The sequence below is a fragment of the Lactuca saligna genome, chromosome 7 (genome assembly GCF_052625555.1).
Source record: "Lactuca saligna cultivar CGN05327 chromosome 7, ASM5262555v1, whole genome shotgun sequence".
NCBI classification, from domain to species: Eukaryota; Viridiplantae; Streptophyta; class Magnoliopsida; order Asterales; family Asteraceae; genus Lactuca; species Lactuca saligna.
The window spans coordinates 60,715,809-60,787,897 of record NC_136423.1 but is presented as its reverse complement, the minus strand read 5'-3'; the positions used below and the strand labels follow the sequence as shown (position 1 = coordinate 60,787,897).

The 72,089-nt window shown below is 35.8% G+C and overlaps 1 long non-coding RNA gene across 2 annotated transcripts; it reads left to right on the top strand.

Annotated features, from left to right (window-relative positions):
* Positions 1–17,167: 17,167 nt before the first annotated feature.
* On the top strand, positions 17,168–34,911 carry LOC145005459 (uncharacterized). Of its 2 annotated transcripts, none has more exons than XR_013662571.1 (3): positions 17,168–19,923; positions 20,009–20,145; positions 34,782–34,911. It is a non-coding gene; the product is annotated as an uncharacterized LOC145005459 (long non-coding RNA). The 2 variants fall into 2 exon arrangements; XR_013662572.1 differs by lacking the exon at positions 34,782–34,911 and adding an exon at positions 22,091–22,295.
* Positions 34,912–72,089: the final 37,178 nt, after the last annotated feature.

Here is a 72,089-nt window from a genome sequence, read left to right as displayed (position 1 = left end):
GTGGAATAGATCATCAATCCGAGGGGGGGGGGGGGAAAGGTATCAGTTCTTGATACTGAGCTTGTTTAACTCCTGATAATCGATGCACATTCTGAAAGATCCGTCCTTCTTCTTGACAAACTAGACCGGAGCTCCCCAGGGTGAGAAGCTTGGCCTTATAAACCCTTTGTTGAGGAGTTCGCTTAGTTGGCTCAATAACTCCTGCATTTCCGCAGGGGCTAACCTATATGGTGATTTGTCAATTGATGTGGCTCCAAGTTTCAGGTCAATTCAAAATTCGATCTGTCTCTCTGAAGGTATCCCCGGGAGATCTTCTAGGAATTCATATAGAAAGCCATGCACATCCGGAATACCGTTAATGTTCTTTTCCCCTTTCTGTTTGTCCACCACGTGGGCTAGCAAGGCATGATTTTTCTTGTGCAGACACTTTTGTGCCTTAATGCACGAGATAAGATGAAGATTTACACCAGGTTTATCGTCGTAAATGATTAGATTTTTGTTGGTGGGTAAGTGAAGGTGACCGGCCTTCTCTTGGCACATAATATCAACATGGTGGAGGCTTAACCAATCCATGCCGATGATCACATCAAAACTCCTAATATTTACCGGCATCAGGTTTATTTGAAAAGAGTGGTTGTGCAGTGTTAGTGTGCACCCTATGTAAATGTCTTTGGTTGTGTTAGTCTGCCCATTAGCCATCTCCACCGTGAAGGCTTCGTTTAGCTTGTAGGGTTGTTGATTTAGTAGATGTTTGAATTTATGACTCATAAAACACCGCTCAGCCCTACTATCGAATAACCAACGTGCGTAAGTGTTGTTGAGGGGAAATGTACAAGTTACTACCGCTAGGTCTTACACTGCCTCCCATTTTCGCATGGTTAGTACTATGTCTGATCCACCCGTACCCTAATTGTTGGCTTTAGGGCAGTTTCGCTTGAAGTGACCAGCCTCTCCGCATCCGTAACACGTGCGACCTGAAATATCGGGCAGTGTGCCCTTTTCTATTGTAGTTTGTGCATTGAAATTCCTTGCAGTCCCCAACATGATGGAAACTACACTTGTCACATTTCGGATGGGAACCTACGTACCCTAATGAACTGGTACCATTTGTTATTTCTTATAAGATCCTGAAGACTGTCCCCCTTTCCTTTTATTTCCTGAATTCTTCTTGTTCCGTCCTTCCTTCTTGGCCTCTATCTCAGTAGTCTTGGTGCCTTTCTTGTTTCCATGATCATACAACTTTTGAGCTAGATGTTTTGCACTATCAAAAGTTTCAGGGTTTGTTGCAATCATGTTTCCCTGAATTGGAGGAGTTAACCCCCAATTGAAACGTTATATTTTCTTTCCCTTCGAGGTTATCATCCCAGGGCATAGAAGTGCCAACTCGCTGAACCTAGCGATATAAGCCTCAATATCTGAGTTTTTCACCGTAAGATTCCATAATTCTTGTTCCAGCTTCTGTAATTCCTCACAGGGACAATATTCAACCAAAAACATCTCCTTGAGTTCCTCCTACGACATGAAATTTGCAACTGGAAGTGTTTAGGCCTCAACATGGCCATTCCACCATGACAGTGCTCGATCGATAAACGTACATTCTGCAAACTTCACTTTACTCTCTTCGGGAAATTCACATATTTCGAAGACTGACTCGATCTTCTTGATCCAACACTTCAACGTTATCACCCCACCGGTTCAGTTGAATGTTCAAGGTTTTGCATTATATAAATATTTATAAGTGCATGCTTTCGTGGTTCCTTGATTCATTCCATGGTTGAAGCTTCCTGTTCCATGTCGATTTCTGTCTCCATTGTTTCTATTGTGTATGTGAGCCACTGCTGCAGTGACTGCAGCTAATATTGTTACCTAGAATGCAGCAGAGTTTACCTCTGGTGGAGGCGGTGTTGGTGGCTGTGTGTTGTTGTTTTTGCACATATACCTTCGAGGCATCTGCTGTCATGGAGTAGAAGGATGATGAGTATATGATCGTTTTTGGTTCTGAATTACTTTACTATCTAGCGGTTGCGGTGGTTCGGTTGTGCTTATAAGTGAAATCATATAATATCCAGAAATAATGAAAATAAAACTCATAGAAGATAACAACATCACAAATAAAACACACACATGTTTCATTACTGATAAAGGTTTGGTACAAGTTATGTGAACATTTTGGCCTTTATAAGATCTTCAGTACATCGAATAATAGTCAAACAGCATAACAACCCCCTTGAGTAGTATAATCACTTAATTGAGGGGTTAACCCTACATACATAAAACAAAAAGGAAAAGAGATAACATCAAGAGCATGATAATAATAACTAGTAGTGTAGTGACACTCATACACCGAAATGACGCACAAGGAGTTCGGCCATTTCACTCATCTCACGAGTGATCTCAGCTTCCTTTTGTTCTGCTCGAACAACCCTAGCTTCGGCTGCAAAGAGTTGTTGCTTAAGAGTTTCTACCTCTTCCTCTAAGGAGCGTAATTGGTTAGTGGAATCTTCCTGTGCTATGTGCTGATCCGTTGTTGCTTCTCAAGGTTGGGGTTCGTTCGGGATTTCTCCAATGCCTTCATCCTCATTTGACTCCTTATCAAAATTTCCACCCTCATAGTCAATTTCTAGATATTCTTCGGGTCCTACTTCTGGGTTTCCCCCTTGAACCTCTTCTGGTCCTTCATCAATCCATCTGTTGGCCATAAAGGCCTGGTAGTAGAGGCCTCTGTGCTGAAACTCGGCCATGGTGCCTACACAAGAATGGAGGTATGAGAAGAGTGTAGAAGGTGTATGTGCGATGGTTATATAATATCCTAAAATACTCCTATAGTATTGTATTTGTTTTTGTTGGGTTAATCAAAACTTTTGGATGCAAGGTTGGAAAGTTTTAGATTCTTTGCCCACCACAATCACTCCTAAACACATTTTGGTCGTATTTTGAATAAATATAGTTTATCAGGCTATATTTATCCCTAATATGATTATATAACTACCTGGCATTAACCGCGACATTTAATTCCTCTAAAGACTTTTATAGTTTCTTATCTTGACAATACTATAATATGCACACATAGGTATGTATTTTATTTTTGTTCAGAGTGTTTTTGTCCCAATGTATTTATAATTGCATATCTTGTATGATTAGATATGCTAATTCACTATAAACATTGCTCTGATACCAATCTGTCACACCCCCGAACCAGAACAGCGGAAACGTCCAAGGGAGAATGACTTCATATTGTAAAATCATAACATAGGTATAAAAATGAAACATAGACAATCATCATCGCCATACATAAAATATCACAACATACATGGTTTGTATCATTGTATCCATTCATAAATTACATCCCAAAAATTAACAAGAGTATGGTGAAAACGAAGTACAACAAATTCCCAAAAGTCCAAAGCTGCTAACCTGCTTAATGAGTTCCTAAAAATACAAATTATTTTGGAAAGCGTCAACATATAAAATATTGGTGAGTTCATAAGCATGTTTATTTGAAAACTTTACGTTTGTTTAAAAACTCCAGAAAATCCAGTATTTTCTGAAAAAATAGTTTGTGAGTTTTGTTTCAAATCTTGTATTATAGCATGTGTACCCTTGTTTTATCTTGTTTGAAAAATGTATAGAGAGTGATTCCCAAAAAATCCTACATTTTATGTGTCGTGAGAAATTGTGGTCTTAAATCCTATATTTTATGTGTCGTGAGAAATGTATAGAGAGAGATTCCCAACACAATGTTTATACTTTGCAAAACTGAGTGATATTTATATTCAACGTAAAACTTATAATAGTTTTGTTATTCTCTATGTGAATCGTTATAACCATACTAACATGACAAAGTGCTCGTCTTGACGTTCTTCAGGCGTTGGTTTCTGAGAAGACATTTGTCACCCTAGACTGGCCTGTCTAGCTGTAGCAAGCAGCTCATGTGTGGGGTGTCAACCCTGTATAGATCTATACACAAATTCTCGTTCTCTCTCCAGGAGACACAAAGCTTACGGTGTACACTAAGGTAGATACAGTGAAGGTGCGTCTCACAAGAGCCTTAACGAAATTTCTACGCGAATAGTGTTTCATTATTTTAGCGTTAAAATAATGTTACGAGTGTATATTTTTTACTATAGCTCATAAATAGTAAAAATGTAATCATTATTATCAAGAGTGTCAGAATAGTTCATTGCTTCATCGTTGTTATCAAAATAGCCGATTTTTAATGACTTGTTCACGAGAGGCCCAATTTACATAAAATTGACACTAAGACCCAATTAACATAGAAGGTGTCATATAAGGTCCAATTACGATAGAAGGGCCATACAAGGCTAATTTTGACTTAAGTATTCAAGAGTGACCCATATTTGTTTATTTGTTCACTTTTGGCCCACTTTAATTAAAAATGACACTTTAGGCCCAATAAAATCGTGAGTGACATTAAAACCCTATTTTTTTTTATCAAAAATGACACTTTAGGCCCAATAATACAGTGAATGTCATTAGAAGCCCATTTTTATGAAAAATGACACTTTTGGCCCATAAATACCATGAATGTCAAATAAAAGCCCATTTTTATCAAAAATGACATTTTTGGCCCAATAATGCCGAGAATATCAATAAACGCCCATTTTTATGAAATTTGACACTTTTGGCCAATAAATAATGCGAAAGTCAAATAAAACCCAATTTTTATCAAAAATGAAATTTTTGGCCCAATAATACCGAGAATGTCAATAAAAGCCCATTTTTATGAAAAATGACAATTTGGCCCATAAATACTGAGAATCTCAAATAAAACCCACTTTTATGAAAAATGTCAAATATGGCCCCTTTTTATGATTTCTTTAGTTTTATTGTGAATATTCAAGCTTACTTAGTATCTTTAGCCAAACATAAGAAAATACATAATGTAAGTTATTCCAACAACTTCAAGGTTTGGGTAGATCTCAAAATTTTGTAGCTTCTAGCATAATATCACAACATAATAACACATATACCATACCAAACATTCACATACAAGCATACATACCAAGATTTGACACAAAAATAGCTTGTATTCTCCCCCAAAAGATAGTAAATAATGAAAAAAAGGGTTATGAAGCTCACCTTAGGAACTTTTTCAGTTTGAGGAAGGAAATAGAGTGAGTTTTCGGCCTTAGCTTAGCTTCCGTGAAGAGATTTGTGGTGTTTTGGTGTTCTAGGATCATAAACACGAAGATAGAGTGGTTTTGAGGAAAGATCTCTAGCATAAGATTGAACAAAAACAACTTGAGTGTGAAGTAATTTACCTAGTTATGATCATTGTTTAAGAACTCTTAAAAGCACACATAAAAACTCACAATTTTTAGGAGGAAAGAGTGAGAGGATTTTAAGAGAGTTGAGGAAGAATGATAAATGTGATTGAAATTTGAAATTAACATGGTGGTGGGGAGGATGGCTTCGGCCGATCTTAAGAGGAGAGGGAAAGAGATTAAGGAGGTATTCATATGGTGGTTATTGTTTGTTGCATAGATACATGTTGTACATTTTGCATGCTTGTATGCAAGTTACTGGTGAGGTGTCACAAGCATAATTCCTCATTTTATTTATTTATTTATTTTAAATGAATCAGATCGGGCCTTATGAAGAGGGAAAAAGAAATAGTTTTGGGCTTGAAGACACCGAGAACATCCAAGGACCAATGTTGTTTTTAGTTTGCACGTGCTTTTGGCTTCGGGCCCAAAATGATTTCGGCCCAATAATGGGTCCAAAAGAAATAAATTTGGCCAAATAAAAGCTCCAATAGTGGTTTGCTACCAATAGGTTTCTAAGAAAATGTTAATGGCCCAATAAGGCCCACTAAGTGTCTTATGGCCCACATCAGGGTTGAATAATAAATTTCGGCCCAATTAGGGCCTAAATATGGGTTATGGGCCCAAAAGAACCAAGTTAAGAGGTTATTGGCCCATTAGGGCCATATAAGAGAGTTTTGAGTTAAAGCCCAAAGTTGAATGCACATAACTTATTTGATTAGATTTTTGTGCTTATATGGGAAGGTTTCCACTTGAAACAAAATTTTGGATGCATAAATTCGTATCGTATTGAAAGTAACTTATACTACACATAGTGTTACATAGTTACATAAAGAATTCTAGTTGTATATGGATAGGAATTTCTAGCCCTAATATGCTAATTGTGATAGTGTATGAGTTGGTTGTGCATTGATAATGCATAAATGCATTAGTAACTTGGTGTTATAAAATGTATTGTTTTTCATGATTTGATGAGTAAATAGTACAAGCATATGAGTCAAATTTTATCTGTTCCTTTTGCCCTAAGGGGGAAATGCGATATCTTGGGCGCCTCGATGATTTGGTGTTGAATTATGTTTCGGGCCATGCCAGGACTGAATTGATGTGTTCGATTAAGTTCTTTGTTATTACAAATCAAAAATTAGGAAACCAACTGTTTGACAATGAGAATGATTTTGTTCCATGCCATTTGTTCACATGATATCTTGCAAAATGGAGGATTATATGATCTCTTACCTTAGGACACGCAACTGACTATGTCAGAGTTGAATAAAAAGCTATGAGAGCTACAATTGCTTATCGGTTTTTGAAGTCGTACTTGAAATTGTAGTTATTAGACTTATCCAAGTGGGTGACTATTGGATTAGGTTTCTTAGCCCATAAATATAATTGGCATGTACTTGAATTGATAATGGCATGCTCCTTTCGGGTTGCATTCACACGTGCAACTAGATAGGATAATTAATTGAGGAAGAGGAATAATTTATTAATCGATTACTAAATTTGAATAAATGATTTATTAATATGTTATGGAAATAATTTATTAATTAGTAATCATGTTATTAATTAATATTTAATCAGAAAATAATTTGAATTTAGTTTTAGGATTAAAGGAATTTATTAAAAGTGTAGGGACTAAAATTGCAATTATTCAAAAATTGAGCATAAGGGTCCAGAAACTTCCTAAGGGAAGGGTGGATGGGTTTTTGATGGTATATGAAAGATTATTCTAAAGTTTCTAGAATGTCTTATCATATATGGATAATCAAAAAAGATGGATAATTACCATATTTGAAATTAGGGTTATCAATAGCATCCTTGGCGCATTATAAATAGAAGCTTAGAGGCTTTGGATTTCAGCCACTCTTTGGAAGAAGAAATAGCCGAAAACTTGATCTCCTCCTCTCTCATATCATTATCTTGCATTGTGTGTGTGTGGGCCATTAGAGGTGTTACACTTATGAAACTAAGTTCTCAAGCTTCAAGATCTACAAGGAAATCATTGTTATTACAATATAACAATCACGTTATGTAATCTAACTCTAGTCTTATATCAATTTCGAAAATAATAGGCATTTCCTAGGGTTTCTCCTTTTGTGTTCAAGTTTGGATGTTCAATTAGAGAAAACCTAGATTCAAAGCATTAGGGTTGCATGCACACATAGGAATTGTTGTTTTGCTTAAAACCCATCACTTAAGGCATTAAGCGGTTGAGATTTTGTGTATTAAGCACTTAGTAGACATGCAAAGTGAAAACGTTCGAAACTTTATGACTCTTGATGGTATTTTAGCTTTGGATCTGAAAGTTGGACGTGATATCTTAATGCATTAAGCTCTTGTTGAGGATTTGGGAAGCTTGACCGTATGCCCTGCATAACCTGGAGTATGCACTGTGTGCATGGTCAACCACCCCGACTACGGTCAAAGAATGAGTACGCCCCGCGAATGAAGCCTGAGTTGACTCGGTCGAGTTAACTCGACTGTGTTGACTCGATTGACTTGTTGATTTTGACGAGTTTTGACCAAAGGTATTTTAGGAAACCATTATTAATTTAGAATGGAAATGTCTTCAAATTTAGGATTTGGGTTGAGTAGGTATTTGGGAGCAGAGTATTGATCAACTATTCGTCAGATTGTGAGGCGAAGTTTCCTCACTGTACTTAAGGGTCGAAGGCACCAAGGCCGACCCATTGAATTGATATCCTAGTTATTGTATGTTGTTATTGTTGGATTAGTGTCTAAGCCCGTAACTATAGTTGGTAAGTACTTGACCCGGTTGTGCATGCTCCTTTTGGGTTGCCTTCACCGAAGTAACATGACAGGATGATTTATTAAGAAAGAGGTTTTTATGATTTATTAATATTTTATATGAATAATATATTAATGGAAAAATAATATAATTAAATTAATATTAGACACTAATTAATTAAGAAATTAATTATATGGCTAAAAGACATTAATTTAATATATCAGGCACTTAAACTGACAAATGTGTGATAGTTGAGTATTGAGCTGAGGAGCCTCTTGGACTAGGCATGGATGAAATTAGGATGTGTCCATCCCTAATTTCGACCATAAGGCCCTATTCCAGAAGCTTCCTTGGATATCTTAAGGCCTAAGATGTACATTAGGATTTTTAACTGAAACCCTAACATCTCAAGTATAAATAGGACCCCTAGACTATAGTAATCAGCTACCCTAACCCTAAGAGTGATAGACTCGATTTCCAGAAGCCTCCAACCTCTCTCCAAAATCATCCTTTTGCTATTGGTGTTTGTAATCCATTAGAGGAATGACACTTGTGACTCTAAACTTCAAAGACAATGAGATTTAATCAAGCAACAAGAGGTAATCATCTAGATATGGTTTGTTTCTCATAATTTCGAATTATTCTCATTAGATCTAGGGTTAGAAAGTCTTAGATGGATGCATGGGCAATTAGAGAAACCTAGATCCAAGCATTAGGGTTTGCATTAGCATTAGGGTTTCTATTTTATTGATGCCTTGTTTATTCATTCAAGCTTTAAAATCGATTTTCGTGCTAACTATTTGATGAAATCGACGAGTTCCAATGTGGACTCGATGAGTTTAGCTGTCAGACAGAAAGATTTTTGGAATTTCTTGCTATTTTACTTAAGGATACATACCTAAATCATTTTAGTTTAATAAAATCTGAATTTTATTACCTTTTTGTCAATATCCTTAACAAAACAAAAGATAATTACCAATTATTTGAATAATAAGTTCCTTATTTATTAATATTTGATTATTTGAATTTATTTTGGTGAATTATCTTGTAAATAATCCTCATTAGGTCAAATTTAGATAATCATTAAATTAATTGTTTAATTTAAAATTATTTGCTATTTGATCCTTTATGTTTTGAAAAGTTCAAAACTTGTCCTCAAGTTTTGAAACTTAAATTATGATTAAAACTTAATTTAAACTATTTAAATTTCAAAGAATTTTACAAGTTTAAAATTCAACCTTATACTTTATAATATTATAAGATTAATATATATATATATATATATATATATATATATATATATATATATATATATATATGTGTGTGTGTGTGTGTGTGTGTGTGCGTGTTTATGTATGTATGTATGTATGTATGTATGTATGTATGTATAACTTAAAATGCTAGTCTTACCGTTAGTAGGCCTCATTCACGAAGTCGATCTATAAGGGGGTATAAGGTTATGTCCTATAAAATGGTCGTTTAATGGTTGTCAACTCTCACCCACCGCTTCCTTGATTAGTGGAGGGTCGTTAGCCGAACGGGTAGGATAGGGCAAGACTTTCTAATTAATAAGTATGATGAATTATTAAAGTAACTAAATGTTTTTTTATAAAATTCCCAATCTTAGTTACTTTAGGCGAAAGTGAATTGATGCAATTCCATGAAATTACACTTTGTACCCTTGCTAAGACGTTCGTGGAGCGTGTGTGGTTAACCGGCACACTAATTGGGTTCTAAGAAAAGGTGGAAAAGGGTGACTCATTGTTTGTCATAGTTCGATGGAGCGTGTCTGGTTAACCGGGACATCGAATTGGTGAATGTAACAATGAGGGCACCATGTAGATTTCCATGGTTATTCACACTCGCTTTCTGATCCTCGGCATCCCAGTTACAAACTTGAGGGGCATATCGAGATTTAAACAAGCCATTGAAAAGTTCAATGAATCTCAATAAGATCTAGTAGTTTTCAATATATTTAAAACTTAATCCTCTTTTCGTTTTTCATGGTGGAGAATTAGTGAATCGTCATTGACTTACCTTCAAATTATTTACTTTTTAGATTACGGCATCCCACTTCGAGTATGTAAATAATGTTGTTGGATCCTAGCCCTAATTTCTCATTTGGGTGTTTAATTAGGGATTCTTTTCTAATCAAACTTTGTTCTTTTCCTTTTCAGATGTTAAACATGAACAACAACAACGCTTCTGGATCGAGTTCCTCCGGCTCATTCTCACTCATGAGCTTGTGTAGGAGAATGATATTTGACAGAAACAATTTCAATGATTGGATTCGTAACATAAGAATGGTCGCCCGTTACAAGCACAAAAAGTATGTCCTTGATAAGGAGCTGAAGGAGATCGACATGACCACTGCCACTCCCAAAGAGATTACTGCCTTTGAGGCCAACGAGCACGATGCCACGAAAGTCCATTGCATCATGCTAGTGATAATGACTTCCGAACTCCAAAAGTCCTATGAGGACATGTATCCCTATGAGATGTATCAAGACTTGCTGGACTGGTACCACCAAAGTGCGAGGTAAGAAAGGTATGAGATCATCACTTCGTTGATCACTACCCGAATGGGTAATGGATAGTCCCTTATCGCCCATCTGCAAAAGATGTAGAGATATGTTGATCGCCTTCTAAAGTTTAATGTTAACTTTAATGAAGAGTTGGCGATTGACATCATCCTCCACTCCTTGCCACCCTGTTACAACCAATTCTGCACAACCTACCACATGTATAACGAAGAGGTCACTTTGAGAAAGCTTCAAGGCTTGCTAAGGACTGTTCAGAGCAATCTAAAAGATAAGTGTGTTGCATCAACTCCCACTCCGACTGCTGCCCCTATTTTGCCAATTGGGCAAGGGAAGGGTAAAAAGAGGAAGGCTCCCTCAAAGAGCCACCACAAGGGAAAGTCTCAAGATGGTACCTCTTCTAGTGGAACCAAAGTTGGTTCTGCTAAACCCAACTCAAATCCTAAGGAAGTAGAGTGCCACTATAACCACAAGATAGGGCATTGGAAGAAAAGCTGCCCATAATATCTGCAAGCAATAAGGAAGCCATGACAGGCCCAAAATCTGCAAAGTGGAAAGAGGCGATGGATAGTGAGATTCAATCCATGTATGACAACCAAGTTTGGAATTTGGTTAACCATGTGCCCATACGTAATATGGTCGGGTGCAAGTGGATCTTCAAGAAGAAGACCGACATGGATGGGAATGCACACACATATAAAGTGCGGTTGGTCGCGAAGGGGTTCACTCAAACTCCCGGAGTTGACTATGAAGAAACGTTCCCACCGGTTGCCAAGATAAAGTCTATTAGGGAGATGCTGGCCATTGTTGGATTTCATGACTATGAAATATGGCAGATGGATGTCAAAACCGCTTTCCTTAATAGGAAGTTGGCTGAGGATGTTTACGTGGCTCAGCCAAATGGTTTTGTCAATGCGAAACATCCCAATAGAGTGTACAAGCTTGAGAAGTCTATTTATGGACTTAAGCAAGCATCTTGCAGATGGAATCTTTGTTTCGATGAGAAAAATATACAGTTTCATTTTCTACAAAGCGAGGATGAATCATGTGTATATGTCCAAGCCAGTGGGAGTATAGTTAGCTTCCTCGTATTGTATGTCGATGACATACTACTCATAGGAAACGACATCTCGACACTGCAGGAGGTTAAGTCCTGGCTCGGGAAGTGCTTCGATATGAAGGAACTCAGAGAGGCTTCCTATATTTAGGAGTAAGGATAGTGAAACACAGAAGTAAGAAACTAATAGGACTTAGTCAGAATACTTACATGGAAAAGGTATTAAAATGTTTAGTATGGAGAATTCAAAGAAGGGGGAGTTACCGATCCAAAGTAATGCCAACTTGAGTAAGACTCAAGGTCCTAGTACCGAAGTCGAAATAACAGATATGAGTTGAGTACCTTACGCTTCCGCAGTTGGCTCGATCATGTATGCTATGACTTGTACTCGCTCTGATGTGGCCTTCGCTTTGAGCATGGTCAGCAAATATCAAGGGAACCCTGGCAAAGCACATTGGACTGTAGTTAAGAACATTCTTCAGTACCTTTAGAGGACCAAGGAAAGTTTTCTAGTCCTAGATGGGAGTCATGACTTAAAGGTGTGAGGGTACAGTGACACCAATTTTCAGACCGATAGGGATAACTACCGTTCGCAGTTGGGTTGGGTCTTTACCCTTAATGGAGGAGTAGTGACCTGGAAAAGTTCCAAGAAAAGCTGATTCAACGTGAGAATCAGAGTACATTTCAGCGACTAAAGTCTCAAAGAAGGCAATATGGTTGAAGAACTTCATTGGGGACCTTGGTGTTGTGCCAGCCATAAAGGAGCCCATGGAATTTTTTTGTGATAATGAAGGAGTGGTTGCCTTGACCAAGGAATCGAGGGATCATAGAAGATCTCGACATATCGACAGAAAATATCAATTTATTCGACATCGGGTGGAAGAAGGACTCCTCGTAGTAAAGAGGGTATCATCAAAGGATAACCCAACAAATTCGCTTACGAAGGTAATGTTTAGGGTTAAGCACTAGGAACACGCTAGGAGCATCGGGCTGAAGGACAATATTAATTTGGATTAGATAGTTTAGAAACGTGTGATAGATAAATTGTAATTAATATTTGATGATTAAATAAAAGAGTATTATTTATTAGTAATGTTACTGTCTTATGTTAATTGTTTACCTATTGTTTCACTTTGCATGTTTTGACTTCCTGAATACTAAGATTATTCGAACCGTCCATAGTCGTTCATATGTTGAAGTTGGTATGAATGAAGATTGCCATGATTTGGTGTGTAGATTGTCTAAAATGTATTAGACATAGCAAAAGTTTTCTACAACGTTCATGAGTGCTTATGAGTTGGATTTAAGCATTGGAATAAACACACGCTTGTTGGAATCACTTTATGGAATTTATCTTGAGTGATCGCAAGACGATAATATCATATGGTCTTAAAACCTAGATATATGGTTTATTGTTTGCTAATTAGTTGTGCATTGATAATGTGTAAACGCATTAGTAACTGGATATTATAAAACGCATTGTTGTGTATGATTTGATTAGTGGATGGTAAATGCATATAAGTCGAAGTTTATATGTTCCTTTTATCCTGAGAGGGTAAAAGTGATATTAGGGCCCCTCGATGATTTGGTTTGACTTATGTGTCGGGCCCGGTTATGACTGAATTGATGTGTTCAATTAAGTTCTATGTCAAACGAATCAGAGATCGAGAAATGAACTGCTAGACAATAAGTATGGCTATGTTCCATGTAATTGTCTGCACGATATCTAGAATGGAGTACTATACGATCCCTTATCTAAATGACAAGTTACTAATAAGATCAGAGTTTGATAGCATCTTTGAGAGCTACGACTGCTAATCGGATTGTGCTTACATTTGTAGTTACTAGACTTATCCAAGTGGGAGACTATTGGATTAGTGTCTAAGCCCGTAACTGTATTTGGTAAGTACTTGGCCTACTTGTGCATGGTCCTTTTGGGTTGCCTTCACCTAAGCAACATGATAGGATGATTTATTAAGAAAGAGGTTATTATGATTTATTAATATGTTATATGTATAATAATATTAATGGAGACATCCTATAATTAAATTAATATTAGACAAGAATTAATTAAGAAATTAATTATGTGGCTAAAAGACATTAATTTAACATTAGGGACTCAAACTGTCAAATGTGTGATAGTTGAGTATTAGGCTGAGGAGCCTCTTGGACTAGGCATGGAGGAAATTAGGATGTGTCATCCCAAATTTTGGCCCTAATGCCCTATTCCAGAAGCTTCCTTGGATAACTTAAGGCCTAAGCTATCCATTAGGGGTTTTGACTGAAACCCCAATAGCTCCAGTATAAATAGGACCCCTAGGCTACAAAAATCGGCTACCCTAACCCTAAGAGTGATAGAGTCGATTTCAAGAAGCCTCCAACCTCTCTCTAAGATCATCCTTTTGCTATGGTGTTTGTAAGCCATTAGAGGAGTAGCACTTGTGACTTTAAGCTTTAAAGACAAGGAGATTCCAGCAAGCAATAAGAGGTAATGATCTAGATCTAATTTTTTTCTTATAGTTTCGAATTATTCTCATTCGATCTAGGGTTAGAAAGTCTTGGATGGATGCATGTACAATTAGAGAAACCTAGATCCAAGCATTAGGGTTTGCATGAGCACATAGGATGTTCTTTTGGCTCAAACCCATCATTTATGCTATTGTGATCCGTTAGATTCGTATGCTTACTTGTATTTGCTGGTTTTGTGTTCATGTTTATTTGTTGCATATGTCGACATGTTGGTTTGGGTTGAAGCGATCCTGCTTTGTGTTGTAGGCCAAGACAATCGGGGACGACTGGATAGGCTATAGGCCCCGCGCTGCGTACTCCCCTATATGCCTAGTGTAGAGGGTGCCTTCAGAAACCACTTCCTCGAACTCTTCTACCTCTAGGTATGCTAAACGTACCTGAGCCAAACCTCAACTTTTCCATTAAGCTCTTATTTTGTTAAGATAACGCACCAAACTTTAGATCCAAATATCAAGAGACATCATAATGGATAAAGGCTTTGACTTTATCCATTTGCATGCATCTAAGTGGGTAAAACCTCAAACCCTTGGTCCAAAAGTCACCCAAAACTCCCAAACTCTTGCATGGATTAATGAAAGTGTTTATGTTCTCATTTTTACGAATCTAGAAGCTCAAAACTATATGAAACTACATTTCAAGGACATGGAGTAGCTCATACTCCATTAGACAAAACTATAAGACCAAAATGTATACAACCTCTAAACTAACAAGATCTAAGTAAATGACGCATCAAGATCCAAGCTTTAAACCTCCCAATGAAGGTTGAGGGCAAGATACTTCTGAATCCAAGATGCCTTGAGGTTCCAAGTTGATTCCACTTATTTCTTCTTCCTTCAAGATCACCAAAAGTACACTTTTAAGCTCAAAATGCTCACACAATAGGTTAAGGTTAGCAAGGAACGATTTGGGAGACGGAGGCTGATGAGGGAAGAGGTCGTAGAAAAATATTGATGCTTAAATAGGGCTCAAACCCTAAAAATTAGGGTTTGAACCTCAGCTACTTAGACCCGACGTATGTTGGAGTACGCCCAATGTACTAGGAACACACACGATTTCCACTTACTGAACCAAGAGACCAACTTAGCAAATATATATTCCTATTAAGGGCATAAATGGGAAATACTAGGATCAAGGTGTTACAAATATAAAAAGAATTCTTAACAAATAAGTGTATACTTCATTAAAACAATGCATTAAAACGACGCACGAGTATAACACTTGTTACACTTACCACATGAACCTACAACTAAAATCGTAGACAGATCTTCATATGATTATTTTTTTTATTTGAAAACCAATTGAAAATATATATGTTGCCCATTTGACCGTTGAAATGTATACATGAGCCGTCTTATTAAGTTATTCGGTATCTTGGATCCTTATCACATAACACTTTCTTTCGATGTGAATCTATTAGTAGATACTTTTATATCTTTGATAAGAAATTTATCGACCTTCTTAATATGAACATCACTCGTCAAACTATTACTACTTTAGTGATCATTGTCATGGATGCATAATCCTAAACATATTAATGTTGTAAAAATAAAAACTTAGATATGCGATATGCCGAATGAACATTGAACATGTTATCACTTCTAATCATATTAATATATATTCTCGATATGAAGTCGTGTACCATATTATTTAACCTATTAGCTTCATTATTTTTATGTCGATGATATATCGTGTCTAATTATGCATGATTTGATTGCTTATAAGGAATCAAACAACATATTTTTTGTTTGTTTATCTTTCTAAATATATATATCTTATAGATGACTACATCGAAAACCATTTCACTATCGTTATCGTTATGCCCATCTTGTTTATATATATATATATATATATATATATATATATATATATATATATATATATATATATATATATATATATATATATATATATATATATATATATATATATATAAGGTTTAAGGAATATGTGTCTGTTATGTACCTAATATTAGGTATAGAACCATTAAAAACTACATGGTTTTAACAAAATACGATCAAATCTCCCTACCATCTTTCTTGTATTCTCTATTAGACTAGATGATAGGCTTTATACATACATTTATTGAGTTTTAAATTTTTAATTTTGCAACAAAACCATGTATACATTATCAACTACCTATAAATCTTCATATTCAAATTTAAAATAAAAATTACAGTGAACGATTGAAATTATTCATTAAAAACACAATAAACTTCTTCCAATCACACATCAAAAAGAACCATGCAAGTATACATATGGTTGGTGTCAAAGAAAATTTATGAAACCTACTAGATATCTAATATAAAAAATACATTCGAAATATATAAATGTTGGGGATAAATTATGAAATCAGAAATAATATGATCTCAAAAGCAATAGGAAGAAACTAACAACGTCAAAAATTGTGTAAATTTAATCAAAATGAAGTCAATTTTAATAGTTCTATACCTAATATTACATACATGACAGCCACATATTCACTTTTCTCATATATATATATATATATATATATATATATATATATATATATATATATATATATATATATATATATATATATATATATATATATTATTTTTACTCTCAAGTTAATCGTTTTTTTCTTTACAACTTAAATGATAATAAAATAAAACCAAAGCAAAATATATCCATCATTTTGTTTTAAAGAAAACATTCAAGACTTAAAAAAAAAAAAAAAAAAAAAAAAAAAAAAAAAAAAAAGGAAAATGATTTTAAAATATCTTGGAATTTTTTGTTATATATAAGCTGGGAGTGTTGGAGAGGACTCCACATTCGTCAAATCCTAGGTTTTTAGGTCTTTCTTGTCTTCACAGATTGACGCTGCTAAATCTTCCTCGAAGCGCTTTTTATTTTTATTTATTTATTTATTATATTTTTTATTAATACATACTTGTTTTCAAGATTGGTGCGCAATCTTCACAAAGCTCTATTGTTCTCACAGATTGATTTTGTTTTGAACAGATTGAAGCTCAATGTTACCTTTTTTTTTTTTATTTTTTTTTTTGAATCAATCCTTGTTTCCACAGATTGACACTCAATCTTCGTCAAGCTCTTATTTATTTATTTAAATATTTTTTTTATGAATCGGTATCATCAAACTCTAACTTTTTTTATGAATCAATTTTTGTACTAGATTGATGGCTCAATCTTCATCAAGCTCTTTTTTTATTAATCAATTTTTTAACAGATTGATGCTCAATTATCATCAGGCTGTTACTTTTTTTATGAATCAATCGCTTGTTTTCACTGATTGATGCTTAATCTTCGTCATGCTGTTTCTTTTTTTATGAATCAATGATTGTTCTCACAGATTGATGCTCAATTTTCATCAAACTCTTTTTTTTTTTTTATGAATCAATCCGTGTTCTCACAGATCGATGGCTCAATTTTCATCAATCTCTTTCTTTTTTATGAATTTGATTGATGATTCAATCATCGTTATAGTCAATCATGAAGATCTCGCTAGATCGGAATGTTAATAGTTTGGGTTCACCGATACCAAAAAATAGAAAAAGAAAGAAAGATCTACGATCTGTTCTGGTATGGAGAACACCGTAGACGAGGTTTAACAATGGAAGTCCAAAAGCTGATTTCGCAAATGTCGAAAGATCCAAGGAATAAGCAGATCTTTGTTTTAAAAGTGGAAACTATAAGTGAAAAAGGCGATTCAAACAAGGAAGCTTTTGGTTCTGAAAATTTGATGAAGATTGAGTTGAAAAATCTTCAACCAACATCAACGAACAAGGTAGATTGCTTCTTCAGTTCCTCGTAATCATTATTTCCCTCATGATTTTTATAGTAACCAAAACCAGCAGTTTTGTTTTTGTAAAGTAGGCTTTAAAAGAATAATCTTTCTATGAGATTACATGTCAATTGTCATCCCAGAAGTAAACGATTCAGGTCTTGCATTAATACATTCTAACCATGTAGGTCTTAGGAAAACTCAATCTATGCAAAATTTGATAGTGTATGTACTATGTAGGACAAATATATTGGTGTTCTTATGGAAACTAGTTACCGAAAGTACTATGTTATGCTCTTTAATGTAACAGACTAATAGTTAATGAATAAGTTAGGTGTATGTTAGTTGAACTATATAACTTACATGCCTGTTGCTTATTATATGAGCACACCGACTCTAGACTCTAGTATTTATGAATCAAGTGTAAGAACTTTAAATGCTCACTCTTTCTTGTCAAATTTCTAATATGAGCGCTTTCATTATTAGTCTTTGATGTTCGACCTTTCACTTCTTAAATAAAGCGTATAGCTAGCCTTAAATATTAATGTAATCCTCTTGACTTGACCATTGAGGGTTTTATGATACAATGAAAGTGAGGACCTTGTGAATGCAAAGTGAGAAACGATTGTTGGCTTTGCAACTGTGTCAATGAGTTATTATTTCTTATGACTTTTAGTATCATTTCGGTTCTTTGAGAAAAGTCAAAATGATGACTAGTCATGTGTGACACACACACTCATACAAACATGAGTGGTTGCTACGATTAGGGTATTGATTTGAACATTTTTTACATCTTAACTTTTTTCGCTTTTGATAATAATGGAAATTAGAAGGTCTGATTTCAAAGATTCTTTCCATTAGTTTCTAGATGCACTCTCATTAATAATCTTTATTATTAAGTTTTTTATGTTAATTGTATTAGCATGTCTCTCATGTCGTACCCTCTTTTGCAATAAAATCCGCTATAAATTTGGGGGGTTGTTTGGCCTTTTTGCTATATATTTTTAGTAGAAGTTTTGTGCATTAAATGTAGAGTAATTTCAATTTGAAACATTGTTTATTTCTAAAACTTGTCCCTCTAAAACAAGAACATGTTTTTTATGCATTAAATGCCTAAGTTGTGTAACTTAACAAGCTAGGTTGTTAAGTTAGACAACACATGAATATAATTAAAAATCAATTAACTATAATTAAAACGTTGAAGGTAAAAAAAATCATTGTATTTTATGGGAGGCTTGGACAACATGAACTTTGTGGAGTTTGTAAGAGAGGTGGAGACTTAGTGCTCTAGATGCCCTACGTCATTCCATAAAGGTAAAGTTGTACTTGCAGGTAACCCTAATTTTATAAAATTTGCAACAAATTTATTTCACAATTTAAAATCATGTAATCATGTTTGAATAAATTTGGTGTGTACAGAGCCTATGATTTTAACACAGTCGGCTTCAATGATAAGGTTATTCTTGTTTGTGATCAGGTCATTGTAATTGGAGTAATTACATTTTTGGTCCCTGATTTTACCTGGTTTTTTCGGTTTTGGTCCCTAAAGGTGTAAGGTTGCCATTTTGGTTCTTATATAAATATTTTATATGATTTTGGTCTCTGGCTTGTCTTAGTTAACAACCTAGCTGTTAATCTTTTTTGAAATAATCATGATGCTTTAGACTAAATTTTTCTCTTGTTTTCTAAAACACCTTGCACTTGGTATAGATATAATGTTGGAAACTATATAAAGCTTTTAACAAAATAAGAATATGTACATTTAAAATTTTATAAACCTTAACTAAGAATAAAAAGAAAATCACAACTTTGGTCCCTGTGGTATACATCTTGTTTCAGTTTTGGTCCAAGGTTAAAATGGTCATTTTAAATTATTCAGTTATGTTGTGTTTTCATTTTTGTTAGTTAGATTAATCCCCTAATCCATTTTCCATACCTTGCAATGTGAGAGGGAATATCATATTGGCTGTTTGAGGGAACATACGAAGATTGATCTGAAGGTGTGTGAATTTGAATTTAGTTATTTACTAAAATTTCCTACTCTTTTCACTTGATTATATATGATTGATTGTTGATATGTTACAGGAGTTGCCATCTGGCAATTGGTTCAGCAGTGTGGACTGTGGAATACTTTATTTGGTTCTAGAGAGATTGTTTTGCGTGGGGAAGATGTTTCTGATGAGAACAAAGTGTTGCTTTCACAAGCCGTTGACATCTTTCATGTGAGTATAAAATATAAACTAGAAACTATTGCTTTTATTATTATTATTATTATTATTATTATTATTATTATTATTATTATTATTATTATTATTCTCACTCTCACTCTCACTCTCACTCTCACTCTGTTACTCTCTTACTATTACTCTTGCTGACATTATACACTTTAACAATGTTTTTGCTTAATAATAACATTATAGTCTTATAACTTGTAACATGAAAACAAACATGATAATAGGTTCACAAGAATGTTGGTTGTAGCTTTTGGGATTTGTCTAGTAGTAAAATCCCAAGGGTAGACTATTAATTAGTATGATTTAATATGGGAATTCATCATTTTTTATTAAATTAGTATGATTCAGTATAGGTTGAATTCAACATAGCTTGTAGTTCATTTTCAGTTTGACAGCTTTGTTTAAACCTTAGTATATTCAACCGATGAAATATCAATAGAACTAAAATACACATTTATATAAAAAAATTCATAAAATTAGACGTAGTAAAATTTGTATCTTAACCATTCTTTCTTCAAGATGAATTATATCTATACATTATCTTCATAAAATAGTACAAAAAGAGAATAAATGTCTATAAATGTTTCTTGAAATAAAACATCTTATTTCATTTTCACCGTGCTCTCGAGTTCAACTTAAGAAGAGAAAAAGAAAGGAAATAGGTGGAAGTGAGAGGAAAGTAAGACAAATTGGTGCTCCCTGAGTTTCATTAAAGAGAGAAAGTGTAAGGAAATGGAAGGATCATTTTCCCTCCTAACTTTCCTTTCGATTTGAAAGGATTTGGAAAGAAAGAACAAAAAGTTTAACTTTCCTTCCATTTCTGTCCATATCGGGAGAACAAAAGACAACTTTTTTCCTCCCTTTTTTTCTTTTCTCTCCTTACATTCTTTTCTTTTTTCTTCTTTTCTTTGCTACAACTCGGGAGTAGGGTGTGTGTGGTAAAGTGTTCTCAATAGACATAAACTCACATTCATGTCATTATGTGCCTTAATTATTATTTACGTTAGCTATTAATCTAGATATAATGAATGGTCGGTATATTCCATTGGTTTTCAAAGAACTGGAATCGTCTCTTTATGCTCTTCTTGGTTTTTAACTACATTACAAGATCTTCTCTTACGACATCAACTTCAACATAAATACATGAGGTCATCTCAAGGTAATGGTCACAAAGGTCCTTTAGTTGTGTCTCGAATGATGATTTTATCTTTTCAAATCTCTTTTTCATTACCAAGTCACCTTCAACCTTAGATGTTCCAGGATTTGATGAAAGACTATTTAAAAGTTATAACTATGAAAACTAGTTGTACATAAGTGTAATCATTATAGCTTTCATCAACTTACTATAACTGTGAAAACCAGTTGACCTTTGACTACTAAAACTCAAAGGTTGACTAGTTTTGTCGTTATACTAAGCTCTTAAGCACTATACTCAATATTTGCATCAAGTGTCTCATAAAGGTATGCTTCATGCATCTGTATTTTTTCTGCATTATCAATGTCTTCTTGCAAATGAGTCTCATGAACACCTTGAAAAACGGATGATATAAAGGATAACAACAATAAAGATTCATGGTAAAAATACAAAAAGACTTGGTTGGTGAAGAATTATCAAAATCAATTTTTTGTTTACTTATTTACCATTTTACTCCCTGACTTTGTTGACAAAAGTCTTAGATCTTCTTCTAAAACATGAACTTTCTTCAAGCATCTGTTTTTTCTACTTCAATTTGTTAAACTTTTGAACTGATATTCGAAATTTGCACTCTTAATTTTTCTAAGCTCGTTTTTTATCTAATAATCTAGTGAATGTGATGCTCCATTATTTGTCTTGTTTGACTAAAACTTGTGTTTAGGTTTTTATGTTCTACCATTTCCAAATGCCAACTAACCTTTTTTTTAAATCTTTTACAAATTATGTTGGAGTTCTTAGGGAAGGGGCGGGCAAATCATTTGTCTCTGGATGACACATGTAACCCCTCGATTTCGTCCAATAGAAGTATAAATGTATGTAGATCCTTCACAAATATATTGGAAATCAGTCACAAAGTCTGATAAGTGTAAATTCAATTTACATTTGTTTAGTGATGCATTTTGTAGTGGAAACTACAATAGAAAATAAGTTTTTTCCCTAGTAAAGCAACTTTTAAAAATTTCGTACAACCCCTGTTTATTTATTTCTTGTGTTATAATGGTTATTATGTTTTTTTTTCTATATAAATTCCAAAATATCAAAACAACTTTGAAAAGTGATCTAAAAAAGTCTAGGGTTATGCAAAGAGGGTTTATTAACGTTTTTTTTTTCCTTTTATCAAAGTTATTTCATAAAGACCTACCATACCTGTAACATCCAAAAAATACAACCAATTTAAAATTTTCAAAACAACCCGATTTTCATCAAAATGTTTACAAAAAGGTTTTCAATACAAATCATTAGAGTATTCCCAGAATCACATTGCTACAAAATCATGAGGAGCGGTACGATCGCGCCTTCGCCTTGCCACGGTCTCCTAAAGAACTTGAAAAACATTAAACCAGAACTGTAAGCCCGAAAGCTTAGTGAGATACCCCCAAAATACCAACCACGTATACGCCCTTCCAGGCTACGACCTTCCGGTCCAAAACATATAAAACATACATAACATAACAGAACATAGAACAACCATGCATATTGGGTCTACTGGGTGACTGGTCCGCCGTATCGGGCCTTCAGTCCACCGGATCCATCCTCCAGGTCTAGTCATGTCCTTCGAATCTACAGTGGGGTTGGTCCGCCCGCATCGGGCCTTCAACCCACCTGGTCCACTCTCTGAGTCTACAGTGTGACTGGTACGCCCGCATCGGGCCTTCAGTCGGCCTGGTCCACTCTCCAAGCCTCGGCACGTTTGGTCCACCCTCGTGGGGCCTACAGCCTATCCGGACCGCTCGCTGGGCCTTCGGAATAACCGGTCCGCCCTGGGTATCTTGGCCTACAGCACAAAGCAGGACCGCCTCAACCCATCTCTAGTCCAAACAACCATGTGCACAAAACATACAATCATATAACAGTCATAGCCAACAAACCGAACAAACACATCACATAGCATATCATTACCCTACCCAGGTTACCGACCTAACCGGTCACTAGCATAGCATCACTTATATATATCAGGAAACTGACCTTAACAAGGTCCCCTAGCATGTACCATCCTAGCTACCAGGATGCAGACACATCAAACAATAACATAATAACCATATCCGAATCTCAATCCAATAAAGGGCCGACCTTGGTGCCTTAGACCCTGTTGATATAGTGAGGATAACTCACCTCGAAACTGTCGGCTGAAAGGATAAGATCCCGCTGCTCCGAACTCTGACACAAACTCCTCTACTGAACATCAAAACATACAACTCAATAAATACCCTTAATTACCAAAATACCCCTGGAAGACAACTGGTCAACCTTGGACATGTCAAAGTCAATCCTTGACTGACCCTACTCGCCGAGTCAACCCGATGACTCGCCGAGTCCTTATGCTCAGAACTTCCCTCAATTAGCGACCCAACTCGCCGAGTCACCCCAAGACTCGTCGAGTCCAACAACTCTGAGTCCACTCGCACCCAACTCACTGAGTCATCCCTTGACTCACCGATTCTTGACTCAACCAGGAAATATTGGGACTTCCTCGACAAGACTGGCCGAGTCCAAATGGACTCGTCGAGTCCAAGGCTATCTTCAACCTACTCGCCGAGTTGTTCTTCCAACTCGTCGAGTTCCAGGCCATCTTCAAGCAACTCGTCGAGTCCACCCATGTGACTCGTCGAGTACCACCGGTTTGAATCCATACAGAAGCATCTCAGGCCATGCAATTGATCCAAAACATAGATCCAACCTCCTACAATCCATCCATCACGTAAAGTGGCAACCTTTACGTGAATCTAAAGAGATCTAGGCCTTATTCACCTCAGAACCAAGATTTGGGACATGGTAGCTCCATTAACAACACAAGAACAGGGGCTTTAATGCTCTTAAGATCTTCTCCACTCCAGATCTGAGGTAGCAACCTCAGATCCATCCTCCAAACATCAAGATGCCACACAACCAAGCACCCCACACAACCCCAAAATGAGAAACTAGGAAAGCACAGCCCAAGAACGAAAGTATTACCTCCAAAAGATGCCTCAATAGCAACCAAACTCGAATCCAAGCAAAGCCCTTTGATCCAAGCCACTTCTCCTTCAAGATTTCTTCAACCAACACCTCTCCAAGCTCTAATTTGCTCAACAATGGGACTCTCCACGAATTTAGGGTTTTTGGAACTCAAGGGGGGAATAAGGGAGGTTGTGGAGGGGCATAATGCTCTTTATATAGGGCTCAACCCCAAAAATTAGGGTTTTCTCCATACATCACCTACTCACCGAGTCCATCTTTGGACTCGCCGAGTAGGCCACTTGATACGCGACCATAGTCGCGACCTGACTCGCCGAGTCTATCCATGGACTCGCCGAGTCACCCTTTGAAACTTACACTTTTATCCCTTCAACTCTACTCTTGTGATTCCGGGATGTTACAATACCAAGTTAAGAAAGGGAGACAATCACACTTGCAGAGTGCATTAGATGAAGAGTTTTGTGTTGCGTTCGGGAAGAATGAATTGAATAGCTTCTGAAAAGATAACTATTAATTCAAGTCCCATATGATCCAATTGTGTCCGGAAAAGGAGTAAAAGAAGCATCTAACTCCTTCATGCTTGATGCACTTGGCTTGGGGGGGGGGGGGTATAGGTCAATGAGACTTAAGGATTAATCTAAAAAAACAAGAGGCAAAAGTGTTAATATTAAATAAAAATCAATATAGTAAATAAAAATGAAGTAGAAGAACTTAGATTCCAAATGAACAAATTCCTACTTGAAAACAATCTTTATGATTCTCAAAGGATAAGATCCAAGGAGAAAGATCTCTCGTTAAATTTAAAGACCGGTTCCATAGTATATGTGACATCCCCAATTTCATGGCCAAAAAAGACCAATTTTGTTTATACTTTATTTCAAAATCAGAGTAACCTTTTAATAAAAGAATTGTGGAATTTGTCCCAAAACAGTAATATGAGAAAGATTTATCAAAAGCATTTCCTTAGAAATGTATTTCATTAAAAGACTTGGGATGTCATGTTCGATACAGTACATAAGTATAAACAGTACATTATAAGCCTTACAACAGTTATTTACAACTAATGACCTATAATCCAAAAGTCCCTCATCATCATCCAAATTATGCTCTGGGTCGACTACCTTTAAAACAGAAAGCTGAGTGGGTCAGACTTGGGAGCCTGGTCAGCATATAGGGTTTTCAACCCACAATTAATAATAAATTTATTAATTTCATCAAACCAACAATAACCCTGATTACCCATTCCCTTTATCCTCACTTTACGTCCCTAAATACCTATACAAGGGACCAAGTCTAAGGATTTTATCATCGGGATGAACTTTACTGCTAAGGGGATTCCTCAACCATATATGTTTGTAAGGCAACCATGAGGGGGATGGAGTACACCGGTGAACATCAAGCCTACAAACACCTACAGGTTGCGAGCCTGCTAGCATTCCACTAGACTATTTAGAAAATTATGTGGTCGTCATCCATACTCCGCTAGATGACTGGAACAACAACATCGAGACCTCTCATCATTTTAACACACATCAACTATTTCGTCTACCCATGTTTTACCCAACATATTTGTAGATAAAATACATATACAATTTATAACTTGTATAAAACATTGCATTCAACAATCATCTCAAATAAACAATCAATATAATTACACATAACACGTATTTTATAGAAAATACTTCATATCTATGTGTAAGATGAAAGTGACTATACACTCACTTGATTTGATGATAATCGGACAACAATTTGTTTCTTAAAATGATCGTTTCTGATAAAACCGGGAGTTTTATTGAGAAACCGGGCTCTGCGAGAGTTGGAGCTTCAAAACCGAAAAGATAAAATTTTCTGGATTTTCGATCACTTTGGGACGTATTCCGGGCTTTAAAAATGATATCGGGGCTTCGGGGGAAGTCAAAATAGTCAAAATATAAGTTTAGGGGTGAAAAATGTCAAATTTCCAAAAGTACCCGGGAAGGCTCGCAGTCCCCCCCCCCTTTATATAGGGTGCAAGACCGAGGGCTTCGTGGCTGAGAAAGCGCCACATAGTGCTTGCGAGGCTCGGTCATGAAGGGAGGATGTGGCAGCGAAGGGGCGAGGCGTGTGGCAACAACAAGGGCGAGACACGGAGGCGGGCTACGAGGCTCGGACGTGGCCCCTGCGAGATTCGGACACGCGACGGCTATGAGGTGGCTTCTGATTGGCCGAGACTTCAGTCCGAGGGAATTGCGACACGCGTCGGATCCGGATTCGGCCACATCTTCGGTGACGCAGCAGCTTCGTGCGAGGTGACGTGGCCGACTACTGTTCATGCGAGATTTCTCGAATGTTGAGCCCCGAACTTCTAAAATCCATAACTTTTGCATACGAGCTCTGTTTTTGACGTTCTTTATATGAACGCGTAGCTAAAATTACGCTATACAACTTTCGTTTAGACTTCGTCGGCTAATTTTGAATTTAATTTAATATTATTATTTTTAACAGAACGGGACAGGAAGATCCGTTAATAATAATAATAATAATAATAATAATAATAATAATAATAATAATAATAATAATAATAATACTTTAGCTGGGTTAATTTTTCAAAACCAAATTTCTGAATCCACATGGATTCAACATCCTCAACAGTTGGAACCACCATCTTCTTAACCTTCAGATACGCAAGTAGTTTCTCAAAGCAGTTGAAGAAAGTTGGAAGTAGCCCTGAATTTAATCAATGTATTCGTACAATTTTTTTATATATAAAAACCATTGATGTTAAAAATGTGTAAATCAAATGGAATAACAATATGATGAATATATATACCTTTCCTTGGTTGGTTTCATTAGTAGCAACTATTGGAAGTTTTGCAACATCTGCCCCAAATACATGAAACAATCCAGCTTGAACTACCTTTCCTGGACAATTTGCAACATAATTTTATAAATTGTGTAGGTCAAAGGTAGTTACAACCGGAATGTTTCGTGGATTTGGGGTAGATGTTGCAAAACTTCTAGCAGTTGCTACTAGTGAAACCAACAAAGGAAAGGTATATATATTCATCATATTATTATTACATTTGATTTACACATTTTTAACATCAACGATTTTTATATTTAAAAAAATTGTATGAATACATTGATTGAATTAAGGGCTACTTCTAGCTTTCTTAAAATGCTTTGAGAAACCTACTTGCGTATCTGAAGGTTAAGAAAATGGTGGTTCCAGTTGCTAAGTATGTTGAATCCATGTGGATTCAGAAATTTGCTTCTGAAAAAGTAACCCAACTCAGGTATTATTATTATTAAGTGGTTTTTTAGTTCTTATTATAATGTTTCAGGCATTTTTATTATTACAGATAACTTATATATATATATATATATATATATATGTGTGTGTGTGTGTGTGTGTGTGTACATTGGCGTGAATACATACAAACATTGACATCAATTGCGGCATTTCAAGGAAATGTTTTTTAGAAAAGAAGTTGTTTGGGCCTCAAGGTGGAGTCACTTATCAAGATGGTTTCCGTTTCAGTCTTTCCAATGCAAAAGTAAATTAAAAAATGAATGAATGAGTGAATAATAATACCCTTTTGGTGGATTTGTGTTCTACTAATGGTTAAAACTACAAACATCCATCTTGGGTAAGATAGATGTTTTTACTTTTTATGTTATATGCTTATAAATTGTTTGTGGTATGTAGAATTATGAAACACGTTTGGTTTTGTTATGACTTATATGACTTATGAATGTGTGTTGACATTTAGACCCATGCTTTGTTTCTTATGTCTTAATTTAGAATGAAATATTAATCATTTTTCGAAAAAATATATAAAAAATATCCTTTATTTCGATTTAAGAAAAAAAAGTCACTCTATTATATTATGAAACAGGTCTTTAAATTCAACGAGACATATTTCTCCTTGGCTCTCATCCTTTGAGAATCATAAAGATCGTTTTGAAGTTGGAATTTGTTCATTTGGAATCTATGTTCTTCTATTTAATTTTATTTACTATATCGATTTTTATTTAACATTAATATATTTTTCCTCTTATTTTTTTTATATTATTCCTTAAGTCCCATTGAGCTATACCCTTTGAGCCAAGTGCAACAAGCATGAAGGAGTTAGAGGCTTCTTTTACTATTTTCCGTGACACAATTGGATCATTTAGGACTTTGTTAATTGATTTCTTTTCAGGAGCTATTTAATTCATTCTTCCCGAATGCAGCATATAACTCTTCATTTTAATGCACTCTGCAAGTGTGATTATCTCCCCTTCTTAACTTAGTATCACAGGTCTTTGTGAAATAACTCTTATAAAAAGAAAATAAAAGCCCTAATAAACCCTCTTGGCATAACCCATAGACATTTTAAGATCATTTTTCGAAGCTGTTTTGATATTTCAGAATTGATATAGAAAAGAACGTAATAACCATTACAACACAAAAAAGAAAAAACAGGGTTGCACGAAATTTTTAAATGTTGCACTACTAGGGAAAAAAACTCATTTTCTAGTGTAGTTTCCACCACAAAGTTCGTCAGTAAACAAATGTAAATTGAATTACACTTATCAGACTTTGTGACAAATTTCCAATAGATTTGTGAAGGATCTACAAAATTTTACACTTCTATTGGACAAAATCGAGGAGTAACACGTGCCATCCCAAGACACATGATATGCCCGCCCTGTCATATGAGCACCAACATATATTGTAAATGATTTACAAAAAAATGTCAATTGACATTTAGAAATGGTAGAACATAAAAACCTAAACACAAGTTTTAGTCAAACAAGAAAAATAAAGAGCAACGTGTTCATTAGATTATGAGATGAAAACGAGGTTTAGAAAAATTAAGAGTGCAAATTTCCAATATCAATTGAAAGTTCAACAAATTGAAGGAGAAAATAATTAGCGCAAGAAGAAGTAGTTGCTTTAGAAAAAGATTTAAGACTTTTGTCAACAAAATCAGGGAGTAGAATGGTAAATAATTAAACAAAAAAATTGATTTTGATTTACTCACCAAGTGTTCTTGTATTTTTACCATGAATCTTTATTGTTGTTATCTTTTATATCGTCTAATTTCAAGGGTGTTCATGAGACTCATTCTCAAGAAGACATTGATAATGAAGAAAAAATTCTAATGCATCAAGCATAGCTTGATGAGACTCTTGGTGCACATATTAAGTATAGAGCTTAAGAGCTTAATATGATGACAAAACTAGTCAACCTTTGACTTTTAGTACTCACAGGTCAACTGGTTTTCACAATTATAGTAAGTTGATGAAAGTTATAAAGATTACACTTATGCACAACTAGTTTTCATGGTTGTAGCTTTTAACTAGTTTGCATATATTTTCTGGGATAAAGTTCGAGGGATGTATAGTCTTCCATCAAATCCTGGAAAATCAAAGGTTGAAGGAGACTTATTAATGAAAGAGAGATTTGAAATGACAAAATCGTCATTACGGAAAGAGCTAAAAGATCGTCATTAGAGATAGAGCTAAAAGACCTTCATGACCATCACCATGAGATGAGCCTCATGTATGCTGAAGTTGAAACCGGAAGAGAAGATCTTGTAATGTAGTTAAAAAACAAGAAAAGCACTAGGAGACGATTCCAGTTCCTTGAAAACCAATGGAATATACATGACTATTCATTATATCTAGATTAATAGCTAACCTAAATAATCATTAAGGCACATAATGACTTGAATGTGAGTCTATGTTTATTGGGAATACTTTACCACAAAATGAAATAATAGGCTTTATTTCAAGAAACATTCATGGCATTTGTTCTCTTTTGGTACTATTTGATGAAGAGAATGTATAGATATAATTCATCTTAAAAAGACGATGCTTAAGATACAAATTTTACTATGTCTAACTTTATGAAAATTTTTAAATATATGTGTGTATTTTAATTCTATTGATATATTATCTGTTGAATATACTAAGGTTTAAACAAAATTGTCGAATCGAAAATGAACTACAAATTATGTTGAATTGAACCTATATTGAATCATACTAATTTAATAAAGCATGATGAATTCCCATAAGGCAATTCAAACAAGGAAGATTTGGATATGAAATTTTTTATGAAGATTGACTTGAAAAAACTCAACTAACATCAATGAAGTGAACTTTATATTACTGGTTTTCTTAAGGGGTTCATGCTTTCAACAATTTTGGTAACAATGTAGATTGCTTCCTCAATTATTTATTTGGCTCTCATGATTTTTATGGTAACTATAGCGTCCTGTTTTTCACAACCAAAATTCTATTTTTATTAAGGTAAAACTTCCCAATTTATAAATTCATTATTAAGAAAAAAAATTATTCCAAATTAAATTTATTCAAAATCAGAGTATCATAGAAAACGCAAAATCCTCAATTTTACCTCAAACCCCATACTGTAAATATACAAGCATGCATAATATCCCATGTGACAACAGTCAAAATTCGAGTCGGTTCTAGATTTGAATAAACTTAGTTGCACGTATAGGCACGACACATACTAAACTTAGTAACTAGAAGCTAAGTTATAACCTACTAGAAACTTGGAAACAATGAGAAACAATAAATAGTGTACTTAGATTTCACATTGATATGTGAATTCTACTACTACTTAACTGTAGCGACTATCTGTATTTAGGTCACTCTTTGACTCGAACACCTTTTCATGAATCAAATACACACATCATGCACTTAACCTAGAAGTATAAATTAGGTCAAAGTCTCATAGAAACATAAGTCAAAGTTGAAGACTAGGACTAGTATACTTGAATCCTCAATTTCGCTTAAATCTCGGAATCACTACATAGAATGCCAATAAATCGATAAAAATAAATTACAAACAATATTTGTAACTATAAAAGAGTTATAATAGCATAAGACAATTTATATTCTCAAATACTCTATTTATTTTAATATCCAATGATTTATTAAACTCCAAAACCCTAAAAGCCCTAAAAACTCATATTTATAAACTTTAACCTTAAAAATCCTATAAAAACGTTTATGAACCTTATAATATTATCTTATCATCATAATTATTATGAAATACAATCAATGAAAAATAAAGATTTAGTTATTAACATTAACCCTTGATTTATAAGTCAAAAATCAAGAATTTTATGCATAAAAACTTGGTTAAGGTGCACATTTTATAAAAAGTTTGATATTTTTATAAAAGATTTGAATTTTTATAAAAGAAACAAGAGAGGGGGATCCTTTCCTCCCATAAAATTCGTTCTCTCCCTCCCCATATCTCTTTCTCACACTCTCATTCTCCAACATACACACATCTCTCTTTCTTTATCTCTCTAGAAAACTCTCTCTACCTTCTCTCTAATTTTTTTCTCCAAACACCACAAACATAGCCTATTAACCACGAAATTATGGAGATTCATAAGGGGTTTTCAAGCCACAAATAAATTTAGGGTAAAGAACATACATCTCTTGAAGATCCACAACAATGATTTCAGCCATGCATGTGCATTTTACTTCAAAAACCGACTTCTACTTCATCATCTTCTTCAAAATTGTTTTCTTTTTGTTAAAATGGTTTTTAGAACATCATGGATGTGTTTTAACACCATGCATGTATGATAAACAAGGTTGCATGTTCATGATCTTAGTGCAAAAATCGATTTTAAGGACTAAAACATCAAACTCAACTTAAGAGTTTTTGAGAAACAAAATTTTGTTCACAAATGCATGTATACATTTTGATAAGTTTTAATCTTTTGTTTTCTAGAAACATGACTAAAATATGAGATTATCATGATATATTTTAAATATTTCAAAAGATTTACTCAAGGAAATGATGAAAAAACTCACTTTTCTAACCAATCATCATGCATGCGATCTACCAGATTTATTTACTTGATTTTAAACTGCCATATCTCACTCATTTCTTAACCGAAATTCGTGATTCTTTTTCTGAAATATAATATTTTGAGTTATCTATCAAACCCACCTTACCTCATTGGCAAAATTCCAATATTTCGATTTTTATCAATTTTTACAAAACTGTTTCTCAAACAGCACTTTCTTATGAACACTTGTTTTGTGTTGCATGTTCAAAGGACTTATTCATCACTAAAAATCATTCAAAAATTCTTTGGAACTCTTAACATCAAGTATTAATATGTACAAAAAGATCTTGATTTAAAAAGTCTTTGGAACATGTTTCAAAAGTTCTCAAAGTAACATCCATAATCTTTACCAAAATCACAAGAACCAAGTTTTTTCTATAATTATTTTAGCCTTTAGGCATGTTTTTCGACATTAAAAATAAGAAAACAAATTGTCATTGTTATTAAATTGTTTGAAGATGCATTCTGGAAATTTTCTGCTCAATATATATATTTTTTTTATTTTTACATGAAAATAATAAGAAAATAGAATGTTAAAGCATATAAGTTATTTAAACTTGTAAATAAATTATGGAAATATTTGTGGACGACCCTTTAAGTTAATAAACTTCTCTCAAAAAGTTTAATCAATTTTTGATACAAGTTAGTGTAGTTTTAATTTTCTTTTTATTTAGCTCCAATAAATCATAAAACCACTTTAGGGATTGTAAAAATATTATTTCTTATTTTTCACAGCTTGTACCTTATATTTAGCACTAAGAAAAATATTTGTTAATTTTTCAAAATATATATCTATTTTTCTTGAATTGTTGTATTTATAATGGACTAAAAACAGGAAAAATAGTTTTACTCGTCCAAAATTCATGAAAATTTACCCGAAACTCTTATAATATGTTAGGATGATACATAAATTTTTTGATGATTTTTATCTTCTGTATGCTATTTTTCTTCTATTTTCCCTAGATTTAATACACTTATATGTACAAAAAATCATAAAATTGGGTTAAACAGTTTAGAAATCCAGTTTTATATTTTTCCCAGCTTAAGTATGTGTAATAACACTTATAAAAAAATTTTGTGAATTTTTGAAACTGTTATCTATTTATTTTTATTTTTATAGAACAAATACACAAAGATTAGCAAAATCGTGTTAAATTTTTTTGAAAACAAATATTAATATTTTTCCCAGATTATGTACATTGGAAAACAATTACACAAAAATTATAAGAAAATTTCATGATAATTTACTATTTTTCCATGATTTTATGAATATTCAAGGAATTAAATGCTGAAAATAGTTAGACAAATCATAAATTCAAGAAAATTTATCTTAAGGTCTTTGACGTCAATTAAAACTGAAATGAAAAAGTTTGGGAAAGTTTAGAACCAAATTGATTTTTTTTTTGAATATTTAATAATTGGAACACCTCTTAAAATGTTAAATATTAACATTTCAATAATGAGAATTTTCCACTTAAATTGTTATATAACAATTGATTCATTGAAATTTAATTTTCACATAAATATGTTTTTAACTTATCAATATTAAAGTTTGACACAATATTGGCATAATTCTATTGTAGTAGTATGTATACTAGTGTTAACTTTCCATTAGAGACTCATTAGTCTATAACATCGTGTAGGAATTGATAGTGGTACAAGAGGATCATAATTGAAGGCACCATTTGCATCACCTTAATGCATATTATAAGTATTCATAACTCCCCTTATTTTTGGTTTCTATGTTTTGGGGTGGAAAAACATGTCCTAAAATATTTATGTTTGTTGTATTTAATTTGACTTGTATCAAACTTGGTTGTTATATGTTGCTATGTATGTGTATGTTATTGTTAATTCATGAGGCCTTATCGCATTTAAGTCCCTGGAATCTGTTCACACAACTCATTAACTCATTTGAGCCTATGGTTATCATGGATAGCGCTATTAGGAGGTAGACAACTCCTCACTCGCACGATTCGCTTGAGTGCATTTTGCCATATTTCCCTATGTTAGTGATAGACATAGAAGAGGGCACCCTCGGTCATTAGGCTTGGGTTGTGAACTCATGGTATAATCATTATGCACATACGAACCTTGCATCTCATTTTAACAACAAACTTTATTTCCCATGAGAATATGAACGTTGCATCCTTTTTGGGCAACATACTTTATCTCTCATGATGACAACAAACTTTGTTTATGTAAACTTATTTACGCATTTGCAATATATTTCTATTTATGGAAACTTTATTTCCCTTGAGAATATGAACGTTGCATCTTATTTGGGAAACATACTTTATCTCTCATGATGACAACGAACTTTTTTTATGTAAACTTATTTACTCATTTGCAATATATTTCTATTTATGGAAACTTTATTTCCCATGAGAATATGAACGTTGCATCCCATTTGGGCAACATACTTTATCTCTCATGATGACAATGAACTTTGTTTATACATACTTATTTACTTATTTTAACAATATGCCTTATCTATGGAAACTTCTATTAGAACTTTGATTACGATTCATGAAACCAATATTATTCTTAACCTGTGAGTACTCACCAACTATTTTTATAGTTGACGATCGTTTTACATACATTTTCAGGAATCATCGAGTAAGTGGCACTTAGGGACACATCATTTTTAGAAACATTGTGTTGTATTTTAGTTTACATTGTAATTTCTTTTAAAAATTTGTTCAAATCCATTGTAAATTTGTAATGATTTTTAAATTATGGTTGGTGTTGTCTTTTAACTTTTGCTATGAAACCCTTTATATTGTCACGCCTCATCTTTCCGCTTTAGCGGGGTGTGATAGAAAATGGTATCAGAGCCGAAGGTTATAGAGAATACCGGTTTTCCTTTGGACAACCACAACTATAGCAAAAAAAAAATCAAAACATTTTTGAAATACTTAACATACCATTGGTATAGCTAATTCGAGTACGCATTATTAGACTTTAATTAAGTATAGCCTGGCCAGCTATGCTTAATTAAGGAAAGTTAATGTGAGGATGGAAACGGTTATACTAGAATTATGTTCAAAACAATTTTCAACTTAAACTTTTGAAAAACAAAATTTTTCAGTGTGCGTACGGGCATTGCATATTATAGGCATTCATCTAGATACACTTAGAAACTAAGTGCACCTTTATAACAATGCCTTTATTTATAAATATTCTTATCCCTTATCAAGTGTTAGGTTAACCACTTAGGTTATATCACTAGCCACTCTAGGAGCAATGCGTTTAATATTGAGAATGGTTATTCCTTAGTAGCTATTCACTTTAGATGTAAGATTAGTAGCTAGATATACACAAGTAATAATCTTAAGTCGAAACCTATTCCAATTACTCCTCAACACCTCTTCATCATCTTTGTACTAGAGTTACAAATAGGATAAATGTTCCGATACTGACACAAGTGGTAATTGGAGCATCGCGTAAGGAGGTAGATGAGTCGCCACTAAGTAATCACTTGGGTACCGTTAGCGGACATTCCAGATTCGACTCACAACGAGACACGGAGGTTAAACCTATATGTGATACCTTATTACTATGCTACGATTTAGCTCTAGGTTGTTTCCACCTTGAGCTTAAAACTTAACTTAGGATGTCCCTTTGACCTCTATAAAAGGTCGTAAACTGCATTAACACCATAAAACGTTTTAGAAACAAATTTTCTTGTCCTTTATTTAGGGGAAAAGACACTGGTACTCGCCTTAGACTCGCCTTGTACTTGCCTTAGTATTTAGGTACGATCAGCTACACTAACATACTTATTCCTTACTTCTTAATCTTCCATCGAAAAATTATTTTGTTTCATCAGTTTTATTTATCATCAATAAAATATTTTATAACCACTTCATTCAACTTAGTAGACATATCCTAACAATGTAAGCCATATTATTGCTAAAAATCTTTTGACAACTTGCTTTAACTTAACACTTTTCTTCAAAGCTCAATTTAACCAATATTGATTTTAACCTTGCTATTTCAATTTCATTTAAAATCCATTTCAATGGATAGATGTGCTTTTAAGGGCATATAAACCATCTTAAACCTTGCTTACGATTTTGATACGTTTTCGAAAAACGTAGAAACATTTTCTTTTATAAAAGTGTTTAAACTCTATGCTATAAAACTTAAACATATGACACTGAAGTTCATATTATGTGAAAAAGTTTCATCGAATCTTCAAAACACTTTTGTTTTGACACTTTTAACAACTTTCTTATTTAGGCATTGTACTTAACTTAAATATGTTTTCTAGTAACCTAAGATGGTATTTTTACAACTTTCTAATCCAAATGTGTTTACATGACATCATTGATGCCTACATTTCAAAACACATCTTATTTGTTTATTTTATTTCAAATTAGTTTTATAACCTATGAAGTTTCAAAATTTACAACAATGCAAAACTTCGTGTTCACTTTTAAACTTCCAGCAACGCACTTTTGACAATGCATAATTATTCATCTAAATATGTTAAGTCTTTACCTTATCCGTTTTAACTATTGTTGCACCCCAGTCAAAAAAGCTCAAAATTGTTAGATTTTCAATTACAAGTTTTAGTGTTTCTTTCTTTCTTTCTTTTTTTTTTTTTTTTTCACAAATGGAGTTTAACTTAATAGATAACTCATGAATTTTAAGCAAACCTTAGAAAACACTTTGAAACTTCTGCATTTCTATTTAATCATCAATATAGATAAAATATTGAAGTTTGAGATATATATCAACCTGGTTTTAAATTTACCTATATGTATTGTTCTTATAATTTTAACAATAACAATAATTGTCGTCGCTACCTTAGCTTTTCTTTCCCCAAACTTTATTTTTCGCTCTCCTTCTGACTTTAGATGTCGCACACCATAATATTAACATAATACATTGTCTAATCTGTCTATTTTGCTTCACCTGGTATCATGTTTGTATACATAAAGACTAGAAGTCTACCCATTCGTTTTGAGCGATTAATACGTGTATAGTTGTGAGGCATAATTTTGATTTAGTCAACTTTAATATATTCTATTACGTTTTTTTATCATATACATCTTGTTTTTATTTTGAAATCTACAATAAACAAGTAATCCTTAATTACATTTGCTCCTTTAGCTCTAAATTTTTTTTTTTATGAAACGTGCAATTTTCATTGTATTTCCTTACAATTAATATACAAGGTGACTGCCTTGTTCTTATCATTTTTCAAAATCCAGAAAATATGTGTGAAGAATACATTTCATAAGTTTCATCTTTTATTTAAAAATATGAAAAGTTTTAAAAGTTATGATTATTTATCCTTCAAATGAATATTTTGTAGAATCATTAAATTAAGAATGCAGTGTTTTCGATGATCGGCATTTTTACACCTTTCTTAAAATACTATTTTACTTTACAAATTTCAGTGAATTCCTAAACTCTCAAACTTGTTTTAATAAGTATTCTGAATCATCGTAAACTTGAATTTGTCCTGACTTAGACAATTGGACAAATTCTCAAAAAAAAAATAATACAAATATTTCTATACAAATTCCTTTAATGGCGACATTTTACTACTTCGTTTGATCGTCACACATGTATCTTTATTATCTTGGTATTATTACACATTTCGATAATAATGAGATTTATTGTCATTTCTAAACACACATTTTGATAGCAGTGAAATTACTTATCATTTTAAACGCTCAAAATGCTACCTAGATAATGTGATTTAAAATATCATAAAGTTTCACCACCTTCATTAGAAACAACGACTCTCTAACTATATTCTTCAATCATGGTTCTATTATAGTTAGAGGACCCGTAGTAGAAATTATAGCTTCAGAAATCCTTGATCGTTTCGTAATTTATTTTGTAGATGGGAGTTAGATAGCCTTTTACATTCGAAATGAACCAAAACTTCGTTGCCTAACCTTAGTACGCATTTTTAGGAACTTACCCTCAATTGCTTCCCTTGCATTCGTGCTATCCCTTCTTATTTCATAATATATCTTTTACAGATGTAATAGCCAACCCCGAAAGTGAACAAATTGTTCCTTATCTCTTCTTTATGAGGAGGAGAATTTACACTTAGTGCTAATTTAGAATGCAACTTAAGGATCAATGCTGATTTAACACTTAGTGCAGTTGGTGCTTCAGCAAAACTAATAGCGCTCTCTTAATTCAGATAATATCTAACTAGATGATCTTTTTCGACTAGGTCACCATGGTTGGATCATGATTTCCATGTACCTAATTTCCCACAATCTAGACCGTATAACTCGAATTAAGGAAACACTAATTTGATTATAACTAAAGGATTGGACTCTTTCCTTAATAAATTAACCCAAAATAATCAAAGAGCTCTTCAGGTCACCACCTCTCCAGCTATACACTTGTATTCGACTAAGTTCTAATAGAATACATCACGAATTGAATTTCAGGGTGAAATTCTTTCAACCGGGGGAGAATGTGGCAACCGTCAAAATTCGAGTCGGTTCTAGATTTGAATAAACTTAGTTGCACGTATAGGCATGACACATACTAGACTTAGTAACTAGAAGCTAAGTTATAACCTACTAGAAACTTGGAAACAATGAGAAACAATGGATAGTGTACTTAGATTTCACATTGATATGTGAATTCTACTACTACTTAACTGTAGTGACTATCCATATTTGGGTCACTATTTGACTCGAACACCTTTTCATGAATCATATACACACATCATGCACTTGACCTAGAAGTAGAAATTAGGTCAAAGTCTCATAGAAACTTAAGTCAAAGTTGAAGACTAGGACTAGTTGAATCCTCAATTTCGCTTGAATCTCGAAATCACTACATAGAATGCCAATAAACCGATAAAAGTAAATTACAAACATTATTTGTAACTATAAAAGAGTTATAATACCATAAGATAATTTAAAGTCTCAAATATTCTATTTATTTTAATATCTAATGATTTACTAAACTCCAAAATCCTAAAAACCCTAGAAGCCGTAAAAACTCATATTTATAAACTTTAACCTTAAAAATCCTATAAAAACTATTGTGAACCTTATAATATTATATTATCATCATAATTATTATGAAATACAATCAATGAAAAATAAAGATTTAATTATTAACATTTACCCTTGATTTATAAATCAAAAATCAAGAGTTTTATGCATAAAAACTAGGTTAAGGTGCACATTTTATAAAAAGTTGGATATTTTTATACAAGAAACAAGAGAGGGGGATCTTCTCCTCCCCTAAAACTCGTTCTCTCCCTCCCCATATCTCTCTCTCTCACACTCTCATTCTCCAACATATACATATCTATCTTCTTTCTCTCTCTAGAAAACTCTCTCTACCTTCTCTCTAACTTTTTTCTCCAAGCACCACAAACACAGCCTCTTAACCACGAAATTATGGAGATTCATAAGGGGTTTTCAAGGCACAAATAAATTTAAGGTAAAGAACATACATCTCTTGAAGATCCACAACAATGATTTCAGCCATGCATGTGCATTTTACTTCAAAAACCGACTTCTACTTCATCATCTTCTTCAAAATTGTTTTCTTTTTGTTAAAATGGTTTTTATAACATCATGGATGTGTTTTAACACCATGCATGTATGATAAACAAGGTTGCATGTTCATGATCTTAGTGCAAAAATCGATTTTAAGGACTAAAACATCAAACTCAAGTTAAGAGTTTTTGAAAAACAAAATTTTGTTCATAAATGCATGTATACATTTTGATAAGTTTTAATCTTTTGTTCTATGGAAACGTGACTAAAATATGAGTTTATCATGATATATTTAAAATATTTCAAAAGATTTACTCAAGGAAATGATGAAAAAACTCACTTTTCTAACCAATCATCATGCATGCAATTTGCCAGATTTCTTTACCTGACTTTAAACTGCCATATCTCACTCATTTCTTAACCAAAATTCGTGATTCTTTTTTTGAAATATAATATTTTGAGTTATCTATCAAAGCCATCTGACCTTATTTCCAAAATTCCAATATTTCGATTTTTATCAATTTTTACAAAACTATTTCTCAAACAACACTTTCCTTATGAACACTTGTTTTGTGTTGCATGTTCAAAGGACTTATTCATCACTAAAAATCATTCAAAAATTCTTTGGAACTCTTAACATCAAGTATTAATATGTACAAAAAGATCTTGATTTAAAAAGTCTTTAGAACATGTTTCAAAAATTCTGAAAGTAACATCCATAATCTTTACCAAAATCAGAAGAACCAAGTTTTCTCTATAATTATTTTAGCCTTTAGGAATGTTTTTCGACATTAAAAATAAGAAAACAATTTTTCATTGTTATTAAATTGTTTGAAGATGCATTCTGGAAATTTTCAGCTTAATATATATATTTTTTATTTTTACATGAAAATAATAAGAAAATAGAGTGTTAAAGCATATAAATAACTTAAACTTGTAAATAAATTCTGGAAATATTTGTGGATGACCATTTAAGTTAATAAACATCTCTCATAAAGTTTAATCAATTTTTGTTACTATTTAGTATAGTTTTAATTTCCTTTTTATTTAGCTCAAATAAATCATAAAACCACTTTAGGGAATGTGAAAGTATTATTTCTTATTTTTTATAGCTTCTAACTCATTTGAGCCTATGGTTATTATGGATAGCGCTATTAGGAGGTAGACAACTCCTCACTCGCACGATTCGCTTGAGTGCATTTTTCCATATTTCCCTATGTTAGCGATACACATAGAGGAGGGCACCCTCGGTCATTAGGCTTGGATTGTGAACTCATGGTATAATCATTATGCACATACGAACCTTGTATCTCGTTTTGGCAAAAAACTTTATTTCCCATGAGAATTTGAACGTTGCATATTTTTTGGGCAACATACTTTATCTCTCATGATGACAACGAACTTGATTTATGTAAACTTATTTACTCATTTGCAATATATTTCTATTTATGGAAACTTTATTTCCCATTAGAATATGAACGTTGCATCTTATTTGGGCAACATACTTTATCTCTCATGATGACAACGGACTTTGTTTATGTAAACTTATTTACTCATTTGCAATATATTTCTATTTATGGAAACTTTATTTCCCATGAGAATATGAACGTTGCATCCCATTTGGGCAACATACTTTATCTCTCATGATGACAATGAACTTTGTTTATACAAACCTATTTACTCATTTTAACAATATACCTAATTTATGGAAACTTCTATTAAAACTTTGATTACGATTCATGAAACCAATATTATTCTAAGCCTGTGAGTACTCACCAACTATTTTTATAGTTGACGCTCGTTTTACATGCTTTTTCAGGAATCATCAAGTAAGTGGCACTTAGGGACACATCACTTTTAGGAGCATTTACATGTGTTGTATTTCAGTTTACATTGTAATTTCTTTTAAAATTTTGTTCAAACCCATTGTAAATTTGTAATGATTTTTAAACTATGGTTGGTGTTGTCTTTTATATTGCCTCGCCTCGTGATTCCGCTTTAGCGGGGTGTGACATCCCACAACCTCCCGATTAAAATGCCCAAGCCTAATCAGTCCAAGGACTGGAATGCCAACGTGCAATCGGTCCAATTAGTCATTAGACTGGAATACCTAGAGTTTATTGGTCTACCGCCTCAACTCAACCGCTCTTACCGACCCTCCGTGGCTATGGCTTATAGGCGGCCCACACCAGGTATCTTGGCATACAACACAAAGCAGGACCTTCCTCAACCCACTACTACCATATGTCGACATATAAACAAACAAGGAACAAGTAGGCATAAAATACAGACAAATAACAATCATTCATCTCAACATCACCTACTAGTCCTCTCACAACACACAGTCTCGCTACTAGATAACCTCCATGAAATGTGTAAGAATAAGTACCAAGAGGTGAGATAGCCAACCGAACAAATGATCATACTCTAGAGCCATAACCAAATAAGGAACATGCAATAAAGTCTAGACCAAGAGTTCTCAGGCTATCCTACATTATTACAAACAATCTCTAGAGCGCTTCATTAGATGATAACTAACAAGTTCAAATAAACATATAACTCATCATATCACTACCACATAGCCACATCTAATATACTAGGATATCGATCTAAAAGATCACTACATGATAGGAACATCCTTTAAAACAGGATACAAATCTAACAGATAACTACGACACGGTAACATACTCAATACCAAGATACAGATCTAACAGATCACTACAACACAATAACATACTCGAAACAAGGATATAGATCTAATAAGTCACTACAACATAGCACCATACTAAATATCAATAATACAGGAATGCATAACCGTATATACTTAGAGGTGAGATAGCCACCCCGATAGGTGATCTTACTATAGAACCACAACCAAAAAAGGACACGTAAAAAAGTTTAGACCAAGAGTCCTCAGTCTATCCTACATGACTATATACAATCCCTAAGGCATCACTCTACCAATAGATAATCACTACTAGTGGGCTGACATTGGTGCCTTCGACCTACGATACAATGAGGCGAAACTCACAATAAATGAAGAAACTCGAGAACACTGTAATACACTCCTTGCTACACTACTTGCACCTGTGGATCCACTAACATTAGAACCATATAAAATCTTAATCAGCCAATAAAAACCCTCAAGTTTGACCTAAAGCCAAACTTGCTGAAAAGTCAACGGTTAATGGATTCAAGAAAAGTTAAAGTCAACATTCAAGGTCCAAAAGTGAAAATCCCTTCCCGGCAACTTCCAACAATGCACCAACACTGAAGGTAACACATGCAGAAGAAATAGTGGTTTGTATGTGTTTTCTTAACAATCTCCCAAACATACATATCGTCCAACTTTTTGGCCGAAGAGATCTCCTGGATGGCTAAAAAGTGGGCACTCTTGATCAAACGATCCTCGATGTTAGAATGGGATATCAAGATTCTCCCCTACTTAAATTATGCTAGAATCTGACAACTTCGCAATCTGTCGATACCCATACTAACCTAAACTCCACCACTTGATCCCAACCATTTATATCCAATACATAGGAGAATCTAATACCACACAACATTCACAAATACTAATAAACATACAATTTGATGACAATGATAATTAATCCATTCATAACAAGAAATCAAATTCAACTGATCTAATTAAGGGAACCCAGGAAAAGCACATTGGACCGTAGTCAAGAACATTCTGAAGTACCTTCGGAGGACTAAGGAATGGTTTCTAGTCCTCAGTGGGAGTGATGAATTAAAGGTGCGAGGGTACACTGACGCCAATTTTTAGACCGACAGGGATAACTACCGTTTGCAGTCGGGTTGGGTCTTTACCCTTAATGGAGGAGCAGTGACTTGGAAAAGTTCCAAGCAAAGCTGATTCAACGTATGAATCAGAGTACATTGTAGCGAGCAAAGCATCAAAGGAGGCAATATGGTTGAAGAACTTCATTTGGGACCTTAGAGTCGTGCCAACCATAAAGGAGCCCATGTAAAATATTAGTGATAATGAAGGAGCAGTTTCCTTGACCAAGGAACCGAGGGATCACGGAAGATTTCGACATATCGAAAGAAAATATCACTTTATTCGACATTGGGTGGAAGAAGGACTCCTCGTAGTAAATAGGGTATATTCAGAGGATAACCTAGTAGATTCGCTTACGAAAGGACTGATTAGGGTTAAGCACTTGCAACACGCTAGGAGCATCGGGCTGAAGGACGATATTAGTTTGGATTAGATAGTTCAGAAACGTGTAATAGATAAGTTGTAATTAACATTTGATGATTAAATAAAAGAGTATTATTTATTAGTAATGTTATTATCTTATTTTAATTGCTTACCTATTGTTTCACTTTGCATGTTTTGACTTCCTGAATAATAAGATTATTCGAACCGTCCACAATCGTTCATATGTTGGAAGTAGGTATGAATGAAGATTGCCATGAATTGGTGTGTAGATTGTCTAAAATGTATTAGACATAGAAAAAGTTTTCTACAACGTTCATGAGTGCTTATGAGTTTGATTTGAGCATTGGAATAAACCCACGCTTGCTAGAATCACTTCATGGAATTTATCTCGAGTGATCGCAAGACGATAATATCATATGATCTTAAAACCTAGATATATGGTTTATTGTTTGCTAATTAGTTGTGCATTAATATTATGTAAACGCACTGGATGTTACAAAACTTATTGTTGTGTATGATTTGATTAGTGGATGGTAAATGCATATAAGTCGAAGTTTATCTGTTCCTTTTATCCTAATAGGGTAAAGGCGATATCAGGGCGCCTCAATGATTTGGTTTGACTTATGTGTTGGGTCTGGTCAGGACTGAATTACTGTGTTCCTTTAAGTTCTATGTCAAACGAATCACAGATCGAGAAGCGAACTGCTGGACAATAAGTATGACTATGTTCCATGTAATTGTCCACATGATATCTAGAATGGAGGACTATATGATCCCTTATCTAAATGATAGATTACTGATAAGATCAGAGTTTGACAACATCTTTGAGAGCTACAATTGCTAATCAATTTGTGTTTACATTTGTAGTTACTAGACTTATCCAAGTGGGAGACTGTTGGATTAGTGTCTAAGCCCGTAACTGTATTTGGTAAGTACTTAACCTGGTTGTGCATGGTCCTTTTGGGTTACCTTCACCTAAGCAACATGATAGGATGATTTATTAAGAAAGAGGTTATTATGGTTTATTAATATGTTATATGTATAATATATTAATGCAGACATCCTATAATTAAATTAATATTAGACAAGAATTAATTAAGAAATTAATTATGTGGCTAAAAGACATTAATTTAATATCAGAGACTTAAACTGTCAAATGTGTGATAATTGAATATTGGGCTGAGGAGCCTCTTGGACTAGGCATGGACGAAATTAGGATGTGTCCATCCCTAATTTCGGCCCTAAGGCCCTATTCCAGAAGCTTCCTTGGATAACTTAAGGCCTAAGCTGTCCATTAGGGGTTTTGACTGAAACCCTAAGAGCTCCGGTATAAATAGGACCCTAGGCTATAGAAATCGGCTACCCTAACCCTAAGAGTGATAGAGCCGATTTCAAGAAGCCTCCAACCTCTCTCCAGGATCATCCTTTTGCTATTGGTGTTTGTAAGCCATTAGAGGAGTGACACTTGTGACTCTAAGCTTCAAAGACAAGGAGATTCAAGCAAGCAACAAGAGGTAATGATCTAGATCTCATGTGTTTCTTATAATTTCAGATTATTCTCATTCGATCTAGGGTTAGAAAGTCTTGGATAGATGCATGTACAATTAGAGAAACCTAGATCCAAACATTAGGGTTTGTATGAGCACATAAGATGTTCTTTTGGCTCAAACCCATCAGTTATGTTGTTGTGATCCATTAGATTCGTATGATTATTTGTATTTTCTGGTTTTCATGTTTATTTGTTGCATATGTCAACATGTTAGTTTGGGTTGAGGCGATCCTGCTTTGTGTTGTAGGGTAAGACACCCGGGGACGATCAGATAGGCTATAGGCCCTGCGTTGCGTACTCGCCTGTATGCTAGTTTAGAGGGTGCCTTCACAAACCACTTGCTCGAACTCTTGTACCTCCGGTAGACTGAACGTACCCGAGCCAAACCTAAACTTTTCCATTTATCTCTTATTTCCTTAAGACAAAGCCCCTTGCTTTAGATCCGAATATCAAGAGATGTCATAACGGATAAAAGCTTTGAAATTATCCATTTGCATGCATTCAAGTGGGTAAAAACTCAAACCCTTGGTCCAAAAGTCACCCAAAACACCCAAACTCTTACATGGATTAATTAAAGTGTCTAAGCTCTCATTTATATGAATCTAGAAGCTCAAAACTACATGAAACTACATTTCAAGGACATGGAGTAGCTCATACTCCATTAGACTAAACTATAGGACCAAAATGCATACAACCTCTAAACTAACAAGATCTAAGAAGATGACACATCAAGATCCAAGCTTTAAACCTCCCAATGAAGATTGAGGGCAAGATAATTCTAAATCCAAGATGTCTTGAGGTTCCAAGTTGATTTCACTTATTTGTTCTTCCTTCAAGATCACCAAAAGTACACATTTAAGCTCAAAATGCTCACACAATGGGTTAAGGTTAGCAATGAATGATTTGGAAGACGGAGGCTGATGAGGGAAGAGGTCTTAGAAAAATAATGATGCTTAAATAGGGCTTAAACCCTAAAAATCAAGGTTTGAACCTCAGCTACTAAGACCCGACGTAAGTTGGAGTACGCCCAATGTACTAGAAACACACATGATTTCTATTTAAGGAACCAAGAGACCAACTTTGCAAATATATTTCCTATTAAGGGCATAAATTGGACCGTTGACGATGCATTAAAACGACGCACAAGTATAACACTTGTTAACTTACCACATGAACCTACAACTAAAATCATAGATAGATCTTCGTAGGATTATATTTTTTTTGTTATTTGAAAACCAATTAAAAATATATATGTTGCCCATTTGACCGTTGAAATGTATACATGAGCTGACTTACGAACTTATTCGGTATCTTGGATCCTTATCACATAACACTTTCTTTCGATGTGAATCTATTATTAGATACTTTTATAGCTTTGATAAGAAATTTATCGACCTTCTTAATATGAACATCAATTGTCAAACTATTACTACTTTAGTGATCATTGTCATGGATGCATAATCCTAAACATATTAATGTTGTAAAAACAAAAACTTACATATGCGATATGCTGAAAGAATATTGAACATGTTATCACTTCTAATCATATTAATATATATTCTTGATATGATGTCACGTACTATATTATTTAACCTATTAACTTCATTATTTTTATGTCGATGATATATCGTGTCTAATTATGCATGATTTGGTTGCTTATAAGGAATCAAACAACATTTTTTTGTTTGTTTATCTTTCTAAACATATATATCTTATAGATGACTACATCGAAAACCATTTCCCTATCATTATCATTATGCCCTTGATAATGCCCCTTTAGTGTGTGTGTATATATATATATATATATATATATATATATATATATATATATATATATATATATATCAAGGTTCTAAATGGCGTGAGGCGTAGCGTGACGGCAAGGTCAAGCTTCAAGCTTAACGAGCGATGACGAGCCATGGTGTTTTTCAAGGCGTGATATAAGGCGGCGATTTTGTATTAATTTAAAATTATATTACCACATAAATATAAATTTATATTAAATATAACTATTTTTTATAAGTGTTAGATCAATAAATAGTAACAAAAATTTAACGAAACCCACTATACCTGTATCTCCGATTAGAAAAAAACATAGCAAAAAGTAAAAAATGTGTCTCAAACGAAAAAACACGCGCCATAACACGCCATAACGCACCATGGCGCGCCATATCACGCTTTACCACGTGTCACGCCTAACAGCAACGTTATGAGGCTTTTCGTAACGGCGGAGCCACCCCTCACGCCATGGCGCGCCTTCTAGAACACTGATATATATATATATATATATATATATATATATATATATATATATATATATATTATAATATTATATATATATATATATATATATATATATAATATATATATATATATATGTATAATATTATATATATATATATAATATTATATATATATTATATATATATATATATATAATATATTATATATATACATATTATATATATATATATATATATATATATATATATATATATATATATATATATATATATATATATATATATATACTCTCAAGTTAGTCATTTTTTCTTTACAACTTAAATGATAACAAAATAAAACCAAAGTAAAATATATCCATCATTTTGTTTAAAAGAAAGCATTCAAGACTTAAAAAAGGAAAAAAAAGAAAAAAAAAATGGTTGGAAAATATCTTGGATTTTTTTGCTATATAAGCTGGGAGTGTCGGAGAGGACTCCACATTCGTCAAATCCTAGGTTTTTAGGTCTTTCTTGTCTTCACAGATTGACGCGGCTCAATCTTCCTCGAAGCGCTTTTTATTTTTATTTATTTATTTATGTTATTTTTTATTAATCCATACTTGTTTTTCAAGACTCGTGCGCAATCTTCACCAAGCTCTGTTGTTCTCACATATAGATTTTGTTCTAGATTGATTTTGTTTTTAACAGATTGAAGCTCAATCTTACCTTTTTTTTTTTAAATAAATCAATCCTTGTTTTCACAGATTGACGCTCAATCTTCGTCAAGCTCTTATTTATTTATTTTTTATGAATCGGTGTCATCAAGCTCTAACTTTTTTTATGAATCAATTTTTGTTCTCATAGATTGATGCTCAATCTTCATCAAACTCTTTCTTTTTTATGAATCAATCCGTGTTCTAACAGATCGATGGCTCAATTTTCATCAATCTCTTTCTTTTTTATGAATTTGATTGATGATTCAATCATGGTTATAGTCAATCATGAAGATCTCACTAGATCGGAATGTTAATAGTTTGGGTTCACCGATACCAAAAAATAGAAAAAGAAAGAAAGATCTACGATCTATTCTGGTATGGAGAACACCGTAGACGAGGTTTAACAATGGAAGTCCAAAAGATGATTTCGCAAATGTCGAAAGATCCAAGGAATAAGAAAATATTTGTTTTAAAAGTGGAAAGTATAAGTGAAAAAGGCGATTCAAACAGGGAAACTTTTGGATCTGAAAATTTGATGAAGATTGAGTTGAAAAATCTTCAACCAATATCAGCGAACAAGGTAGATTGCTTCTTCAGTTCCTCGGAATCATTATTTCCCTCATGATTTTTATAGTAACCAAAACCAGTAGTTTTGTTTCTGTAAAGTAGGCTTTAAAAGAATAATCTTTCTATGAGATTACATGTCAATTGTCATCCCAGAAGTAAATGGTTTCAGGTCTTGCATTAATACATTCTAACCATGTAGGTCTTAGGAAAACTCAATCTATGCAAAATTTGATAGTGTATGTACTATGTAGGACATATATATTGGTGTTCTTATGGAAACTGGTTCCCTAAAAGTACTATGTTATGCTCTTTAATGTAATAGACTAATAGTTAATGAATACATTAGGTGCATGTTAGTTGAACTATATAACTTACATGCCTGTTGCTTATTATATGAGCACACCGACTCTAGACTGTAGTATTTATGAATCAAGTGTAAGAACTTTAAATGCTCGCTATTTCTTGTCAAATTTCTAATATGAGCTCTTTCATTATAAGTCTTTGATGTTTGATCTTTCACTTCTTAAATTAGCGTATAACCTGTATATACTAATGTAATCATCTTGAGTTGACCGTTGTCGTAAATTTTGCAGGTTGTTCTGTTGGTTGAGGGTTTTATGATACAATGAAAGTGAGGACCTTGTGAATGCAAAGTGAGAAAGGATTGTTGGCTTTGCAATTGTGTCAATGAGGTATTATTTCTTATGTCTTTTAGTATTATTTGGGTTCTTTGAGAAAATTCGTAATGATGACTAGTCATGATGTGTGACATACACACACTCACATAAACATGACTGGTTGCTACGATTAGGGTATTAATTTCAACATTTTTTATATCTTCACTTTTGTCGCTTTTGATCATAATGGAAATTGGAAGGTCTGATTTCTAATATTCTTTCCATTAGTTTCTAGATGAACTCTCATTAATAATCTTTATTATTAAGTTTTTTTATGTTAATTGTAATAGCATGTTTCTCATGTCGTACCCTCTTTTGCAATAAAATATGCTATAAATTTAGGGGGTTGTTTGGCATTTTGCTATATATTTTTAGTAGAAGTTTTGTGCATTAAATGTAGATTAATTTCAATTTGGAACATTGTTTATTTCAAAAAGTTCTCCCACTAAAACAAAAACACGTTTTTTTATGCATTAAATTTCTAAGTTGTGTAAGTTAACAAGCTAGGTTGTTAAGTTAGACAACCCATGGATATAATAAAAAATCAATAAACTATAATTAAAACGTTGAAGGTAAAAAAAAATCATTGTAATTTACGGGAGGTTTGGACAACATGAACTTTGTGGAGTTTGTAAGAAAGGTGGGGACTTAGTGCTCTGTGATGGATGCTCTAGGTTATTCCACAAAGGTAAAAAGGTTAATATTTTTTTATTATAGGTTTATAATGATTAATAAATCTGATTTTTATTCTATTTGGTGGCATACAATGTGTATATGACACAAGTGCCCCTCAAGAAAAGTGCAAATATTGCAAAAACTCTATGAAATGTGTGATTCAACATCCAGGATTTGATACGATCGAGCAGATTGCAAAACATGGTATTTTGAATGTTTATAATCCTGAAAAATGTGATCTTGTTGCATGTTCTACTTGCAGGTAACCCTAATTTTATAAAATTTACAACAATTTTATTGCATAATTTCAAATCATGCAACCATGTTTGAATAACTTTCGTGTATACAGAGTCTATGATTTCAACACAGTCGACTTCAATGATAAGACTGTTCTTGTTTGTGATCAGGTAATTGTAATTGGACTAATTACATTTTTGGTCCTTGATTTTATCTGGTTTTTTTTGGTTTTGGTCCCTAAAGGTGTAAGGTTGCAGTTTTGGTTCTTATATCACTATTTTATGTGATTTTGGTCTCTGGCTTGTCTTAGTTAACAGCCTAGCTATTAATCTTTTTTGAAATAATCATTGTGCTTTGGACTAAAATTTTCTCTTATTTTCTAAAACACCTTGCTTTTTGTATAGATATAATGTTGGCAACTATATGAAGCTTTTAACAAAATAAACATATGTACATTTAAAATTTTATAAACATTGACTAAGAATAAAAAGAAAATCACAACTTTGGTCCTTGTGGTATATAACTTGTTTTAGGTTTTGGTCCAAGGTTAAAACTGTCATTTTAAAATATTCATTTATGTTGTGTTTTCATTTTTGTTAGTTAGATTAATCCCCTAATCCATTTTCCATACCTTGCAATGTGAGAGGGAATATCATATTGGCTGTTTGAGGGAACATAAGAAGATTGATCTGAAGGTGTTTGAATTTGAATTTAGTTATTTACTAAAGTTTCCTACTTTTTTCACTTGATTATATATGATTGGTTGTTGATGTGTTACATGAGTTGCAACTGCAGTGTGGACTGGAATACTTCATTTGGTTCTAGAGAGATTGGTGGCATGTGGCCCTGTGAAGGTCACTGATTCTCTTACGGGTTTAATCAAGAATTCCGAGATGAAGTGGATTGTTTTGCATGGGAAGATGTTTCTGATGAGTACAAAGTGTTGCTTTCACAAGCTGTTGACATCATTCATGTGAGTATAAATTATAAACTAGAAACTATTGCTTTTATTATACTTCATTTGCTTCTAGAGAGATTGGTGGCATGTGGCCCCGTGAAGATCACTGATTCTCTTACGGGTTTAATCAAGAATTCCGAGATGAAGTGGATTGTTTTGCATGGGAAGATGTTTCTGATGAGTACAAAGTGCTGGTTTCACAAGTTGTTGACATCTTTCATGTGAGTATAAACTATAAACTAGAAACTATTGCTTTTATTATTATTATTATTATTATTATTATTATTATTATTATTATTACTATTACTATTACTATTACTATTACTATTACTCTCACTTCCACTCCCGCTCCCGCTCCCACTCCTACTCCCACTCCCACTCCCACTCCCACTCCCACTCCTACCTCTCTTACTCTTACTCTCTTACCCTTACTCTCTTACTAATACTCTTACCGAAATTATACACTTTGACAATGTTTTTGCTCAATAATGACATTATACTCTTATAACATACTCATAACATGAGAACAAACATGATAATAGGTTCACAAAAATGTTGGTTGTAGCTTATGAAATTTTTCTAGTAGTAAAATCCCAAGGGTAGACTACTAATTAGTAGGATTCAATATGGGAATTAAATTAATATGATTCAATATAGGTTCAATTCAACACAAACTTGTAGTTCATTTTCGGTTTGACAGTTTTGTTTAAACCTTAGTATATTCAACCGATTACATATCAATAGAATTAAAATACACACATCTATATAAAATTTTTTCATAAAATTAGACATAATAAAATTTGTATCTTAAGCATTCTTTATTCAAGATGAATTATATCTATCCATTCTCTTCATCAAATAGTACTAAAAGAGAACAAATGCCCATGAATATTTCTTGCAATAAAACCTCTTATTTCATTTTATGGTAAAGTATTCTCAACAGACATAGACTCACATTCATATCATTATGTGCCTTAATGATTATTTAGGTTAGCTATTAATCTATATATAATGAATTGTCTGTATATTCCATTGGGTTATAAAGAACTAGAATCGTCTCTTTGTGCTCTTCTTGATTTTTAACTGCATTACAAGATCTTCTCTTACGGTTTCAACTTCAACATACATATATGAGGTCATGTCAAGGTAATGGTCACACAGGTCTTTTAGCTGTGTCGCTAATGATGATTTTGTCCTTTAAAAACTCTCTTGCATTACCAAGTCACCTTCAACCATAGATTTCTCTAGGATTTGATGAAAGACTATTATGCCACTCTGACTTTATCCCAAAAAATATATGCAAACTAGTTAAAAGCTACAACCATGAAAACTAGTTATACATAAGTGTAATCCTTATAGCTTTCACCAACTTATAATATTTGTAAAAACCAGTTGACTTTTAACTACTAAAAGTCAAAGGTTAACTAGTTTTTTCATCAAACTAACTTCTTAAGCTCTATACTCAATATTTACATCAAGAGTCTCATAAAGGAATGCTTCATGCATCTGTATTTTTTCTGCATTATCAATGTCTTCTTGCAAATGAGTCTCATGAACATCCTGAAAAACAGATGATATAAAAGATAAAAACAATAAAGATTCATGGTAAAAATACAAGAACATTTGGTCGGTGAGTAAATCAAAATCAATATATGGTTTACTTATTTACCATTTTACTCCCTGATTTTTTGACATAAGTCTTAGATCTTCTAAAGCATGAACTTTCTTCAAGCATTTGTTTTTTTTTTCTCCTTCAATTTGTTAAACTTTTGAACTGATATTGGAAATTTGCACTCTTGATTTTTCTAAGCTCGTTTTTTTATCTCATAATCAAATGAACGTGATGCTCCTTTATTTGTCTTGTTTGACTAAAACTTGTGTTTAGGTTTTTTATGTTCTACCATTTCTAAATGTCAATTAACATTGTTTTGTAAATCATTTACAAATTATGTTGGTGTTCTTAGGGAGGGGTGGGCAAATCATGTATCTCGGGATAACATGTGTAACCCCTCAATTTCGTCCAATAGTTGTGTAAAAATTTGTAGATCCTTCACAAATCTGTTAGAAATCTGTCACAAGGTCTGATAAATGTAAATTCAATTTACATTTGTTTAGTGATGGATTTTGTAGTGGAAACTACAATAGAAAACGAGGTTTTTTTTTCCATAGTAAAGCAACTTTTAAAAAATCCATACAACCCTTGTTTTTATCTTTCTCGTGTTTTAATGGTTATTATGTTCTTTTTCTATATCAGTTCCGAAATATCAAAACAACTTTGAAAAATGATCTAAAAGAATCTAGGGTTATGCCGAAAGGGTTTATTAACGTTTTTTTTCCTTTTATCAAAGTCTTTCACAAAGACCTGCCATAGTAAGTTAAGAAAGGGAGACAATTACACTTGTAGAGTGCATTAAATAAAGAGTTGTATGTTGCGTTCGGGAAGAATGAATTGAATAGCTTCCGAAAAGATAACTATTAATTCAAGTCCCATATGATCCAGTTGTGTCAAGGAAAAGAGTAAAACAAGCATCTAACTCCTTCATGCTTGTTGCACTTGGCTCGGGGGGTATAACTCAATGGGACTAAAGGAATAATATAAAAAAAAAAAAATAAGAGGCAAATATATTAATATTAAATAAAAATAAATACAGTAAATGAAAATGAAATAGAAGAACTTAGATTCCAAATGAAAAAAAAATCAAACTTGAAAACGATCGTTATGATTCTCAAAGGATGAGAGCCAAGGAGAAAGATCTTTGGTTAAATTAAACACTTGTTCAATAATACAATAGAGTGTCTTTTTTTCTTCATAAAGTGAAATAATGATATTTTTATATATTTTTTTGAAAATGATTAATATTTCTTTCCAATTTAAGACATAAGAAACAAAGTTTGAGTCTAAATTTCAACACACATTCATAAGTCATATAAGTCATAACAAAACCAAACGTGTTTCAAAATTCTACATACCACAAACCATTTATAAACATATAACATAAAAAGTAAAAACATCCATCTTACCCAATAGATGTTTGTAGTTTTAACCATTAATAGAACACAAATCCACTAAAAGGGTATTATTATTCACTCCTTCATTCATTTCTTAATTTACTTCTGCATAGTAAAGACTAAAACAGAAATCATCTTGAAAAATGACTCCACCTTGAGGCCCCAACACCTCCTTTTCTAACAAACATGATCCTTGAAATGCTGCAATTGATGTCAATATTTGTATGTATTCACTCTGTCGTACACACACACACACACACACACATATATATATATATATATATATATATAATATGTTATATGTAGTAATAAAGATGATTGAAACACTATAATAAGAATTAAGAAACCATTTAATAATAGTAATAATCCATGAGCTAAGGTTACTTTTTCAAAACCAAATTTCTGAATCTACATGGATTCAACATCCTCAGCAGCTGGAACCACCATCTTCTTAACCTTCAGATACGCAAGTAGTTTCTCAAAGCACTTGAAGAAAGTTGGAAGTAGCCATGAATTCAATCAATGTATTCGTATAATTTTTTTTAAATATAAAAATCGTTGATGTTAAAAATGTGTAAATAAAATGGAATAACAATATGATGAATATATATACCTTTCCTTGGTTGGTTTCATTAGTAGCAACTATTGGAAGTTTTGCAACACATTCCCCAAATACGTGAAACAATCGAGCTTGAACTACCTTTGACGTGTGCAATTTGCAACATAATTTTATAAATTGTGCAAGTCCAAGGTAGTTACAAACGGAATGTTTCGTATATTTGGGGTTGATGTTGCAAAGCTTCCAACAATTGCTACTAGTGAGACTAAGAAAGGAAAGGTATATATTCATCATATTATTATTCCATTTGATTTACACATTTTTTACATCAATGATTTTTATATTTAAAAAAATTGTATGAATACATTGATTGAGTTCAGAGCTACTTCGAACTCTCTTCAAATGCATTGAGAAAACTACTTGCGTAACTGAAGGTTAAGAAGATGGTAGTTCCAACTGCTGAGGATGTTGAACCCATGTAGATTCAGAAATTTGGTTTTAAAAAAGTAACCCCAACTCATGTACTAATACTATTATTAAATGGTTTCTTAATTCTTATTATAATGTTCCAATCATCTTCATTATTACATATAACTTATATATTATATATATATATATATATATATATATATATATATATATATATATATATACAACATAGTGAATACATACAAACATTGACATCAAAATCAACAATTCAAGGAACATGTTTGTTAGAAAAAGAGGTGTTAGGTCCTCAAGGTGGAGTCGCTTTTCAAGATGGTTTCTGTAACGACCTAAAAATTAAGACCAAAAATTTCTTTTAATAAATCATTACTTAAAGTGAAGTCATCATTCCAAAACATAATATGAGTATAAGTTTTCAAAACACATATTCATTATCGGAGTAATCATTCCCAGGCTGTCTAATCTTTGGTGTGTGCCATGCGATCACCCCGAGCTCTTCCCTCCGCTACCGGAAGTACCTGAAACCAAAACTGAAAACCGTAAGCACGAAGCTTAGTGAGTTCCCCACCCTACCACATACCATGCATAACCACATATTGCATATACTAGGCCACGCCCGCTACCTTGGGCCTCGCCCGCTACAACGGCCCCGCCGCTCCAGGCCCCGCCTGGCTTCGAGCCCCGCTCGGGTACAGATCTGTTTTACTTAGGCCTCGCCTGTCACAGGGCCTCGCCCACCAACAATTGATAACACATCAACATTTCACAACACATAACTAAACGCATGCAACTGGTTCTGTCCTAATGCCTCGCCTATCCTGGGCCTCGCCCATGTCCTGCTACTGATGAGTCATGGAACCCGGTCCACGCTCCTAATGGTAGTGAGGTATGGGCCTAGCCCACTCTCACTCTTGTCCTAGTTTGGGCCTCGCCCCTGTTCTGCTACTAATGAGATATGGAACCCCATCCACACTCTGCTATTGGTGAGATACGGGACCTCGGCCACACTCACCTCCCTACTAGGCACATACTTGTATCACACAGACAACAAGTATAATCTATATAAACGAATCCTTGGGCACCCGCCCGCTATTACTGGACCTCGTCCTGAATATCATACTAGCATACCGTGCCTAGGGCTAACCCCTGGGTCTTCTACTCATAACTACACGGACCGACATTGTGGCCTTAGACCCATTCACACAAATGGGAAACTCACCTGCACTGGCTGAACTTGATGATGATCTCACTAGCTGCTGTCCGACAACTCACGGAACTCCTGCTCCCCTTGCTCCCCGAACTACCAATATCAATGCAACACTGAGTCTAACTGACCCCCGAAAGACAACCAAGTCAACCCTGGTCCAAGGTCAAAGTCCCATTTGCGACTCCACTCGCCGAGTCTACCGATTTCTGAGTCCTGACCTGTCCAACTCACTGAGTCTCCACCCGACTCACTAATTTGAGTCTCAACTCGAAGGGTTTGGGGTTTCACGACCTGACTCGCCGAGTCCAAGAACAGACTCGCCGAGTACAAGGCAATCTTTATACGACTCAACGAGTTGTTCATCCCACTCGTCGAGTTTCTCCACAACTTCATGCTACTCGCCGAGTCCATTCAAAGGACTCGCCGAGTCCCTTTAGATCTCCTTACATGCAGAGGGCATTTGAGTCATGCATGAACTCCAAACTGTAGATCCACCCTTCCCAAGCCTTTTCCCCACATAAAGTTGCAAACTTTACGTGTAGAGAAGGAGATCTAGGCAAAATATGCTATAAACTAGGGCTTAAGGCAAAAAGGCTCCATGATCCACTCAAGGGCTGATACTTTACGGAATTCAAGACCAAAATAAGCATGGATCTGAGGTAGCAACCTTATATCTGAACCTCTACCTCAAAGGTTACTCGTAAGCCAAGAATGCCCAAAACACACACAAAGATCTAGGTGCAAATGAGCGGAGAGAGCAACTTGTTACCTCCAAGATGAACACCACTGAAGTTGATCTCGGATCTACACCTCCTCCTTGAAGCAACCTACTTGATCTTCAAGTTCCTTTCCCCAAAGTTCCTTCCTCCAAGCTTTAACTCTCAAATAATGGAAGCTCTCACGAAATCAAGGGTGCACTGGCTCTCTAGGGTGATATGGGGGCTAAGGGAGGGACATAACACCCTTTAAATAGGATACAACTCCTGGAATTAGGGTTTTCCTCGTTCAAAGCAAACTCGCCGAGTCACCTTGGCCGACTCGCCGAGTCGGTCGCTTACTCCTCGACCCGGATCCCGCTCGGACTCACCGAGTCCCTCCTTGGACTCGCCGAGTCTACCCTTAAAATTAGGGCTTTCTTTCCTTTCTTGGCCTTTAAAACTTTGGGTGTTACAACTCTCCCCACTTAAATTAAACTTCGTCCTCGAAGTTTACTATACTCTACTGCCTGCGATCTGCCTCCAATACCCCACCATTCATTCTAACACTAGTTGCCTAACTTTGCTGGCCTTCCATTCAGTCATTCATACTAACGTCAATCCTTACCGATAATAATCTCGGGTGCATCCTGATCCTGAACATCCTAGAAACACAACTTACTCAACCGACAATCTTTCTGGTATTCTCCGAGTATTGCAACATAGGGGTTCACCCCTTCTTTCCTTGCATGATTTCCTTGCCTTCCCGAGGCAACGCTCCATGACCATTTATCTCCTCTGCCACTGAGAAGACCTTGTCTTTACCCAATCTATTACTCCCACTACTCTGTACGGGTCATCATTGCCAGTATCCACTTGGCATTCTTTCTACTATCATTCGGTGTCGAGCACCCCACGATCAACTAACTGAATTCCACCATACTCTGCATCCCCGCACTGCTACTGACTAGAAATCCTGCTATTCCTTATCTGGCTTCCGAATAAACTAAGACCATCCTGGTCCCTACCAACCTATCAATATCTGGATTACTGACTCTCACCGATTACTGACCTAGCACAACCACTAGTCACTCCCAGCGGCATTCGAAGATACTTTCGCCACCTATACTGTTAAATCTATTCTACCATGCTGGCAACACCATATTCTGGGATCCTCGAGCCCCTATCCAGACACTAAGATCCTTACCAGGTCCCACCTGCACTGCTAAAACTCACGGGCCTCACCCACGGGTCCCACCCAACCATACTACTAAGCAACCCTGCTCTCAGGTCTCACCTATATTGCTATTCTCATATGGGCCTCGCCCATGGGTCTCACCCGACTACATCCTAGAGCGGCCTCTCCTAAGGTATCATCCCTCAAGGGCTATACAGGCAACTCCTTACCATTCTCATCCATTCCCATTCCCGATCCCTATCTGAATGCTAGGAAATAAGGGCCTCGCCCCGACGCTACCAACGAAGCTACTACGAAATGCTATGGCTGCCCCGTAGTCTTACATCACTTTCCACCACTGACTGCTGCTGAAGAAAAACGAGGCTCTCCCGCCACTCTTCCACGCTCTACATGCTGCTTCTGCCACTAACTGCTAACACGAAAATATCTCTCGCTATTTGACCTCAAGATCTCCATTCCGACTCACACGAGTCCTACAAGCGACCCTTCAACCTGAATCCGAACCACATACTCACCATTACCTTTTACATGCACAGACTGATGGGAAGTTTCTCAAACTCCCAACCCTAAAATACTCAATCCGTCAAACGCTGAACTACCTCCTTTCCTTCTCAGAAATCATATACTCGATCTGGATTTGCATGCCCTTACCCTTACACACTCGGAGGATTCTCCCCCACTTCGATCCTGCTTACACCTCGATGCTCAATGAAGAGAAATCCCAATCCTTGCTACCATAATCAATCCGCTGAGGAATCCCAAGCTTACCATAGCTAAGGGTCTAACCTGACCATTCTAAAACTTATACGGCTCCGAACTAGCGAGACATATCGAGTCTCTCCAAGGCATGCTACAGATACTGCACCCTAAGTAACCTTCTTCGATACAACCCATCCCTTACTTACTAACCAATATCCAAGGTATGCAAAATGCATAAAACTCGATCACAATGAACCCACTCGAAAATAAAATGCTCAACCGATAATGATGCAAAACCATAACAATATAATCATGCACAAAATAAAAGAACTGAAAACGGAAGTCGCATACCTGCAACGTCCTGCGTTGCTCGCGTCTCCAAAGTAGCCATCTGAAAACCCCTGCCTCCTACCGCAGGCACCTCCGCACGGCCCTGACGACCGTCTGTGATTATCAAAGTTGCAGGGGCAGGTGCCATCACCCATCCTGCTGAAAGCAAACTGGGGCACTGGGCCTTCTTGTAGCCCCACTGATTGTAGTGAAAACATATCAAGTCTAATCCCTGGGAGATGGTAACAGTACAATCTCTGCTAAAATGACCAGTCCGGCCGCACCTGAAACAACCAGACTCACCACCACTACCACTCCTGCACGCGCCCCCGTGCATCCTGCCACACTTTCCGCATTGACTGCGATCATGATGATCCCTCGATCTCGACTCCGATCCCTTGGGCCTTTTTCCCGAACTTGCGGCTACCTGAACCTCATCCGGCTTCCACTTCCGGATCTGCTCCAAGTCAATCTCCCTCTCCCTGGCCCGAGAAATCAAATCTTCCAGCATCTTACAACCGGACCTGCTCACGAACTCCCTGATGTCATCCCTCAACATCTCATGATATCGTGCCTTCTTCATCTCCTCATTCGCGAAATACTGCAGAACAAGAAGGGCTCTCTCCCTGAACTTGGCGGTGATCTCCGCCACAGTCTCAGTAGGCTGCGTCAAATCCTGAAACTCCCGGGCCAACTGCTGCACCTCAATAATCGGTGAAAACTCCGCTCTGAACCTAGCTGAGAAATCACTCCAAGTCATCGCATCCAACGCGACATCATCACCCAAAGCATGACCAATCTCCTCCCACCAATCCCTCGCTCTGTCCTTCAGAAGACAGGAAGCGAGTCTGACCTTGTCCTCCTCAGGACAGCGGCTCGTACGGAATGCGTTGGCAACATCAGCCAACCATCTGCTGCTAGCGATGGGGTCCCTAGCCCCATGATAATCTGGTGCCCCGCAAGCCCTGAACTCCCGAAATGTCAAGGTACGCGCTCCCAACAAAGCCATCATCTCAGTACGGAAGGCTCCCAGCCTCTCATCCAAAATCTCCAATATACCCTCCTTGACCGTGCCAAAGATCATAGGAGTCTGAGCTAGAATACTGCGCGTAACCTCGACTGATATCAACTCTCTCATCCGCTCCTCAAGCTGCTCGGCCGCTAAACCTGAGCCCAATCCCTCTCCGGCGCCTGATCCGCCCGCTGGTCCCTCTTGCAATGTCACCATATTGAAACATATAACATAACCATTATCAGAATACTCCTCACTGCTGCGAGACCAAACATACCCACTACCAGGTTCCTGGTCTTGTCTCGGCCTTTCCCGAATCGAGTACGAATCCTCTGCTTTCAGTAGTACGGGCCCATACTACCTTCCACATCTATCTGTACTTTCCTCAGGAACTGCTTTGACTCCACCAGGTCCCTTTTCTACTTCTAGTGCTCCCAGCACTACCTCATCCTAGGCTTACCCTAGGGAAACCTCTAACTCAACTCAAACCATTCCTCAGCTGCTGAAGGCCTCTTTGCAATGCCAATTAGCCATCACCTGGATACCATTACATTTGACGAGGCTCAGATAATCCTTCAAGTAAAAGACTCGTTCCTACAACGGTTGGACTCAAACAAGAGCTACGCAATAGGACCAAATCCAACACTCTGAGATTATTCAACACTGATCACATGTGACGTGACGTATCCACCTAATGGCTAACTCCCATCCATTAGAATCCCACAATGCACAAAGCAAGCAGCATTCAGACAAGGGAAAATCTAACCATAACATACTTAAGCAATCATATCCACATAGCAAGAATCTGAACTAGCATGCAACATAACTCATAAACTCAGGCATAACCTAATCAGGCTATCCTACTACTGACTATTCAGCACTATCATGTAGATCAAAAGCACATATCTAGCATGCTGTTCTATTAATTGATAATCAAAACATAGACTTGTATGGGTATTTTGGGGTACTTACTTGAGCTCGGTTGATTGCATGCACCACACCTCTTTTCTCTTTTCAAAGTTTTTATCTTTCTGAATTCTTTTTGCTTTTCTAAAACTATTTTCTTTCTCAAAACTCCCTTTTTACAAAAATGTCTTTTCATTCTGAAAACTTCTTTACCAACTCCTCAGTTTGAGTTCAGACACCCCCGAGGGCATGTCCGAATCCCTCAAACCAAGGCTCTAATACCAACTTGTAACGACCTAAAAATTAAGACCAAAAATTTCTTTTAATAAATCATAACTTAAAGTAAAGTCATCATTCCAAAACATAATATGAGTATAAGTTTTCAAAACACATATTCATTATCGGAGTAATCATTCCCAGGCTGTCTAATCTTTGGTGTGTGCCATGCGATCACCCCGAGCTCTTCCCTCCGCTACCGGAAGTAGCTGAAACCAAAACTAAAAACCGTAAGCACGAAGCTTAGTGAGTTCCCCACCCTACCACATACCATGCATAACCACATATTGCATATACTGGGCCTCGCCCGCTACAACGGCCTCGCCGCTCCAGGCCCCGCCTGGCTTCGAGCCCCACTCGGGTACAGATCTGTTTTACATAGGCCTCGCCTGTCACAGGGCCTCGCCCACCAACAATTAATAACACATCAACATTTCACAACACATAACTAAACGCATGCAGCTGGTTCTGTCCTAAGGCCTTGCCTATCCTGGGCCTCGCCCATGTCCTGCTACTGATGAGTCATGGAACCCCGTCCACGCTCCTAATGGTAGTGAGGTACGGGCCTAGCCCACTCTCACTCCTGTTCTAGTTTGCGCCTCGCCCGTGTTCTGCTACTAATGAGATATGGAACCCCATCCACACTCTCCTATTGGTGAGATACGGGACCTCACCCACACTCACCTCCCTACCAGGCACATACATGTATCACACAGACAACAAGTATAATCTATATAAACGAATCCTTGGGCACCCGTCCACTATTACTGGACCTCGTCCTGAATATCATACTAGCAAACCATGCCCAGGGCTAACCTCCGAGTCTTCTACTCATAACTACATGGGCCGGCATTGTGGCCTTAGACCCATTCACACAAAAGGGAAACTCACCTGCACTGGTTGAACTTGCTGATGATCTCACTAGTTGCTGTCCGACAACTCACGGAACTTCTGCTCCCCTTGCTCCCCGAACTACCAATATCAATGCAACACTGAGTCTAACTGACCCCCGAAAGACAACCAAGTCAACCCTGGTCCAAGGTCAAAGTCCTGGTCAAAGTCAACTTTCCAGGTTAACCCTACTCGTCGAGTCACCCTACTGACTCGCCGAGTTCAAAATGATCGGATTCCTTCCATTCGCGACTCGACTCGCCGAGTCTACCGATTTCTGAGTCCTGACCTGTCCAACTCACTGAGTCTCCACCTGACTCACTAATTTGAGTCTCAACTCGAAGGGTTTGGGGTTTCACGACCTGACTCGCCAAGTCCAAGAACAGACTCGCCGAGTACAAGGCAATCTTCATACGACTCAACGAGTTGTTCATCCCACTCATCGAGTTTCTCCACAACTTCATGCTACTCGCCGAGTCCACTCAAAGGACTCATCGAGTCCCTTCAGATCTCCTTTCATGCAGAGGGCATTTGAGTCATGCATGAACTCCAAACTGTAGATCCACCCTTCCCAAGCCTTTTCCCCACGTAAAGTTGCAAACTTTACGTGTAGAGAAGGAGATCTAGGCAAAATATGCTATAAACTAGGGCTTAAGGCAAAAAGGCTCCATGATCCACTCAAGGGCTGATACTTTACGGAATTCAAGACCAAAATAAGCATGGATCTGAGGTAGCAACCTTATATCTGAACCTCTACCTCAAAGGTTACTCGTAAGCCAAGAATGCCCAAAACACACACAAAGATCTAGGTGCAAATGAGCGGAGAGAGCAACTTGTTACCTCCAAGATGAACACCACTGAAGTAGATCTCGGATCTACACCTCCTCCTTGAAGCAACCTACTTGATCTTCAAGTTCCTTTCCCCAAAGTTCCTTCCTCCAAGCTTTAACTCTCAAATGATGGAAGCTCTCACGAAATCAAGGGTACACTGGCTCTCTAGGGTGATATGGGGGCTGAGGGAGGGACATAACACCCTTTAAATAGGATACAACTCCTGGAATTAGGGTTTTCCTTATTCAGACCAGACTCGCCGAGTCACCTTGGCTGACTCGCCGAGTCGGTCGCTTACTCCTCGACCCGGATCCCGCTCAGACTCGCCGAGTCCCTCCTTGGACTCCCCGAGGCTACCCTTAAAATTAGGGCTTTCTTTCCTTTCTTGGCCTTTAAAACTTTGGGTGTTACAGTTTCCGTTTCAGTCTTTCCTATGCAGAAGTAAATTAAAAAAATGAATGAACGAGTGAATAATAATACCCTTTTGGTGAATTTGTGTTCTAATGGTTAAAACTACAAACATCCATCTTGGGTAAGATGGATGTTTATACTTTTTATGTTATATGCTTATAAATGGTTTGTTGTATGTAGATTTTTTAAACAAGTTTGGTTTTGTTATGACTTATATGACTTATGAATGTGTGTTGACATTTAGACCCATGCTTTGTTTCTTATGTCTTAATTTAGACTGAAATATTAATCATTTTCGAAAACATATATAAAAAATATCTTTTATTTCGGTTTCAGGAAAAAAAGACACTCTTTTATATTATGGAACAAGTCTTTAAATTTAACGAGAGATCTTTCTCTTTGGCTCTCATCCTTTGAGAATCATAAAGATCGTTTTCAAGTTTGAATTTGTTCATTTGGAATATAAATTCTTCTACTTCATTTTTATTTACTATATTGATTTTTATTTAATATTAATATTTTTGCCTCTTATTTTTTTATATTATTCCTTAAGTCTCAATGAAGTATATCCCTAGCCAAGTGCAAAATGCATGAAGGAGTTAGATGTTTCTTTTACTCTCTTCCTTGACACAATTAGATCATCTGGGACATGATTTAATAGATTTATTTTCGGGATCTATTAAATTCATTCTTCCTGAACGCAACATACAACTATTCATTGTAATGCACTTTGCAAGTGTGATTATATCCCGTTCTTAACATAGTATCGCAGGTCTATGTGAAATAACTCTGATAAAAAAAAAAAACATAATAAAACCTCTTGGCATAACCCTAGACATTTTTAGATTATTTCCGAAGCTATTTTGGTATTTTGGAATTGATATAGAAAAGAACATATTAACCGTTACAACACAAGAAAGAAAAAAATAGGGTTGCACGAAATTTTTAAAAGTTGCACTACTAGGGAAAAAAACTCATTTTCTACTATAGTTTCCACCACAAAGTTCGTCACTAAACAAATGTAAATTGATTTTCACTTATCGGACTTTGTGACAAATTTCCAATAAATTTGTGAAAGATCTACAAATTTTTACACTTCTATTGGACGAAATCGAGGGGTAACACGTGCCATCCCAAGACACATGATATGCCCTCCCCTACCCTATGAGCATCAACATAATTTGTAAATGATTTACAACAAAATTATCAATTGGCATTTAGAAATTGTAGAACATAAGGACCTAAACACAAGTTTTAGTCAAAGAAGAAAAATAATGGAGGACCACGTTCATTAGATTATGAGATGATAACGAGCTTAGAAAAATCAAGAGTGCAAATTTCCAATATTAGTTGAAAGTTCAACAAAATGAAGGAGAAAAGAACGAACGCGAGAAGAAAATTCATGCTTTAGAAGAAGATTTAAGACTTCTGTCAACAAAATCAAGGAGTTAAATGGTAAATAATTAAACAAAAAAATTGATTTTGATTTACTCACCAACCAAGTGTTCTTGTATTTTTACCGTGAATCTTTATTGTTGTTATCTTTTATAGCGTCTGATTTTCAAGGTGTTCATGAGACTCATTCTCAAGAAGACATTGAAAATGCAGAAAAAATACAGATGCATAAAGCATAGATTGATGAGACTCTTGATAAACATATTAAGTATAGAGCTTAACAACTTAGTATGATGACAAAACTAGTCAACCTTTGACTTTTAGTAGTCAAAGGTTAATTGGTTTTCTTAATTATAGTAAGTTGATGAAAACTATCAAGATTACACTTATGCACAACTAGTTTTCATGGTTGTAGCTTTTAATTAGTTTGCATATATTTTTGGGATAAAGTTTGAGGGATGTAATAGTCTTTCATCAAATTCTGGAAACTCTAAGGTTGAAGGTGACTTGTCAACGAAAGAGAGATTTGAAAGTACAGAATCGTCATTAGAGACAGAGCTAAAAGACCTTCATGACCATTACCATGAGATGAGCCTCATATATGCTGAAGTTGAATCCAAAAGAGAAGATCTTGTAATGTAGTTAAAAAAAAAAAAGCACAAGGAGACGATTCCGGTTCCTTGAAAACCAATGGAATATACAGACCATTCATTATATTTAAAATTAATAGCTAACCTAAATAATCATTAAGGCACATCATAACTTAAATGTGAGTCTATATCTGTTGGGAATACTTTACTACAAAAATGAAATAAGACGTTTTATTTCAAGAAACATTCATGAGCATTTGTTCTTTGTTGGTGCTATTTGATGAAGAGAACCTATAGATTTAATTCATCTTTGAATAGATGATGCTTAAGATACAAATTTTACTCTTCCTAAATTTATGAAAATTTTTATATAGATGTGTGTATTTTAATTCTAGTGATATCTCATCTGTTGAATATACTGAGGTTTAAACAAAACCGTCGACCCAAAAATGAACTATAAATTGTGTTGAATCATAATAATTAGTAGTCTACCCTTGGGATTTTACTATTAGAAAAATCTCAAAAGCTATAACCAGCATTCTTATGAACCTATTATCATGTTTATTTGCATGTTATGAGTAAATTATAAGACTATAATGTCATTATTGAGCAAAAAAATTGTGAAAGTGTATATATAATAGTTGGTCAAAGTTTATCATCTGAAAATGAGGTTTAGTTGTATTGACCTTAATTATGAATTTACCATTATATATCAAAAGTCGGTGGCTACTTCTTTTGATTTTCCACCCTTCCACTTTTTTTTCATTTTTCATATTTAGTCCTTTGTTTATAAATTAATATTCTTTATATCTTATTTGACTTTCTTCTATTGGACATATTATATCCATTTATTTTGGAAAATGGCAATTTCTTTCCTATACTTTTTAAAATAATGAAATTACCCACATAAGTTTTGGTCTTTTAAAAATGTTACTTTCATCCTTCCATTTTACACTCTATTTTTTAAAAGAGTAAATTACACTAATGGTCCATATGGTTTGGGGTAATTTGCGTGTTTCGTCCTTAACTTATTTTTTTAACTCGGAAGGTCCCTACTGTTTGTTTTTGTCATGTGTTTGGTCCCTACTATTTGTTTTTGTTACGCGCTTGGTACCTATCTTACCTAAAAAGACTATTATTTAAATAAGAAAAATGATGAGGTAGGTAAGATAAGGTGAGGGGGATGTGGTTGAGGGTGTATTTATTTAAATAAATTAAAAAATCAAGGGTAAAATAGTTTTTTTAGGAAGAACAGGGACCAAACGCGTAACAAAAACAAACAATAGGGACCTTCTGAGTTAAAAAAATAAGTTAGAGACCAAACGCGTAAATTATCCTAAACCATAGGGACCATTAGTGTAATTTACTCTTTTTAAAATGTCGTCTTTATCCCAGGAACTTTGAATTTTTCTAGCATATCACTTTAACCCCTTTCATTTCTTAAACTTTCCTTTTTACTCCTATACAATATGATGTGAATTGTAATAGAGATTTAGAAAGCAATCATGATTATTGTAACACTGAATTTTTCAAACAAAATTTTCGATTTTTATAAAAGCATAATTCTATCAATATTCATAGAAACAACCCCTTTTTAATTGTTCAACAATATATAACAAAATCCCAAGATCAAAATGTCAAGCTCCAAACGTGTGTGTACGGATCAAGCCGGCGCCTTCCCACGGTCGTCACTAGTACCTGAAACAAATAACATCAACACTGTAAGCACAAGGCTTAGTGAGTTCCCAAAATACTACATATAACACATATTAGCCACACGAGGCTATGACTCTGTGGGTCCGTGCACCCAAACTCTGTGAACCCTCAGGTTCTAACTCTGTGAACCTTCCGGTTCTAGCTCTGTAAACATGCACAGCATCAAACACATAAAAGTAATGCAGTACAACACATAACATACATGGCATACAAATACTCTAACACATAACTCTGGTTACCTACTCAAGGTAAAGTATAGTGAGAAGACTCACCTCGTGTGTCTCGGTAAACCGTAACCCTGAAATCACTAAACACTCGATCCACCGAGCTGCAGTCCCCCTATAGCACAATATATCTCTAATTAACACTTTCTCAACTAGGGTTGACCATACCATAACAGGACAATCTAGGTCAACGGTCAACTTGACCGGACTCGGCGAGTGCACTATAGCGACTCGGCGAGTCTGAGCGCAATCACCAATTTCCCTGAAACCCTCTCTTGACACGTCGAGCATCCCTTCCCAACTCGACGAGCTCCACCTGGCACGAGTTGTGGGGCCACCACGACTCAACTCGCCGAGTCTCAAGAACGACTCGGCGAGTCCGGTTTGACTCGGTCCACCTGCCCATCCTGACTCCCCCTTGACCCACTGAGTTCACTCATCCCAACTCGGCGAGGCCACTCGCTGAGTGGTCGTGCAACATTCAAGCTACTCGCCGAGTCTGTTCTTCGGACTCGGCGAGTCCGTGCCATGCACTGACTCAATCTTGCTCTAAAGGCCAGATCCAGTCCACTAATCCATAGATCCAGTCCCCCCATGCTTATTTAGCACGTAAAGTCACAATCTTGATGCATAAACAACCTCTACATGATCACAAATGATGATTTTGACTCTATTACTTCAACACAAGGCCAAGGACTCCATTTTCACCCATAAAGCTTGATGAGTGAGGCCCTCTGGACCTCTATGGATCCAGATCCATGGTCTCAACTCAAAGAGGGAACAAAAGGGCACCAAATCACCCCATAAATGATCATATTAAGCCCTAACTTGCATTAAGTTTCATCAAACAGGAAATGGTCCGAAAATAATACCTCTAGAGTGATGATCCAAGCTCCAAATCCACGAAATAGCAACCTCCTTTGCTTCCTCTTGCCTAGAGCCTCCTTCTTCTTGCTAAACAACACTCACAAGGTCAAGATTTGCTCTCAATCCTTCACCAAACGTTCAAGAACTCTAGGGACACACTCTGGGGGTTGGATGAGCGCAAATGACGGCCATAAGGCCCCTTAAATAGGCCACAAACCCGGGGATTTAGGGTTTCATAACACAGCGCAGACTCGCCGAGTCCATACCCTGGACTCGCCGAGTCCAAGCGCGCACCTTCACTCGATCCCGCGTCCCTACTCGGCGAGTCTGAGCCCTAACTCGCTGAGTCCCTCTTACAAAATAACATAATTAAACTTTCATCATACCTGGTAAAAATCCGGATGTTACAACTCTCCCCCACTAGAACTGGACTTCGCCCTCGAAGTCCCACTCTAAAACAGCTCCGGATGCTGCTCCCGCATCATATCCTCCGATTCCCAGGTCATCTCTGATCCCTTCCGATGTTGCCACTAAACCAATACCAGAGGTACCTCCTTGTTCCTCAAAACCTTGATCTTCCGATCCCTAATAGCCACTGGTCTCTCCGCATAGTTCAGGCTTGCATCAACCTGAATATCCTTAAGTGGAACCACTGCCGACTCATCGGCTATACATTTCCTTAACTGCGATACATGAAAAGTGTTGTGAATCTGTCCCAACTCTACTGGTAACTCCAGCCGATAGGCTACCCGGCCCACCCTGGCGATCACACGAAACGGGCCAATAAACCGGGGTCCCAATTTGCCCCTCTTCCTGAACCGGATCACTCCTTTCCAAGGAGAGACCTTCATGAGAACAAAGTCACCGACTTGAAATTCCAACTCGGACCGGCGCCTATCCGCGTAACTCTTCTGCCGGCTCTGAGCGGTCAATAACCTCTGCCTGACCAGCTGTATCTGCTCTGTCGTCTGATTCACGATCTCTGTACTGCCCATTACCCTTTGCCCAACCTCTCCCCAACATATGGGAGTCCGACACCTCCTACCATATAACAGCTCAAAGGGCGGCATACCAATGCTCGAATGATAGCTGTTATTGTAGGAAAACTCCGCTAGAGGCAAATACGAGTCCCAACTACCCCCAAAATCCAATACACAAGCTCGAAGCATGTCCTCGAGTGTCTGTATCGTTCGCTCACTCTGACCGTCGGTTTGGGGGTGGTATGCGGTACTAAAATGCAACTTAGTACCCAATTCCTCATGAAATTTCTTCCAAAAACGGGAAGTGAAACGCACATCGCGGTCTGAAGTAATCGAGATCGGCACCCCATGCCGAGATACAACCTCCCTCACGTAAACCTCCGCCAACTTCTCTGCTGAAGAACTCTCACTGATGGCAAGAAAGTGAGCGCTCTTTGTCAATCTATCCACAATCACCCAAATTGCATCAACTCCTCTGGCAGTCCTCGGCAATTTGGTGATAAAGTCCATAGTGATCTGTTCCCACTTCCACTCGGGAACCTCCAATGGCTACAACTTGCCATGCGGTCTCTGGTGTTCGGCCTTTACCCTTCGACAGGTCAAACACCTCTCGACAAACCATGCTACATCCCTCTTCATACAGGGCCACCAATACTCCTTCCTTAGATCCAAATACATCTTCGTGGCCCCGGGGTGGATCGAAAATTTCGATCTATGAGCCTCCTCCATCAATGTAGCACGGGTACCGCCCACAAACGGTACCCAGATCCTGCCCTGATAAGTCATAAGGCCTCGACTATCCGATACAAACTCAGAAACCATCCCAACAACCCGCTCTCTCTTCTGCATCTCCGGACGCACGGCCTCGGCCTGAGCCCTACGAATGGCATCCAGAACTGGAGTTATCACGGTCAATCTCAAACATACATCTTACAGGGGAGTGCTCTCCGCCCTGCGGCTCAACGCGTCGGCTACCACATTAGCCTTGCCCGGGTGGTACAAGATCTCACAATCATAGTCCTTGACCACATCTAACCATCTCCTCTGCCGCATATTTAGGTTAGGCTGATCCATCAAGTACTTCAAACTCTTATGGTCCGTGTAAATCGTACAACGAACCCCATACAAGTAGTGCCGCCAAATCTTGAGGGCGAACACCACTGCCCCCAACTCCAAATCATGTGTGGGGTACCTCGTCTCGTGAGGCTTCAACTGCCTCGATGCATAAGCTATCACATGACCCTTCTGCATCAATACCGCTCCCAATCCTAGGATCGATGCATCACAGAATACCACAAAACCTTCCATACCTTCCGGAAGGGCTAGTACTGGAGCTTCACACAACCTTTGGCGAAGCGTCTCAAAGGAGGTCTGCTGCTTGGGACCCCATGCAAATGCCACACCCTTCCGGGTCAATCTGGTGAGTGGAACCGCAATCTTGGAGAAATCCTTAATAAATCTCCGATAATACCCTGCCAACCCGAGAAAACTCCGTATCTCAGAAGGTGACCTCGGCACCTCCCACCTCATCACTGCGTCAACCTTGGCCGGATCGACCAATATCCCCTTCTGGTTAACGAGATGTCCCAGAAACTGGACCTCCCGTAACCAGAAATCGCACTTGGAGAACTTTGCGTAAAGCTTCTCCGCTCTCAAAACCCCAAGCACCTCCCTTAGATGCTCCTCATGCTGCTCACTAGATCTCGAATATACCAGAATATCATCGATGAAAACAATCACCGACCGATCCAACATCGGCCGACATACCCTGTTCATGAGGTCCATGAACACAGCCGGGGCATTAGTGAGCCCGAAAGGCATCACTACAAACTCATAATGCCCATAACGTGTCCTGAATGCTGTCTTCTGGACGTCCTCGTCCCGCACTCTCACCTGATGATAGCCCGACCTCAAATCAATCTTGGAGAACCAAGATGCTCCCTGAAGCTGATCGAATAAATCGTCGATCCTCGGCAGCAGGTAACGGTTCTTGACCGTCAGCTTATTCAATTCCCGGTAATCAATACACATGCGATGCGAGCCATCCTTCTTCTTCACAAACAAGATGGGTGCTCCCCACGGCGAGCTACTCGGCCGAATAAACCCCTTCCCCAGCAACTCCTGAAGTTGCGAGGATAACTCCTGCATCTCTGGAGGCGCAAGGCGATACGACACCTTAGCAATAGATGCGGCCCCCGGAACCAAATCGATGCCAAACTCCACTTGCCTCGCGGGAGGCACTCCTGGTAACTCTTCGGGAAATACATCTGGAAACTCCCGCACCACCGGAACTTCCTCCACAGAGCTCGGTCTCTCGGAGATCACTCGCGTATCCATCACATATGCTACATAACCCTTACAGCCCTGCTGTAAACACTGTCTCGCCCT